We start from the raw sequence: 53,619 nt of genomic DNA, 5'->3' as shown, positions 1-53,619 counted from the left end.
AAGATAAAGGTAACATAATTTAACAAATGAGAAAGAAAGATTATACTTCCTGATAATTCCCAAAATGTTGACAGAAATGCAAATTTAAGTAAACCCTTGTTTCAATAGGTGGTGTTGCCCCCCATTTGTGCTGAAAAAACTTAATCTAGTTATTTTTTGGTTGATAAAGCTGGAAATATTAGCGTGTTTGTTTTCTGTTATCTTTATCTTTTTGGAACCAAATATGCTGCCCAGCCAAATACCAAAAGATTAAGTTTGGTTGATCCTCTAAATAAAGGTATTTCTTGAAACTGTACATAATTTCTCAGTCGGAAAAGGGTGGCTTGCCCACTTCAGGTTGGTGGAGAGTCCCTGCCTCAAGTGGAGGAGTTTAAGTTTCTAGGAGTCTTGTTCACGAGTGAGGGAAGGAAGGAACGGGAGATTGACAGATGGATCGGTGCAGCTTCTGCAGTAATGCGGTCGATGTATCGGTCTGTCGTGGTGAAAAAAGAGCTGAGCCGCAAGGCGAAGCTCTCGATTTACCGGTCAATCTACGTTCCTACTCTCACCTATGGTCATGAGCTTTGGGTCATGACCGAAAGGACAAGATCCCGGATACAGGCGGCCGAAATGAGCTTTCTCCGCAGGGTGGCTGGGCGATCCCTTAGAGATAGGGTGAGAAGCTCAGTCACCCGGGAGGAGCTCAGAGTAGAGCCGCTGCTCCTCCACATCGAGAGGGGTCAGCTGATGGCTTGGGCATCTGTTTCGGATGCCTCCGGAACGCCTTCCTGGGAAGGTGTTCCGGTCCCGTCCCACCGGGAGGAGACCCCGGGGAAGACCTAGGACACGCTGGAGGGACTATGTCTCCCGGCTGGCCTGGGAACGCCTCTGTGTCCCCCAGGAAGAGCTGGAGGAAGTGTCTGGGGAGAGGGAAGTCTGGGCATCTCTGCTTAGACTGCTGCCCCCGCGACCCGGCCCCGGATGAAGCGGAAGAAGATGAATGAATGAATGTACATAATTTACTGGTCAGCGATAACATTATGACCACTGACAGGTGAAGTGAATAACACTAATCTCGTTATCATGGCACCTGTCAGTGGGTGGGATATATTAGGCAGCAATTGAACCTTCTGTCCTCAAAGTTTATGTGTAAGAAGCATGCAAAATGGGCAAGTGTAAGGACTTTATGTGAAAGGACTACTTTGACAAGGGCCAAATTGTGATATCTAGACGCCTGGGTCAGAGCATCTCCTAAACTGCAGCAAGAAGAAGCAAGTTGGTGGACACAGTGAAATGCTATGGGCAATGTTCTGCTGGGAAACCTTGGGTCTTGCCATTTATGTGGTTGTTACTTTGACACGTACCCCCTACCCCCTACCCCCTTCATGTGCACCCTTTCATGGCAACGGTATTCCCTGATGGCATTGGCCTGTTTCAGAAGGATAATGCAGCCTGCCACAAAGCAAAATGTTTCAGGAATGGTTTGAGGAACACAACAATGAGTTCACGGTGTTGATTTGGCCTCCAGATTCTCCAGATTTCAATGTAAATTTTTGACAAACAAGTCCAATCCATGGAGGCCCCACCTCGCAACTTACAGGACTTACAGGATCTGCTACTAACGTCTTGGTGCCAGATACCACAGCACACCGTCACAGGTCTAGTGGAGTCCATGCCTCGATGGGTCAGGGCTGTTTTGGCGGCAAAAGCGGGACCTACATAATATTAGGCAGGTGGTGATAATGTTATGGCTGAATGGTGTGCATCGACTGTTAGGATTTGTTAAACCAAATCTTTAAATGGCTGCTTCAACTGTGACCTGTTTGAGGGCTTTCTTTCATACACAGCCTGCTTCAAACCCCCCCCCCCCCCCCCCCCCCCAAAAGCATTCCGATAGGATTGAGATCTGGGCTTTGACTCAGCCTTTCAATAAGCCTTCATTTCCTCTTTTTGATCAATACCATTGTAGTTTTCCTTGTGTGTTTTCAATCATTGTATTTTTGCAAGACCCATGTTCAGTTTAGCTTCAGCTTTTTGAGAGATGGCCTTCAAGAATTCTCTGGTTCAACATGGAATTGATGGTTGACTCAACAATGACAAGTTGGCTTGGCCCTGAGGCATCAAATAAGCTCCAAACCACATCCATACTTTACAGATGGCATGAGGTTCTGTGGCAAAACATCTCCACCATTAACTCGTCTGTCCAGAGCATATTGTTCCAGTAGTTTCGGTCTGTACTGAGGTGTTGTTTGGCAAACAACACCTAATTCTGTTCACCAAACAAGGCCTTATTTTAGCAGCATGTATATTTATTTTTTGTTTTTCTCAGTGGTCCCAGTGCCTATTCCAAAGTTCTTGTGTACTGAACCCCTGCTTGTTAAACAACCTAATTCCCTGCTCATCATCAGTCTGTTCCTTCACCTATTAGTCCTGTTTATCAAACCCTTGCCTGCCAGCTACCTGATTTTTGCCTGCTGATTCAATTCAATCAAATACCTGGACCATTATTCCTGCCTCCTATGTCTGCATTTGGGTCTACTCTGAGCAACACCATTGGTTCAGCTAACCTCTACTAGGTGAAAGCAAATTTGGGATATTGCCTTTAATTAAAGGATAAAAATGCCTTCAATTCATCCAATATAAATATTGTGGCAATGGGCTGAGCAGCATATTTTGTTCCAAAAAGGTCAAGAAAATACACACTGATATATCTACCTTCAACAACAAAAAATTCCAAAACATTTACCATCAGCAGACCTTACTGTATGTATAATTTCTAGAAACTGTTCTTACCAGCAACAATTTAAATGTGTCCTTTGCCACTAAATAGAAGCCTGAATCCAACTATTGTCTCATCCGCACCATATTTCCTGCTAAATTGGACAGTATACTGTGCCTGGAACATGCATTAGACTTCCTAAGAATGTTTTGCAGAAACAAAAGTTGGATTGTGATGTTTATTTTGTAGCAAAGGACAACACCTTTTGCTGGTGAATACAATTCCTAGTGATTATAAATGTGTTTTTGTTGATAGTAAATGTTTTTGAGCATTGTAGTCAGCTATAAATGGTTTTAAAGTTATTTTATTTGTGTGATTTCTTAAATTGGGTTAACTTTATCATTTAATCTAGTTGGGATTTAGCATGTGTCCAAAATGATAAAAAGACAAATATGTTCAGGGGTTGTGTTCACTTTTTCACATGACTGTACACAAAGTACAAACAGACACCCACATATACATATTTCATTTTAAAACAATGGTATATGATCAAAATGATTATCCTAATGATCTTGTGTGTTGGTGTTCTACAGGTACCACAAGAATTAACTCATCCAAGGATTACATCAGTTTACCTGCCCCAATATCTGAAACCCCTTGAAAAGGAAAAAGTAAATGCTGTCTGCATCTTCTTCAAACACAGTACCCTATTCCCGGTAGGAGTCTATGCATTTTCCACCTGCCTTATGAATACATTATATCCTGCTGGTCCAGGGCTGGTTGCACCTGTCCAGTTCAGGCCTGTTCATTGAATTCTGACAATTAATGAACAAAGTCTACAAATGAAATCCCACAAAAAATGTAATATTTAGTGCAAAATGATTCCAAATATAATATTCCCAAATGGAACAATTTGTTTTTATTTAGCCCTTCACATCAATAACGCCCCACCTACCAGTTAGTTTGTGATAAATGCAAAAGGAAAGGGTCTAGCTTCCAGGCTATTGGCTCTTTCACCACAGATGGGATTGTTGTATTAGATTCCACTGCCTGATATATTGGTATATTGACCATACAACACAAATGTCAAAGACAGAGAAATGATATGCTAATTAGCTAGCTAACGGTAGTGTAGGGCTAATTGAGAATACAAAACCTGGACCTGTGCATTTTCTAAAATTCCAACTCATTATTTGCAAAATAACAGGCTTACCTGTTAGATGTTTAGCCCAGTGGTTAAAATTCTTATAAATTATAAATCTATAAAAACACATTTTCTGATTGCCAGGGTAACACCTAAAGCTTGTTCTCTCCACATGTGCCCATTTAAAAACTCACCATTGAAGATGGACAGATTTGTCACAGCCACGGTCATAAATAAAAGACAAGCTTCTGAGTCTAGGCTGAGGCTGTCACAATATCAGATTTTCACTACCCAATTATCGTGGCCAAAATAATTCACGATAATTATGTTTTTGCCATATCATAAATAGCATAAAAAAATTATGCTATCAGTCAAATTCATCTTCAACTTGTTTATTGTTTGTTGTCTGTTTTTTGGCAAATTAATTACACTCAAAATATGAGTGTAGGGAGGTGGAGAGTCTGTCACCATAAGCCTAACTGTACAAAAAAAATGTAAGTGTCAAAAAGAACAACTACACTTAATGGATAGTGAAAAGGACACCAGGTGAACTGTTGAACAAAAGATCCACAAGGCATAACACCAAGATGAGTTTTTGGAAAAATACAACGAATTCCAGCCTTGTGTAGGCCTACAATCTTGTCCCTGACGAATACTTATTTCACTAATTTAAATGCAAATCAAATCATAACAATTTTGACATGCGTTTCTTTGGATTTTTTAGTTGTTATTCTATCTCTCACTGTTCAAAAACCTACCATTAAAATGATAGACTGATCATTTATTTGTCAGTGGGCAAATGTACAAAATCACCCGGGGCTCAAATAATTTTTCCCCACACTGTATGCTGCCTGGTTTACCTGACGTTACCAGTAAGGATACTCCTTGAGGAAGAAGTAAGTTTGATGATGATTCTCCATTGAACATGCTTGTTAGTCTAGGACTAGGTTCATAAAACTGGAACTTAAAGTGTGAAGTGTGGAGGTGACACTGGGCGGTTTGTGTTCACAGTTGTCCTCTAATGTAGACCATAATGACATCAGGATTCTGGAAGATGTGGTGGGAATCACTGTGGAAAATGAGACCATCACCAACCTTCTAGAACCAGTCAAGATTGGTTACCACCATTCCGTCATACCAGTAAGTGTGTGCAAGTCTAAATGTGTTTGTGTTAGACCTTTCTTTTTTACTGTGATTTTACCTGGTAAGTATGCTAAGAACACATTCTTACTGACAGCAATGACCTAGCAGCACTTTTGAGTTAACTGCCTTGCTCAGAGACAGAACAACAAGACCTACAGAATACATGAAATAGTCATTTTGGAGTTACATGCCGGGTAACTTTATGTTGTATGGTTACTATGCTCTTAGTTTATGGACTTCAACTGTGATTAATACACATGTCAGTTACATTCAATGTTTTATTTCAGATTATTGCATTTTGCTCCTCTGTTCTTTCTCCATATGTATGGTCAACAGAAATCTTTTATCGTAATATATAGCTGAAGCTTATTGTGCATGTCAGTCTGATATTGTCAGACATGCAGTATTTGGTATCTGTGTGGTTGCCCAGTATTTATGTCTCCATCTAGTGGTAAATCCCTGTTTGAATCTCACCTGTCTTTTGTTACTTCTCTCCTTCAGACCACCCACTCAAGAAAATGTGTTTCTTGGGACACAATGAAAGGTTTGTGTGAAACATAATTGAACTTGATTGCAGTAATAGCGTACATATATATATATATATATATATATATATTATTGCAATTAATATTGAATATGTTCATGAAAATTATGCAAAGTTAGGCTTTGCTAATTATATATTGGCAATGGTTTAATTGTTGCAGATCCAAAAATCATCACCTGGAGAGAGGAAGGTTGTCAGACCATTAAGAAGACTAGTGAGGAAACTGAGTGCCAGTGTAATCATCTCACATACTTTGCCATTCTAGTGGTGAGCAGCAGCGTCTATCTAGAACATTTCCATGGGTAATCATTTAAATAGATCCTCCTCTGAAGTAAATTGGTAATAGTAGGCCATTGCTTGGTTTTGTCTCCTGTTTACTTTAGCAACGGAGGACGGGACCAGTGCCCCACCTGGGGGCTCTAACTGCCATTACATCAGCGGGCTGTGCAGCATCCACGTTGAGCTGTGTCGTCCTCATTGCCTTCTTCTGTAAAAAACAGAGGTATTTCTCCTCACATGGCCATCCTGCATGTTGTACAAACCGTCATTTATTTCACCAGACCTTGTGTAATAATTTTGTGCAAGTACCACAGAGATCAGAGGGTAATTCCTAAATGTTCTAAGACAGTAAGTGACAGGGATACATTTCAACAGTTCTCCACATACTAGCTTGGTCGATGTCATCTGTTTCTTCCCCTTCACCCCTCTCTCCCTCACGGTCTGTCCTCTTGCTCTCTGGCAGGAAAGCGAAGGAGCCATCCACTTCATCCACTGCAGTGCATCTGGGTCTCTCCATCGCGCTGTTCTTTCTCAGCATCCTCTTCTTCCTGACTGGGACTGTGGCCAACGTGTGGGGGGGGGACGCATGCTGGTTGTTTGGGGCATTTCTCCATTACTCTCTGCTCAGCTCTTTCTCCTGGATGGCAATTGAAGTGTTCCACACCTTCTGGTTGGTCTACATGGTTTTCAGCCCCTTCCCCAAACCTTATATCTGGCACCTCTTTGGCTTCGGTAAGTGGAAGCAAACACAAACAGCAGGTTTATATTCTGCCGTCCGGTATTGTTGGTTGTATTCAGTAGACTTGAATAAGCATACATTATTTGACTATTTGCTACCGTCATTTTGCTCCTCTGCCTAGGTCTCCCAGCAGTTCCTGTCATTGTGCTACTCGCCATCGGAAATATCTATGGCGTGAGAGAGGTGGTTCCCAGTGATGACTTTAGCAACCCCTACTTGATGTAAGCAATCTTTAACTCTTCCACACCATTACAAGAAAAGTGTTAAGTTTTGTCTGAGGTGTTGTAATGCGTGAATAAGTCTGTGGTGATTCATGCTTCTTTGTTGTGGTCTTCTAGGTGCTGGATGAATATCTCGCCAGGCTCTGTGGGCCTACTGGCCCATTACTTGACCAACATGACCTTGATGGCTGCAGTGGTCCTTTCCGGTTTTGTCATGCTCTTGCTGGTCCTTAGAAAAATTAAGAAACGAGACGAGTGGAGACGGAACAGGACAGCGTTCCTCAGTATTTGGGGACTCAGCTGCCTTTTTGGGACAACATGGGGCCTGGGACTCCTGGATTTTGGACCGCTCTCTGAATTTGTCCTGTTCATTTTCTGTATCCTTAACTCCTTACAGGGTATGTCCTCCCCCTTGAATCTATCAGTGTTAATACGGTCACATATCTTGTGCCAAAAGGCTAGGGAAGGCAGACCATTATCAATTTATCTATTTAGATATGATAGTATGAGCTTACCCAAATGTGTTTTCATGTAGTTTGTTTCACTACTATTAATTTGAAATAAATTGTTACAGATAGCTTAGCGTTGGTTGTTTTGAATTCTGAATCTTGTATGTAAGGCTGAAGCTTGGTAGACTCTAGCTACTGTTCGGTCACAAGACTAATCTCAAACATACTGTGGTCTGTTCTCTGTCATAGGTTTCTTCCTGATGCTCCGATTCTATATTCTCCATCGAATGCGAAAATACTCTGGTTCTAGTTTTTCTGGAAGCAGCACAGTGTCATCCACCAAGCATCACATGCTGCAGTAGAAGAGCTTTTCTGCAGGGTAATATAAGAGAAAAGTAACAAACTTTGTAACTCAGGAAATGTCAACGCTTGAGTTTGTATGGAAGGATCACATAAAGATCCAGAATATTGCACTGATAGGACCATTTCCCTTGCCTATATCATATAATCACTTTAAAAGTGAATGTAAAAAGATGGCAAAAAGAAAGCTTAAGCCTCATTGATACAGTGCAAGCAAACTATTTTAGTCATCAGTCATTTCATTTTGAGTAGCACTTTAGTTTTTTAGCCTTGTGATTTGCTCGTTTATCATGTTGTAGAAGGCCACAATTCTGTTTCACACATACAGCTCCTGAAAAAATTAAGAGACCACTGCACCTTTTTCTTTCCTTTCCAAAAAAGTCAAAAATGAAGGATTTGAGTGAGGAAAAGAAGGGTTCAAATTAAGGGACCACTGCAAATTGAACGCTTCTGTTCCTCACTCAAAACTTTGCTTTTCATTTTTTCTTATCTGTTCGGGAAACCTGATAAGATTTGTTTTAACCAGCCAATACCTGTCTACCAAGAGTTTCTCATAATTTTTTAAAATCTCCTAACGAAGGCCAAGTTGATGCGTTATCCACCTGACTGTACAATATCTAGGTGGAAGTATTTGAAAATGAGATTTCTTACTAAGACAGGCAGCCTATACATTAGTAACATGATAGATTATTTAATTTCAAGTAAAGTTGTTCATATTGCTGAATTGGTCATTTGTTTTTTGTTTCTAAAATGGTTTCAGTTTTTGTACTTAGAAAGATCTCCTTGGTAGTCATGGTATAGAATATCTGCCTTGCAGATAATGGCCAAAAATACAATTGGTATAACTTGTCAAATGTATCTATTCTGTGACAGATATGCTGTACATTTTGATTTTAGCTACTGTACTATGTTTTGCACTTTTTCTCTATGAACCTGTACAGACATTCTTTAAAAGAGATCATAACTGGTTATATCTATTGCATTATTGTGTGTATATAGTATTTTACAATTTTGGAAAAACATTGTAATATTGTCTTTGTAAACAATATGTGTAGATGTCAATGTCAAATGTTTCAATTAAAGTTTCCTAAGTAAGACAGTAACAACAGCAGGATGTTTTGTATACCTACACAAGTATATAATAATCAATGTTTACAATTCATAAGCAAAATTGCTATTACCAGAATGTCATCTAAAGTCATTAGGGGCATCTTAATGACTTTGTGATATTCCCTCTGAGTCCCTTTCAGGGTTTTAAAAAACAATTCTAGGAATATTAAAACACTACTCTAGACCACAACAGTACATTTAGTAGCCTTCGATTTTGTTGCGGTAAATGCTGAAGTAACTTAATTTGATGTTCATTAGTATTAGGAATGTGGTTGAGATGGGACTCACTACCACATTCAAAGACCACAAAGGTATGTGCTCTGAGTTGTATAGTTGTAAGTACCATGATATTACTGAGGACCATGTAATTTTATGGGTTGTTCTCAGCACTATTATATGACTTGTCTTTATGTTGTCACATTATGGTCACATTGGAAACATTTTCAGGACTTTTAGACAAATCTATAGCCTGTTTGTATGGCTATGTGAAATTTTAAAGCCACATTGACACAGCCTTTAGGAAAAAGGTTATGGTGTTGTCGGAGAGGTGCCTAATAAATCCTTCAACATAAAATGCTGAAGAACATCTACAGATGCCCTATTGAAAGCGTGCTCAGTCTGCATAATCTGCTAGCCATCTGCACAGCCCACAATCATATGCCAAAAAACATTATATAGATGGCATATGAAGGTAATGCTGAATATTTGTAAAAAAAAATAAGGCCCCAATTCAATCAGAAGTACTGTAAATTCTTTTTAGCATTGTCTAGTCAAACTATGATATGATTTAAAAGTTTTGCATACATTAACATCACAGGATTAGTATTTTGAAAGCCCTCATTTACATTATGAGAGAGAATAAAACGTAATATAGACCTAAGTGAGGGCTTATTTACATACTACATATTTGGAGACATATTGAAGAAGCCCCCCCCCCAGAAAGTAATAAGACAAATGTATTTGAAATGTATGAAGTTAGAAGAAGACTCCACAGTGTTTCTTAGTATCAACACACACAAGGGGTTGTATTGCTACAACAGGCTCGTTTTTGCCATTGCGTCTGTACCAGCACAGTGGCAAAGAGCAATGGACCAGGTGTTACAAGGCTGTCCAGGCACTCAATGTTACTTAGATTATTGTTACTGGGAAAAATGACCAAATTCACCTGGAGAACCTCACACTGTTCTTGAAAATACCAGAGGATTATGGGCTTTGCGCAAGATGTGATAAGTGTGAGTTCTTCAAGACAAGTATCGCACACAGTGGACATAAAATCAATGTGAGAGGACTACAAGGGAAAATATGGGCCGTTGCAGAGGCCCCATGGTCAAAAGATCTGTCACAGTTGCGCTCAAGGGTTTGTCATCTATTACAACAAATTCTTACCAAACCTAGCTACAGTACTCCATCCACTTAATGAGCTATTGCAGGCAGGGAGAAAATGGACCTGGACAGAATTCCATGAAGCAAAGTGGTTGGTGACGTCATACACAGTGTTGATTCATTTTGATTCACACAAACCAGTGAGGCTAGCATGTAATGCTTCACCTTATGGCATTGGGGCAGTCATGTTGCATGTCATGAGAGATGGTAATGAGTGGACAATAGCTATTGCATCCCGCTCTCTCTCTGTTGCCGAAAAGAACCATGCTCAGATCGATCAGGAGGCGTTTAGTTAAGCAGTTCAATCAGTACTTATACGGGACAGAGTTTACCCTCATCACTGATCATCAGCCATTGGTTTCCATGTTTAATCCACAGAAGGGGATTCCTGTAACAGCAGCTGCAAGGATGCAGGGATGGGCTCTTTTCCCCGGAAGATGCAGATCCAAGATTGGGGTTTAAAATAACACACCAACAAAGACAGATTATTGCATTTACCACTGGAGAGCAACGAAATGAAGCCAGCTAATGATGACACACCAATCGATGTGGTTTCCCTCACTCAGATTCAGAGTCTTCTCGTCACTGCAGAAATGATACAGAGAGAAACCAGAAGCAACCCGACCCAACCCGAACTGGCACTGGACAGTCATGTGGGACATTTAGGAGTGGTGAAGATGAAGTGACTTGCAAGGAGTTTTGTTTTCGTGACCAAGAATAGATCAGCAGATCAAGCAACTCGCCATGCGCCTCTCTGGATGCCAACGTGCAGAAGATGTCAAAAGCAGCATCCCTTTACCCTTGGGAATGGCCTGCATCACCATGGCAACGTATCCATATCGACCTTTCAGGACCCTTTATGTGCACAATATTTCTGGTGGCTGTTGATGAGTGTTCAAAGTGGCCAGAGGTATTCAACATGACCTCTACCACTTCTACACACACCACCGATGTGTTGAGGGGGATTTTTCCAAGAACAGGAGTCCCTGAGAAATTAGTGAGTGACAATGGTCCTTAGTTCACATCAGAACAGTTTCTGAGGTTTCTGAAAAACAACAGAATTAAATATGTGACTTCAGCTCCATTTCATCCCTCCACTAATGGCCTAGTGGAGAGGTTTGTGCAGAGCCTGAAGAATGCTCTATATGTGCCATGATGGATGAACGTCTCACACTGGAACAAAAGCTGACCAACTTCCTGTTTGCTTATCGTAACACCAACCATGCTACTAACCAGACACCTACGATGCTTGGCCGTCGTCTATGTTCCAGGCTAGATCTTCTCAAACCAAACCTGAGGAGGACCGTGTGTGACCAGCAGGTTATGCAATCCCTGGGAGAGGGGTAACGCGTCAGTTGGAAGTAGGAGGAACTATACTCGCCAGGGACTGCAGAGGAAACCAGAAGTGGACACCTGCAAAGGTCAAGGAAAGAACTGGAGCATTTCCCTATACAGTGGAGGTTGCACCCAACATAATTTGGAGACACCATATTGCTCCATGTATAAACATTATTGGGGAGCAATAAAAAATTGGGCACCATTGTTGGGCACCGAAACAATTCTACTATCACCATCAACAGAACTTGTTCAACGGAGTGCCATGTTAGATAAAATGTCAATAATCTTTTCCCCAGACACTTCCACCCAAATTCAGGGAGGGTCTCTTGGAGCTGGATTTCAAGCTTGGCCAATCAGAATTCTGAACAACCAATTTGAACAACCAATCAACACCCTCCCCCATTTGACTGTAGATTTTCTGTGCACAGTGTTGCCAGATGGACCGGTTTCCTGCCCAGTTGGGCTATTTTTAATGACAGTGTGTGGGCAAAAATGGGCTTGGGCAGGTGGATTTACAGATAGGGTTTTATAGTAAAAATAGCAACTGGGACACAGTTTCAATCACAGATAATAGAACAGTAGATGGGCTGATGTGTAAGAGACCCTATGAATCAGAATGTAGCAATTTGTTCTCTTAACTGTGACCTGTTCTAAACAATCTACAACACAAAGATATGGTAGAAGTGGCATTTCAGTACTTATACCCGTTACATTTCCTTAACATTTTATAAATAACCACAGTCATGCATAGCATAAGGCATAAAATGACTGTACTCAGAATAATAACAAACAAATCCATTTAGTTTTCAATAATTTATTAATTTAAGAGTACAAAATGGCTATGGTCTAATGTAAGAAGTTACAGGATAGTACTTTAAATACTCTGCAAATGTATATTTATTTATTTCCAAAGATAACAATTAACTGTGATGTTAAATTATAATACATGTATGTATTGTATATACACTGCTCAAAACAATTAAGGGAACACGTAATCATCACAGTATAACACCAAGTCAATTAAACTTCAGGGATATCAATCTGTCCAGTTAAGAAGCATAAGCGATTGTGAAACAATGTCACCTGTTTTGGTGCATATGAAAGTGACAAAAGGTGCAATAGCAAGACAGCCCCCAAAAAGGGAATTGTTTTACAGGTGGTGGCCATAGACAATCACTCTTTCCTTATCTTTCCAGACCGATTCTTCTCTAGTTTTGCGTTTTGCTAGTATCCTGTCACTGCTGGTAGCATGAGGCCCATTAAGGTTGCACAGGTAGTCCAGCTCCTCCAGGATGGTACATCCATTCATGCTGTTGTAAGAAGGTTTGCTGTGACTCCCAGTACAGTCGCTAGAGCATGGAGGAGATACCTGGAGACGCCCGTTACACGACGAGAGCTGGACAGGGCCATAGAAGGGCATCAACCCAGCAGCAGGACCGGTATCTGCTCCTTTGTGTGAGGAGGAACAGGAGGAGCACTGCCAAAGCCCTACAAAATGACCTCCAGTGGGCTACTGGTGGGCATGTTTCTGACCAAACTGACAGAAACAGACTCTATGAGGGTGTCATGAGGGCCTGACATCTCTAGTGCGACCTGTGCTCAAAGCCCTGCCCTGTGCAGCTCATTTGTCATTCGCCCGAGAACACAAGAATTGTCAGGTCTGCGATTGGTGCCCCTTTCTCTTCACAGATTCACACTGAGCATGTGACAGACGTTAAAATGTGAACCTTATGCTACCTGCAACATCATTCAGCATGACTGGTTTGGCGATGGGTCGGTGATGGTCTGGGGAGGCCAGATTTGGGGAGTAACGGATTGCAAAAAAGTTACTAATAGTAACTGTAATGCGTTATGTTACCAACTAAAACCGAATACCAACTAAAACCGAATTACAAATACTTGAAAAAAATTATGTTTACTTTTGGATTACTTCAATAGAAAAATAATAGTCGCGTGAAATAATTTGCAATAAAGTTGCATGTTAGATTTTTTTCATTTCATGTTTTAAAAACAACAGTATTGGAACCAAAATAACAATTGCGCCCCTCATTTGTTGTGTGTGTGATCATCATGTGTGCAAAGGTGGGCGCCCATAATCAGATTTTTGACTGATGAAGCGCTACTATAATTTTCTCTGGTTTTGCTTGGTTGGATGGCTGAAAACAGAATATATCTACGATAATATTAGCCTACCCATATAAAATGTGATTTAGATATCTACTCGACGCATCTCTCAGAACAATGATAGGCATTATAGGCCTACCTGGGGTTATATCTTTTTCAAGTTTCAAGGTTTGTCAAATGCACTGAAAAACACAGCCAGGAAGAGTTGCACTGAACAATTGTCTAGAAGATTAGGCAACTATTTGTTAGATAGCTGTAACATGGCGCTGCTTTCAAGATAAAACATGGAATTTCCCCCGACATTTGAGGAGAAAAGGTTTGTTGGGAAGCACTCTGCCACAGGATGAAGTGACTGAGGGGGCAGAAAATAACATTTTTCTATAGAGAATTTATAACTTAAACTGGGTGGGGGGGGGGGCAGAAAATTCAACTGACGGGGCTAAGCCCCCTCTTGCCCCCTCGTGGCACCGGGCCTGCTCTGTCAAATTAGGATGTTTTGCATTTGGACGCTGCCATCTCAATTCCGTCCATACAGAAGGGCTGGGCCATGTGAGTCTGCTTGCTTTGCATCTCACAAAGTTGTGTTAATTGGTTTATCACAACTTTGGCTGCTGACGACATTGACTTTAAGCTGAGTGCATGTTTATAATCACTGTTTATTTAATTTGCATTTTAAAAATGGGCCTAATAATCGCAGGTCACGTTTGCGCGGGTACAACTTTATTTGTGTGCAGGTGTTCATGATTGCAAACCTGCATTCACATGCCGGGGGTTTGTGCAGCATTTTGAAAATGTTGGTGGTCGTGGAGCAGAACATCAGACTACAGATTATGTGTACGTGTGAAAAGCTACAGATATCTTGATTTTCATATACAATGTCAATACCCTTTTCGAGCAATTGACATTTATTTTTCAACAATGTTTTGAAGCAATTACATAATAACACAAATAACAGAATAGGCTAACACATCCTATGATTTTGGGTTATGTTCAGATAAAAAGTCTGATATTGGAAGATCTAGGGTTATTAGATTAATTGGAATGACTGAAGATCTGACAGACCTTTAGTGTAGAGATGTAGCCGGATTATATTGAAGTAGAAAGCAATGGTTTAGAAACCCTTTCCAAAGGGACTGTACCCAACCCATGAGGTAAAATGCTAATTCTGTTTTTGGCCATCTATGTAAACATTGCTTGATCCCGCAAAAGGTTTTCAATTGGTTATAGGTTATTCCTATTTGTTTTATAATGCCTCTTAATATGAAAATAATCTAAAAGTAATCAGTGTTACTGAGTTTCAGTAATCCATAAATTACGTTAATGATTACAAGGTAACTTGTAACTGTAATGGATTACATTTAAAAAGTAACCTACCCAACCCTGGGGGGAGGCATATCCTTGGAGCCTTGCTGGATATACCTTCTATTCTCCCCTATGAATTTACACTATATGAATTCTTTATACCCTAGTGAGTAATTCTCGAAAGCCATGTTCCACGGCACAACGTCTGTTTTTTATAAGGCAATTTGCATTGCTGTATTTGTCTTACAGTGTACTGAACTGGTGTCAATGGAGTAGGTGTCTAAGAAAGTGCTGCTGGCTATACCCTGTATTTTCCTTCATGAACTGACACTCTATATCAGGGGTGTCAAACCAATTCCATGGAGGGCCGAGTGTCTGCAGGTTTTTGGTTTTTCCAATAAATTGTTTCCCAGTTCAGACCTAAAAACAACCAGGTGATGGGAGAAACTAACCAATTAGTGACCTAATTAGTCAATTAAGTACAAGGTGAGTGAAAACCTGCAGACACTCGGCCCTCCGTGGAACCGGTTTGACACCACTGCATTATACACTATGCAATATACTGACAATGGCGCATTTATTCTGAAGGTTTCCTCATTACAATACGATAATGACGTCATCGTTAATGCTGCATGCAGAATACTAGTCTAATGTTCAGTGTTGCCAGATAGGGAAGGAGAAATTGTCTTGGGCGAGTCGATTTACAGATAGGGTTGTATAGTAAAAAGGGGGTTTTCCAGGTCGTTTGGCCAGTATACTGTTAAGGATTCCTGGCAATCCTGTACAGTAGTATGTCCGGCTTTCCAAACTGCAGTTGTTTTGTTGTTAAGTAAAATGACCAAGAAGATTGTGCTACTACTGGTCTTGTACAGTTCGGTGAGTTTTGCGCTCAATGTTTATCATCGCTGACATAGGGCCTGTAGTTTGAATAAGTTTAACTATGTCATATAATTAGAATGGATGGCTAAACTGGTAGCAATTTTGTCAAACCTTTTCATGTGGAAGAAACAAAGTAAACCCGAAGTCTAATACTCTTACAAACATACAATTTATCGCTGACTGTCATTACCACTGTATGAGAAATGTTTCTCTATAACTCCGTGAAATTCCGATCACGGAGTTGAATACGTTTCACTTTTCAGTGTTTGTACATGTTGGGACTTGTCCGCATGTTTGTTGTTGAATCATTACAGTTAGCCTATGGACCTTCTTGAGAAGCCTTTTCGGGGGGGGAAAAAGTATTCTCATTCAAAATGTACCCCCAAAAACGTAATCCTGAGCCTTTAAAAAAATACTACATTTGACATGTTTGCAATGGGTTATTGTACTTAAAAACACTTAAGCCAATAAGGTACTTAAAAAAGTCCCTTAGGAAAAGGGGATATTTCCTGATTCATTTCATTTTCCTGGCTTTACTTCATAGTAAAATGTATTTACACAGATGAATAAGAGATACACTCAATATACGTTTCATAAAGTACTATAATTTCATTGCAGTCTATGGTTTGTCCAAAACCTCACAGAGCAAAGCGGCAGAGTTGTGAATATGAAATAAAACCTCAGGATGATGGGAAGTCATGCTGTCCGTGTGCTCCGGGTAAGAACCTAAGATTATAAAATTTTTTCCTGAAATAAAATGACACCTCAATAGCAGCAAAAGTGTATTTACATTTTGGGTGATTCACTTGATGTATATACATTTTTCCTGTCAACTTCTGTCAACTGCATGAATAATATGATTATACAGTATTCTATAGTATATTGGCCTACCGTATGTCTTAACCTGTTACTGTGTCTTGGTAATTTATTACCCCTGTACAGGCCAATACCAGGAAAGCCCCTGCAGTAAGAACGAAAATGACACAAACTGTCAGTACTGTGTTCCAGGAAAGACTTACAATAGCCACGCTAACATCCTGAAGTCCTGTGAGCCCTGCACATCCTGTAACCCAAATGGTATGTCTCTATATACTGCATATACATTTTCCTGACTCAAATGTGTACTAGAGGTACATTACCGTTCAAAAGTGTGACGATCAGAACTCATTTAGAAGGAAGTACAGAGACGAAATACTCTTGGCACAAATTAACAGTTCATTTATTAAATCATTTGCAAATGAGAGACGCGTCAAACGCTTACAGACATAATCATCCGAGGAGTCTCTGACTCAAAACATAATTTCTACAGTATTTATTACATAGAAAAAGGGGTGTGGTAAGATGCTGCCATCTGTCCTGCGTCACATAGGTTTTACCCAAAGGGTGGGCTGTCCCCCCACCTTATCCTTTCTGCCATAATGTTTACTGTAGTGTTTACCCAAAGGGGCCAACTTACTTTACTCCCCCCAAGGACCACATTCCTGAGGAACAAAAGACTGACACCCTTCGTCTAGGCAGGAGGACATGGCCCAAATACCTGTTAATCCTCTGATATCATACAGACATGTGTGTCACAATCAAAGTAAAGATTTCAATACCAGCCAATAGAAAGACAGACATTTCTCAAATGTACCTTAATTCAAAATTACCGTAACAAAAGTTTGGGGTCAACTAGAAATATTCTTGTTTTTGAAATAAAAGTGAAAGAATTTGGCCATTAAAATAACATCAAAGTGATCAAAAGTACAGTGTGCATGGATGTGCATAATGGCGATCAAGAGACAACTTTGTCAGCGAAGCACAACATTACTGCCTCCACTCTTTCCTACTGTAGATAGTGAATGGGACAGCTTGTTACTGCACAAGCGAAATACTTTTGCGGGCAGACAACTTTATTTTAGTCTGACAGACTAAACAAACCTGACTAGTTGTCTAGTTAGCAATGGCATTTTCCATATTCGAATGAAATTGGAAAGAAATGCGAGAAAACAACCAAAAGTTAGCCTACTACACAGCTACTGCTACGCTTTCTATTACAAGACCGAGCTACCAACCACGAGCTCCACAGCTGATATGCTTGTCTATCAAGTTATCACGACAGGATTGCTGTTGTTATCTAAAACATACTACCAATATTTCACAGCATAAAACATGGATAACACTAAACTAATATCAACAGTTTGTTACTCACCTCAATGTCATTATTGCTTTCAAAGAGCAAGGACGTTTCTAACTTCTTATCATCAATCAACACAGAAACAATCTCTTCTAAAATTAAAAGTAGTGGCCGCTTTGGCGCTAGCATTTTGAGTAATGAAATTAATAAAACCAAAAAAAGTCAAATGACAGAATACCCTTTTCTAGTTTCTTATTAATGACGTCATCCATGGGAATACAATAACCGGCTTTTATCAGGTAGATTTTGGGATATTTACACAAATATTATTGTCGAAGTAACACACTCATTCAGCGGCCGCTACAGTAATTTGAAAGGCTGTCGACAGCATAAAAAATAAATAAACATTGATTCTAGAGATCAGAATATTGATACAATATTGTGAAAAAAAGATAAAATCATTGTATTGGCACAGCAATACAATCTGTTCAGTATTTGGATGTTCCCTTCAACCGGGAACAAATCTATGGATAGAAGTGTCTTAATATTTGTAAATATAAATAGAAAATCTGTGCGTATATTCATCACAACTCACAAATTAAAATAGGATTTGTAAATGTGAAAAATTATTTTGTAAATAAAAACATTATCTGCAAATAAAATATGAAATATGTGAACCATATTTTGCAAAAGAAAACGTCTGTAAAATATTTACAACTGTTGCTTAACATTTACAAATGGTAATTTTATTTATGGATCTGAACCTTATATTTACAAATTTTTTGACATATTTTCCTTCGGTCAACAAATTTTTTTTCGCATTGTTTCAGTCAGAGGGTTCGCTTGGTGGGACTTATCTGGACTAGAGCCTGGTAGATTGGAGTCTATGGCTGTTTATCTGATACAGTGGGGAGAACAAGTATTTGATACACTGCCGATTTTGCAGGTTTTCCTACTTACAAAGCATGTAGAGGTCTGTAATTTTTATCGTAGGTACACTTCAACTATGAGAGACGGAATCTAAAACAAAAATCCAGAAAATCACATTGTATGATTTTTAAATAATTAATTTGCATTTTATTGCATGATATAAGTATTTGATCACCTACCAACTAATAAGAATTCCGGCTCTCACAGACCTGTTAGTTTTTCTTTAAGAAGCCCTCCTGTTCTCCACTCATTACCTGTATTACAGTTGCTTTGGTGCATTTCTCACATCACTATTTACATTTGCACAACAGTTAATGCAGTTCTCAAAACAATTAGTACAAACTGCAAAACCTAGTTGATAACCTGCAAAAGCGTGTCAGTTGCTCAAAATGGATAGCTCATTCCTCAAAAGCAAGTATTCATGTCAATGAAAGTGTCAGTGTCATCAAGATGAAAAGCCCTGACACCATTGTTTATGAACAAGATAGTCAAATGGCTTTGTCATGTTTTCATTATGACGGTTTACTCTGTAAATGTTTTCCAATGCAAAAAAGTCAGATCTTGGTGACACTACTTGAAAATGCTCAAGACAGCACTTTATACTATTTGCACAGCCATTTGAAAAAACAGTAAAGTTACACATTACTGTATTTAGTGAGGTAAATGAGTACAAGACACTGAATATGTATTTTTCAAATTTTCACTGCATATGCTCTTTGCAATGCTAATACAACATAGATGACTTATCAAATGTTTAAACTGAGAAAATGTATCACTTTAAGGGAAGTTGATTTTAAATTTCATGGCATCAACACATCTCAAAAAAGTTGGGACAAGGCCATGTTTACCACTGTGTGGCATCCCCTCTTCTTTTTATAACAGACTGCAAACATCTGGGGACTGAGGAGACAAGTTGCTCAAGTTTCTGAATAGGAATGTTGTCCCATTCTTGTCTAATACAGGCTTCTAGTTGCTCAACTGTCTTAAGTCTTCTTTGTTGCACCTTCCTCTTTATGATGTGCCAAATGTTTTCTATGGGTGAAAGATCTGGACTGCAGGCTGGCCATTTCAGTACCCGGATCCTTCTATGCAGCCATGACATTGTAATTGATGCAGTATGTGGTCCGGCATTGTCATGTTGGAAAATGCAAGGTCTTCCCTGAAAGAGACAACGTCTGGATGGGAGCATATGTTGTTCTAGAACTTGGATATAACTGTCAGCATTGATGGTGCCTTTCCAGATGTGTAGGCTGCCCATGCCACACGCACTTGTGCAACCCCATACCATCAGAGATGCAGGCTTCTGAACTGAGCGCTGATAACAACTTGGGTTGTCCTTGTCCTCTTTAGTCTGGATGACATGGCATCCATTTTTCCAAAATGAACTTCAAATTTTGATTCGTCTGACCACAGAACACTTTTCCACTTTGCCACAGTCCATTTTAAATGATCCTTGGCCCAGAGAAAACGCCTGCGCTTCTGGATCCTGTTTAGATACGGCTTCTTTTTTGACCTATAGAGTTTGAACCGGCAACGGCGAATGGCACGGTTTTCTGGAAGTATTCCTGAGCCCATGTTGTGATTTCCATTACAGTATCATTCCTGTATGTGATGCAGTGCCATCTGAGGGCCCGAAGATCACGGGCATCCAGTATGGTTTTCCGCCCTTGACCCTTACGCACAGAGATTGTTCCAGATTCTCTGAATCTTTGGATGATATTATGCACTGTCGATGATGATATCTTCAAACTCTTTGCAATTTTTCTCTGAGGAACTCCTTTCTGATATTGTTCCACAATTTTTCACCGCAGCATTGGGGGAATTGGTGATCCTCTGCCCATCTTGACTTCTGAGAGACACTGCCACTCTGAGAGGCTCTTTTTATACCATATCATGTTGCCAATTGACATAATAAATTGCAAATTGGTCCTCCAGCTGTTCCTTATCTGTACATTTAAATTTTCTGGCCTCTTATTGCTACCTGTCCCAACGTTTTTGGAATGTGTAGCTCTCATGAAATCCAAAATGAGCCAATATTTGGCATGACATTACAAAATGTCTCACTTTCAACCTTCGATATGTTATCTATATTCTATTGTGAATTAAATATAAGTTTATGAGATTTGTAAATTATTCCATTCCTTTTTTACTCACAATTTGTACAGTGTCCCAACTTTTTTGGAATCGGGTTTGTAATATTCCCTTCTTGTTGGCCAGGGCAATCAATGGTTGCTCTCTGTCCAATGCGATTCCTTCTACGTTTTCTACCTTTTGCCAGATTGAAACCCGCCTTATCAAGGTATATGAATGTGTGCAGCGTTTCCCTGGCCTCCAGCTCCAGTAGATGCTTTATTACAGAAGAGGGAGTGAGAACAACTTTACCTGTGTAACATAATGCATTTTGGACAATATATTGTACAGTATGCACTGTGAATACACATACAAAGAACTGTCATGTAAGTGTAGTGCATGTCACTACACAAAGTAAACAGTTTACAGCACTGAACATTAGAATATGCATAGAACACATACATGTTTTACCTGTACATACTGGTGACGGATCTCCTTCACTCTGTCGCTGTTCCGTTCAAATGGCACATTGTACAATTGTTTCATGTGCATTTCATTCCTCCTGAGCACTCTGTCAATTGTAGCGACTGAAACAGATTCAATATTCCCAAAGACGTTGTCATCCTCTGTAACAGCACTTTGTATCTCTCAACCTTATGGCATTGTTTGCAATCACCATTGCACAAATGGCTTCCTCTTGTTGCGGAGTAAATCGGAGTAAAAATTCCACCTTGTCTTGCAATCCTGTGTGGTGCAGAGTGAAATTACAGTAAATATGGCAAATCTTTACTGTACACTACAATACACTAAATGTGTGATGCAGTAAAGCTGTATGTCTAAATGTAAAATATACAGCGACAAGTTATTGTCCCACTGCACTGCACTACTGTCATTGTGTCATACATAAAGCTTGCAGATTGTTTAGTGCTGAATTACTGTCCATTTATACACACCTGTTCTCCCGACGAAATGTTTGAATAATTGAATTGACAGTGGTTCTCCCAACATTTGGCTGCACCCTACGACCAGCCTCAGCCATTGTGAGGCCGTGATTGACAACGTGATCCACACTTGTAGCCCTGATTTCATCAGGGATCTGCCTATGTACTTGGCCTCCTCTTCCCCTGTTTTGTCCCCTTCCCCTGCCTCCCCACCCTCACCCCTCTTCCACGAGGCTGACCTCCCATCTCTGTCACAGTATTGTAGAAATGGCCCATATGAAAATGTTGACACTCTCTTCCCTCTTCAATTTTTGCTTGTTTTCACATTAAAATGTGTCTGTACAACTCCATCTCCCCCCTCTGTGTGCAACAATACCGTTGTCGTCTTTTTGATCAGTGATATTCAATGGCTCGTCTGTTTTTATTATAGGTCATACTGCATTATAGAGCAGGACCCAAACATGGCATTGTACAAGGCAAAGCAAACGCAATCATTTTAGTTTTTCTGGAAAGAACAGTATCCTAGGGTGCGAACAATAATGGCAAGGGACACATGTTCAGCCATATATGTGGTGCGTTCCTGATGAACGCGGATAAGGCAGGGTTTTTCATTTTTCAAGTGAACCAACAACTACTGAAAACATGCTCTAGACAGCCATGCTAAGTCCCTGCAGCATGTTGTGTGTATTGCTCCAAATGAATAAGGTGATGCGAATCACAGTGGAAATTCTGTCCGGGTCAGTAGATTTCAGATCAACTGACCCAATAGGGCCAGTGAGAAAAAAAGTTACCTTCGACCCTGGTTTGATTACAGGCTCAAAATTGCCAGAAACAATTAACTTTCTACTGAAACCCGTCAGTCTATTGTTGTTCTGAGAAATGAAGGCTATTCCATGTGAGAAATTGGCAGGAAACTGAAGATCTCGTTGATTGATGTGTAGTACACAGCACAGTGCAAACTGACTCTAAACAGAATAGAAATGAGTTCAGTCAGTGGAAAGGGCAGAGCTTGCCTTTCTAATGGATTTAATGTTCTGAGATAACATTTGCCAATTTAAGAAATGCAACATGTAGCCTATCACCATAGCTGTAGAACACTTTTTTGTGTTTTCTAAATTAGCCCATTAAGAATCCTGTAAAATTAGCCTAAAACGCCAGATCAAGGCATATCCAAAGTAAACACTAAGATAGCCTATCAGAAATATGTACGTGTGAACTGAAGTAATGACAGAGAAAATGTGAAAGATTAGGCACATCTGCAGTGTACTTTGAAATGATGCAACAAGAGTCAGTGGATGTTCATGGTTATCATAAGTGGACATCAGTGGACTACTATGGGGCAACATAGGTGAGTTGTCTCAGTTTCATTGTTGTTTGTATGTTGGTGGTCTGACAAAGACGTTTATTGGACATGCTGTGTTGATTGTATCTTGAAACGGTTTACATCATTAGAATCACAAGAATCGTAACTTTCAAAAGATATGTGGCATGTGTACCAATGTACACACAGCCGTTGTGTACACTGCACAGTTTACTTCACAATGCGACGGCCCGTCGGTGGCCGGGGAATTCCAACAGGTTTTAATTGGTCAAATATCACTGATTATTCAAAAACATTTCATTTGATAGTTTTCTGTTATTTGAACAATCGTAAAATGTTGTGTGCATGGAATTTGGGACTGCTCACATTAGCTTTAGCTTGGTAACTGGCTATCACCAATGCAAACACTGGAGTCATATCTATATTGTTTTTTGCCTGTTGTTTTGCCTGTTGTTCTACTGAAATCAAACTTCAGATCATAAAAATAACTGTAGACAAATTAATCCAGAAGCAAATCAATTATCTAGTCGCTTTGCCAAATCATCAGATAACATTTCAACAAGGAAGGCCCTGAATGTGCAATGTTTCCATTGATCACGACCTTTGTCTGCAGTATACGTTGCCGTTACAACTGTAATTAAAGTGCATTTACATAATACTCACTCTGGTGTTTCTTCTTTGCAGTCAATCTGGTGGAGGTGAACAAATGCACCATCTATCAGAACACAGTATGTCAATGCCAGGAAGGCTTTTTCTGTGTGGATGGCAGGGAATCCTGCAGCTCCTGCCACCCATGTAATATGTAAGTACAACAGATTACAGTGACTGGTGTGCCTTAAACACCCTTCTTCCCACTAAACAATCTAAAATAGACAAAGAACCCATATAATGGTGAAAAAAGGATAACTAATTAATTACGGATAACGCACTAATTATTGTGTTGCACTGTAGAAAAGTTCATGCCTGAATGTGTGCATGTCTGGGAAGCAAAAAAAAAATCTGCATAAACCTTATTGGATGATTCTCTTAAATTGGTGGAAGAACACATTTATCTGCAGCAGATAATGGGTAAGAATTAATGCAAAACCATTCACTGACTTACCATTCACTATTTACCAAGCAACATTATTCATCTTGTAGTGGGGCTATAAACTTTTTTATTAAGCATTGCGTATACTTAATTCCATACGGAAGAAAAATAGTTTATGCGAGCTGTACTCTCATCTCTCATCCACTTATCCGGTATCAGGTTGCGGGGGCAGCAGCTCCAGCAGGGGACCCCAAACTTCCCTTTCCCGAGCCACATTTGCCAGCTCTGGCTGGGGGATCCCGAGATTGTACTTGGAGAGCAGTCGTAGTGAACCCTGTCAGTCCTTTGCTGCCAAATTGGCAGCAAACAGTCAGAGGTGTCTTTGGAATGACCAGGGCATGACATTTCTTTTCCACCAATAATAGCATTGCGATTAGAAAGATAAAAACAACTCTGGTAATTCCCATTCATGCTTTTGATTGGACAAAAAACACTGAGAAGATCTCTTTCCAAAATCCTCTGATCCAATTATGGTCGTTATTACAAGACTTTTGTCTTCTCTTTTTTGTCAACCAAAATTAAAGTAGGTTTCTTTTAGTTATTGTCAATTCTGGATCTATTTTGTCAGTTATCTTCTCGTCAATGGCCACTGAAATGTAGGTATTTTAAAAATCGTTTCAATTTTTTTATTTTAATCACTTTCTGTTGACGAAACACTGCTGGGAAGGAGCGTGTCCTCAAACCCATGTTTGCTGGTAAGAAGGCAAAGTATATTGCAGGTCACTAATGTGTATTTTTTAATTACAAATACTATGCATGTGGTAGTTGACTTTTCTGTTACCCTGTAGTTACAGACAAATAACTGTTGTCAAGGTCGTATACAAAACACTTAAACAAAAACGAATGCTAAAAACAACTTCCGCAACAGTACTGCCTCCGAAAAGTCAATCGAAAATGGGATGGCTGGCGATTGACAAGAGGAGGGCTGCTGATTGAGCTGGGGAGGGCTGACGGTTGAGCTGGGGAGGGCTGACGGTTGAGCTGGGGAGGGCTGACGTTTGACCAGGGGAGGGCTGACGGTTGACCACGGGAGGGCTGACGGTTGACCACGGGAGGGCTGACGGTTGACCACGGGAGGGCTGACGGTTGACCACGGGAGGGCTGACGGTTGACCAGGGGAGGGCTGACGGTTGACCAGGGGAGGGCTGACGGTTGACCAGGGGAGGGCTGACGGTTGACCAGGGGAGGGCTGACGGTTGACCAGGGGAGGGCTGACGGTTGACCAGGGGAGGGCTGACTGTTGACCAGGGGAGGGCTGACTGTTGACCAGGGGAGGGCTGACTGTTGACCAGGGGAGGGCTGACTGTTGACCAGGGGAGGGCTGACTGTTGACCAGGGGAGGGCTGACTGTTGACCAGGGGAGGGCTGACGATTGACCAAGGGAGGGCTGACGATTGACCAAAGGAGGGCTGACGATTGACCAAGGGAGGGCTGACAGTTGAGGAAGAGGAAAGACAGAGTTCCTGGGGAGGAAGGATAATGTTTTTAATATGTACATATCTGTAACGATACTGGTTGAGTCTAAGTATTTGGTACACCAGTCTAATCACTGTCATTCCATCTTCTGGTCTTATTGTAACACTGTACACGGTAGGTACGGTAATATTGCTTGTACCAGATCATAGCATCTCTGATACAAGTCTGGAGCATGTGTAATTTGTCTTTAGCTTTTGTTCTCCCAAATACCTAATTCCCAGAGGCCACTAGACAAGGGGCCAATTTGGATCATCAGCCACATTCTACATTTACATCAACTTTACATGACTGGCTTTAAAATACACATTGTTATGGTTTATGAAGAGACCTGAATCAAATCTTATAATTTCTCTTCAAGATGTGGGGATGAAGGCATTGAGGTACCCTGTACGGCCACAAACGACACCAAATGCAGTGACGTCAAAGAACATGGAGGTTTGGGTAAAATAATCTCATTTTTATGCATTAGTGATTTGTAATGTGTTTTCATATTTTTGATCTATATATTAAAATCACACATTTGTCCCATTTCTTTGTTCCAGGAAGAATCCTTCTAGTACTTATTCCAGTCGTGGTCTGCATCCTTGTCTGCATCGCTGTCTTCTTTTACTTATGGAAAAAGAAAGACTGTTTTGGTAAGCATTTGGGTTGTTCTGCTTGATTTAGGCTATGCTAAATTGCCTGTATGGGGTGGTTAACTACTTGAAAGGAGCAGACATCAGTTTTGTTTGTTAAAAGGCTCCCTTTGCAAAAGTATCAACATAGTTTTTTTTTTGTCTTTCATATGAAAATATGTATTTGCTTTGTTAGAAACATCAACAAATCCTGTGAATCCTACCCAGAGACCACCGGAAGTAGAGGTAATTATCTTGCACTACTCCACTCTGTCTCTGAAAAAGCTGCTTCAAATACAAATATGCACCTTGAGCCTGAGAAACGCTGGGATGACACAATGGATGAGATCATTGTGTCCCTTTACTGAATACCTTTTTGCTGGACCGCGTCAGCGGAGGCGACCAAGAAGAGCGAATGTCACTGACCAACAGACAATTGTTAAATAGGGTAGTGGTTAGAGACACGGACTGTCACGCAGGCCATCCTCGCCACCGACCTAACAAATTAGGCATTACAATTTGTTCAGGATAGACTATAACTTTGCATTATATTGTGATGGACGAACTGCACCAGCAATGAACATATTGCTCTCGTTTTAGATTTTACATAGTGTAGTTGAAATTACGTAGTGGTTAGCTATTCAACTGTCTGTTTGTTTTCTAAAGAAATAAACTATGGAGTGATTTGAGTAATTGTTTTCATCATAGGTACTATAAAGTTATTAGCTGACCGTCCCCAGCATAGCATAGTGGATAAAGACGTGGACTGTCAGGTTGGTGACTGGCGTTCAAACCTTGCCATTGGTCAAACAAATTTGTTCATATTGCTCTCATTATCAATTTACATAGCGTAGTTCACTTGGTGTAGTGGTTAGCCATTCAACTGTCTATTTGTTTTATAAAGAAACGAAAAGCCATGGAGTGATTAGAGTCATTGTTTTCATTATAGTTTACTGTATAGCTATTAGCTAGCCATCTACAGTAATCTCTTTCTAATTTAACGTTTTGAATGTAAGGAAGCGATCCTGTATTACCTGTTGTTGGTTTGGATGTTAACTAATGTAGGGAACCGTGAAGTTTCGACTAAATGGTTTGACAGTGCAAGTAAACAGACACCACATCACTACACACATATCACGTGCACTCACACCCGCTGTTTAAGTATCGTAGTCGTTACAGACGCGGTCTGTCACATACTAAACCACGGATCGAATCCAGCCAGGGCAATAACATTTATCCATTCTTATGGCGGGCTGGCAGAACTAGCCTTGCCTGGTTTCTTTTCTTGTTTCAAAGTAATGTACAGAACAGGTTTTTTATCCCATAAACAGCTGCCTGTGTGTTTGTTTAGGATTTATCCTATTGACAATGATTCATATAGCAAACCGTGTTCATTATTTTGAATTGTCTGGAATTATTTGTCAGTAACACCATAATGACAAACTGAAAAATCAAGTCATGATTATCCAAACAGGTTATCCATCTTGTTCAGCGTAACCATTATTATTTTTGACTGAGACTTGTAAAAGCGGGCGTTCATCAAGGGTCAGTTAGCTTAAAAAGGAATGCCATGGGCCCTGTTTTCGTTTTAAAATGAGCACCGCTCTTCTGACACTAGACTTCTCACCATTCCAAAAACTACGCTCTGTAACATGGGTCCGAGCATTCAGTATTGTGGCCCCTTAATTCTGGAACTCTCCCATCAGCCACTTGCAACTCTGATTCCATCACCACCTTCAAAAAAGGTTTATTCATGCTGGTTTTCCCTCTGTGTACTGTAGCTTGAACCTCAGTTAGCTTCAGCTGTGGTTCATAGATTTATTATATTTTCTTTAATAGATTTTCTGGTTCTTCTTGTTTTGTGTTTGTTTATTTGTTTTCGCTGTACATTGTCCATGGGTTTCTTGAGGCACTTAAAATTCAATGTGTTATTATTATTGTGAAATAATTCTAACTTCGGCTTTGTACCTTCTCACACTGCTGATGTGTGCTGTAATTCCCTGTCAACGCAGGCTGATGTGTGTTAATGCTTACATTGTCATCTAAATTTACCCATTAAACATTTGTTTTCCCCCTCCAATTTACAGCTACAGCTGCTTCCAAAAGGTAAGCAGATCGTCAATATGTCCAGAGTATATATGTTTGACCAGAGTATACTCTTATGACCCTAAAGTATGCCATTTCAAATTGTACATTTCAATCAAACTTCTAGAATCCTATCAATGGTTGAATTTACTCAGAGTGGTCTCATGTACCTTAAAGCCTTAGAATCCTACTGGATCATGCCACTCGCCCTTTCCTCTGACTTACAGTGGGGAGAACAAGTATTTGATACACGGACGATTTTGCAGGTTTTCCCACTTACAAAGCATGTAGTGGGAAATCCAGAAAATCACACTATATGATTTTTAAGTAATTAATTTGCATTTTATTGCATGACATAAGTATTTGATATATCAGAAAAGCAGACCTTAATATTTGGTACAGAAACCTTTGTTTGCAATTACAGAGATCATAAGTTTCCTGTAGTTCTTGACCAGGTTTGCACACACTGCAGCAGGGATTTTGGCCCATTCTTCCATACAGACCTTCTCGAGATCCTTCAGGTTTCGGGGCTGTCGATGGGCAATACGGACTTTCAGCTCCCTCCATAGATTTTCTATTGGGTTCAGGTCAAGTGACTGGCTAGGCCACTCCAGGACCTTGAGATGCTTCTTACGGAGCCACTCCTTAGTTGCCCTGGCTGTGTGTTTCGGGTCGTTGTCATGCTGGAAGACCCATGACCCATATTCAATGCTCTTACTCAGGGAAGGAGGTTGTTGGCCAAGATCTCGCGATACATGGCCCCATCCATCCATCACCAAGATGCTTGCCTATTGTCCTGTAGCCCATCCCAGCCTTGTGCAGGTCTACAATTTTATCCCTGATGTCCTTACACAGCTCTCTGACCTTGGCCATTGTGGAGAGGTTGGAGTCTGTTTGATTGAGTGAGTGGACAGGTGTCTTTTATACAGGCAACAAGTTCAAACAGGTGCAGTTAATACAGGTAATGAGTGGAGAACAGGAGGGCTTCTTAAAGAAAAACTAACAGGTCTGTGAGAGCTGTAATTCTTACTGGTTGCTAGGTGATCAAATACTTATGTCATGTAATAAAATGCAAATTAATTATTTAAAAAATGTGATTTTCTGTCTCACGGTTAAAGTGTACCTATGATAAAAATGACAGCCCTCTACATGCTTTGTAAGTCGGAAACACTGCCAATTTTGCAAGTTATCAAATACTTGTTCTCCCCACTGTATGTGTATGGGCATTGCATTGCCGTTTGATGGCAGGTTTGAATGAATCCCAGTATAAGTATTCCGTACAATCCCCATTTTGTCTTTTATTTCAGGTCTTGACCTCCAGCCACACATCTACGACATTGCAGAGAAATTGGGGTGGTTGGACATGAAACAGGTAGCTGAGCGCAGTGGGATGTCTGATACCAACATACAAAGCCACCAAATTAACTATCCAAATAACTGCCAAGAGCAGTGCATCAGTTTACTGAAAGCCTGGGTGGAGAGGGAGGGCCTAAGGAACTCCTCAGAGAAGCTGATCAAGATCCTGTTTGACATGAAGAAAAAGGCCAAGGCAGAGAATATACTTGAAATCCTTAATCGGGGGAATGGTGTCTCAGGGGGGAACATCAGGACAGAAACACCGGAGATCCAGTGAGGGTAATGGATGTGTCAAAGTAACAAGACATAAAGAACATTACCTCGTCCTTACCTCGGCACTGGTAAAGAACATTTAAAAGACCTTGTAAAATATATGACCAGTATCTGGAAACAAAAGGGTTTGACTAGGTTTTTGATAAATGTAATTAATGAACTGGAAATGTATATTTAATATAAATATTCTTAACAGAAACATTAAGGCATATAAAGGTACAATGTGTAACCTTTTTGCATTGAAAGTGCTATAATTGACCACCCTAAACTGGTAGGATTCATTCAATGAGCCCCAAAGAAGGAAATGTAGCAGTACAACTCAAAGCTTTGAAAGGCTAAATAAAAATCCCTTGGTCGGGCACGAATTGGGAAAAGTATGCCTATGACACTAGAAGTCAGGTGATATGATGCAGACTGCCCCTGCCTACCACTCATCGTCCAAATTAAAAAACATGAAACCAAGAATGGAGAAACAAGATGCTGCGATTAAACGTTACCCTGTCCTGCATCTTCACCAGTAAGCCCAAGAGACAGCGGAGTGATGCCAGCTTAGTTTCAAAAAAAGTGACATGAAGGCTGGGGAAATCACATATCAACATCGCCCTGGCTTTTCAGAGATGATGAGAACTCAAAAACCTGCTGGGCAGAAAATCAACAGACATTGCTTTTCTATTACTGAACAGATCAAATAAACTGTTTTTATTTTTGTCTTTCTAGCTGTCTAAAGTAATGTTACATCCATACATTTTTCTGGGGGTGCGCAGCATTGCCAATCCGTCTTTTAACTCTAGCTAGCTTGCTGTCTATTTAACGAGCTATAGCTACAGTGGGGCAAAAAATTATTTAGTCAGCCACCAATTATGCAAGTTCAAAAAGATGAGAGAGGCCTGTAATTTTCATCATAGGTACACTTCAACTATGAGAGACAATGAGAAAAAAAATCCAAAAAATCCCATTGTAGGATTTTTAATGAATTTATTGGTAAATTATGGTGGAAAATAAGTATTTGATCAATTACAAAAGTTCATCTCAATACTTTGTTATATACCCTTTGTTGGCAATGACAGAGGTCAAACGTTTTCTGTAAGTCTTCACAAGGTTTTCACACACTTACTGGTATTTTGGCCCATTCCTCCATGCAGATCTCCTCTAGAGCAGTGCTATTTTGGGGCTGTCGCTGGGCAACACAGACTTTCTATGGGGCTGAGATCTGGTGACTGGCTAGGCCACTCCAGGACCTTGAAATGCTTCTTATGAATCCACTCCTTCGTTGCCCGGGCGGTGTGTTTGGGATCATTGTCATGCTGAAAGACCCAGCCACGTTTCATCTTCAATGCCCTTGCTGATGGAAGGAGGTTTTCACTCAAAATCTCACGATACATGGCCCCATTCTTTCCTTTAAACGGATCAGTGGTCCTGGTCCCTTTGCAGAAAAACAGCCCCAAAGCATGATGTTTCCACCCCATGTTTCACAGGTATGGTGTTCTTTGGATGCAACTCAGCATTCTTTCTCCTCCAAACACGACAAGTTGAGTTTTTACCAAAAAGTTATATTTTGGTTTCATCTGACCATATGACATTCTCCCAATCCTCTTCTGGACCATCCAAATGCTCTCTAGCAAACCTTAGATGGGCCTCAACATGTACTGGTTTAAGCAGGGGGACACGTCTGGCACTGCAGGATTTGAGTCCCTGGCGGCGTAGTGTGTTACTGATGGTAGCCTTTGTTACTTTGGTCACAGCTCTCTGCAGGTCATTCATTAGGTCCCCCTGTGTGGTTCTGGGATTTTTGCTCACCGTTCTTGTGATCATTTTGACCCCACAGGGTGAGATCTTGCGTGGAGCCCCGGATCGAGGGAGATTATCAATGGTCTTGTATGTCTTCCATTTTCTTATAATTGCTCCCACAGTTGATTCCTTCACACCAAGCTGCTTACCTATTAGGGATGGGCACAGTACTCGATCACTCTTGTACTCGAACCTGACTGCGACGATCGATCATAAAAACGATGATTCCCCCTCGACACTCTTTTCGGTGAAGATTACGGCGCGAGTGATTTTTGTTCGCGTGACACTGAAATCGAGCGCTACTTTAGCGAGCCATGCATCACTGTAAATCAGGATCCTCTACTGTGGTGGAAGCTGAACGAGAATCGCTTTACAAAGCCGAGTATCATTGCCCAGTGGTACCTAGCTGTTCCTGCGACATCTTTTCCAGCGGAACGCGTTTTTTCCACCGCCGGCTTAATTGTGAATAGACTCTGCACACGCCTCTCGCCTGAGCACGTAGACCATCTAATCTTTTTGAACAGCAAAATGTAGGCTGTAGTCTATGTTTAAGTTTCATCAGTCGTGGTAAATAGCCTATACAGAATTTTTTTTCTTTTTGTTGTTGTTTGTTTTAATAAATGATTCCGTCTGTTTTATAGACTATACCCAAAGTGTCGTTAATTGTTAAACTTTTTTTCCTTTAGCTTTCAAAAAAAACTAAGCTGTTCGTTTTTGTTGTTGTTTCATAAGCACAGTTGAAATATGCTGCTGAAGTAGCCTAACACTTAAGTGTTTTATTTTCTGTTGAATAAAGTAGTTTAAAAGCATCATGTGTGTTCATTTTTATGATGAAGAACATATCCTTTATATTGTATTCAGTATTCATCAATCATGTGTTGTTCAGTAATTTAAGTCAGTTTTACTCTGACTAATGTGTCATTTTAGCTAATATATTGTAAAATAACATTTTGGTTTATCAGGAAGTGCTAATGTAATCCAAAATATTGCTAAAATATTGAATTGTGATCATTGTCTCCATGACGGACACGCCCCGCCACCTCCCCCGAATAAGCCCCGCCCCCCAAGTACTCGTTTTTTGAGACCTATCAAGGATTGAAATAAGAAATTGACAAAAATGCCCATGCCTATTACCTATTGCAGATTCAGTCTTCCCAGTCTGGTGCAGGTCTACAATTTTGTTTCTGGTGTCCTTTGACAGCTCTTTGGTCTTGGCCATAGTGGAGTTTGGAGTGTGAATGTTTGAGGTATAAAAGACAGGTGTCTTTTATACTGATAACATGTTCAAACAGGTGCCATTAATACAGGTAACGAGTGGAGGACAGAGGAGCCTCTTAAAGAAGTTACAGGTCTGTGAGAGCCAGAAATCTTGCTTGTTTGTAGGTGACCAAATACTAATAAATTCATTTTCTGGATTTTTTCCCCCTCATTTTGTCTCTCATAGTTGAAGTGTACCTATAATGAGAATTACAGTCCTCTCTCATCTTTTTAAGTGGGAGAACTTGAACAATAGGCTCGGTGCACAAGCGTATGGACAAACGTCCGCTTTAGCCAGATGTCGGCATATAATTTTCCGGTTTACTTAAGGCCATCACCCGCATTAGCGGCAACATTAGAGATTCCGTAGCAACAATAAGACTTCCGGTTTTCGGATTTTGCCTTCAAAATAGAAGTCTGCGGTAAAACGCGATTTTAATAATATTAAATGTATCTATTTTGACACTTTGCTTAGTGTATATTGTAAAAATGTACTCTAGGAAATGTTCAGGAGACTCTATAAAATAATTATATGCAAAGAAATCAAGGGGCACTATGTATTTGCAATTGTTGCTGGCATTTTACTCCACCCATCCTAGATCCACAATGTAACTCAATGGATATGAAATACATATTGGCCTATAAAAAAAAAACTGTTCTATACGCCGCGGTGAATGTATTGTAGGAAATGTTCAGGAGACTCTATAGAATGATTATATGCAAAGAAATCAAGGGGCACTCTGTATTTGCAATTGTTGCTGGTGTTTTACTCCGCCCACCCCATTGGCCACAATGCAACTCAATGGATATGAAATACATATGCAATTGTTGCTGGTGTTTGGAAATAAAATCTCCATATATTTGGGATTTTATTTCCAATTTCTCATTAAATTATTGGAAATGTTATGGACACTTATTAGCTGGTTTTTGCTTTCAAACAGCAGATACTCGATGGGCTATACACAAAACCTTTGCTTTGTGTCTTAGACTTCAATATAGTTACTTGTATAAGCAGCCCCATCTAACAGATTGTGGAGTCAACAAGCGATCTTGCCAACTTAACTACAGAAGTTTATAAACTTAAACAAACAATACATGAATAGACTACATTCTTTTAAAATGCATATAATCTGCTATAGTTTATCATACATTCTCATTCAACTAACAAAATTACGTAATTTTACGCTGCCAACACAGTCTGTTTGCTGTGTCACAGTACCACCCTGGGGCTGCTGATGGTATTTTGTAAATGGTGGATGATTTAGTACATAAAGGATGACCATTTTGATTTTTGGTCGTCTCAGGGGCGTAGGTTTCATTATACATGAGTGGGAAATACCCCCCCCACACACACACATTTTTAAAATGGCATTTTGACCCCCCCAACTCTATTATATGAAAATCTGAAACTCTTTAGAACAGTGTAGTGGCAGTAAGGTAAGCAAATGCATAATTCAAATCAGACTGGCTTTAGGACCACACGTAGGCCCTTTGCTTAAGGTACTGTAGTTGCTGGATAGGTCTGGTTAAGGTAGAGTAAAGGCTATGTTGCTACTAGCAACATTGATCTCTGGCTCAGGAATGTTTTTGGTGATCTAGCTGACATTACTTCGAGCTAATTATCTTAATTAACATCAGAATCAGCTTTATTCGCCAGGTATGTGTACACAAGAGGAATTTGACTCTGGATAATACAGGCTCACGATGTGCTCAAAAAACTAAACAAAGGTCACTCAACAAGAGTCACCGGCTGCAATATGCAGCCCACATAAATACACATAATAAACCAAAACAACAACATAGTAAGACTGATGAGACAATAGTTCAATGAGCAAGGTATAAAGGGTGCTGGAAATATATATTTGTTATGAATGTATTATTATTTACATAATGACGGTGGATGTGATCCATATATATAGTGTAATGGAGAAGAGCGCAAACGGTGCTGGAATGAATAAATAAGTAATTTTTGTGCAGGTGTAATGAACATAAGGTAGGTGGTTATGATATATACAGTATATATACAGTATGTACAGCACTGAATTACAGGATGACAAAATAATAAGTAGTAGACAGGGTCAGAGTTACTGGGTTGTAATACAGGGATTGTATCTGGCACTAGGTGTCTGAAGTTGACTGTTCATCAGAGTGATGGCCTGTGGGTAGAAACTGTTCCTGTGTCTGTTTGTTTTGACGTACAGTGCTCTGTAGCGCCTACCAGAGGGGAGGGGCTGGAACAGGTTGTATCTAGGGTGTGATGGGTCTGCAGTGATGTTTCCTGTCCTGTTACTGACTCTGGTTTTGTTTAAGTCCTGGATGGAGGGCAGGTTGGCACCAATTATTTTTTTTTCCATTGTAATCTGTTCCTGTCCAGTTTCGTGGCAGATCCAGATTCTTAAGGAAGTACATCCTCTGCTGGGCCTTTTTAATGATGCCGTATGTGTTGGGCTCCCACTTTAGATCCTGAGAGATAGTGGATCCCAGAAACCTGAAGGATACCACTACAGACACATGGCTGTTGAGAATGGTGACGGGGCATAGTCGGGGGGCTCCTCCTGAAGTCCAATGTCATCTCCACAGTTTTGAGCATGTTATGCTCCAGGTGGTTCTGACCACACCAGAGGACCAGCTGTTCAACCTCCCGTCTGTAGGCAGACTCGTCACCATCCCGGATGAGGCAGATAACCGTGGTGTCATCTGCTAACTTCAGTAGTTTGACAGATGGGTCTCTTGAGGTGCAGTCGTTGATGTAAAGGGAGAAGAGCAGTGGGGAGGGCACACACCCCTGGGGGGCGCCGGTACTGATTGTTCAGGTGCTGGATGTGGTGTTCTCCAGCCTCACCTGCTGACTCCTGTTGGTCAGCAAGTTTGTAATCCACTGACAGGTGGAGGCTGGCACAGTGAGCCTGATAAGTTGGGTATGGAGGATTTCTGGGATGATGATGTTGAACGCTGAGCTGAAGTCCACAAACAGGATCCTTGCACATGTCCCTGGAGAGTCAAGGTGTTGCAGGATGTAGTGCAGTCTCATGTTGCCAGCATCATCCACAGACCTGTTAGCCTGGTAGGCAAACTGCAGGGGGTCTAGCATGGGGCCTGTGATGTACTTCAGGTGGCCCAACACTAATCTTTCAAATCATTTCATGACCACAGATGTGAAGGCGACAGGTTTGTAGTCATTCAATCTAGTGATGGAGGTTTTTTTGGGGATGGGTATAACTGTGGAGCATTTGAAGCAGGAAGGAACTTCACACAGCTCCAGTGATCTGTTAAAGATATATGTAAAGATGGGGGCAAGTTTTTCAGCACAAACTTTCAGACAGGATGGTGACACCATCTGGGCCAGGAGACTTCCTGGTCTTCTGCCTCTGAAAGAGCTACCGTATACCCTTTTGGTGCTGGAGTGGGGGAGAGGTGTGACTGGGGGCCTCTCAAATCTACAATAAAAAACATTCAGCTCGTCAGCCAGTCATCGAGATCCAGCAGTGTGGGTGGGGTGGTCCCCTGTAGTTGGTGAGTACCTGCAGGCCTTTCCACACCGACGAGGGGTAATGAATGAGGTAGATATTTGTCTTATCTATCAGTGTTTTTCTAAAACCGGCAACCATGTATGGTGTAGTTAGGCTGAACAGTAGTTGCAAAATATATATTAGCTTGCTAGCAAACAGTTTACATAGTACATTACACCATGTTCACCTCACTCACAGCTAGGACCAAGATAACACCAGCCAAAACAATACTTAAGTTATACGGGTGTTTTTTATGCAAAGACAAAGTGAGTGCTATAGCTAGCTAGCTATGAGACATTAGATTTTTTTTTTTAATACATTAGTTTATATACATTGTTATGTATATAATTGCCAGACTTGCCATATCTATAATTTCAATACCATCACCAATATTGCTGCTAGTTTACTGTACTAATTTTATACTGCTGCTAGTGTACAATGTTATGTATATCAATTATTTATCTTCTTGCGTATATATTGTGTATATTTGTTCTTCATTCTCACTACATAGTTGTAGTGTGCTTATGCCACCATTCATAAGCTTATTACTCATATATGTTTCTATAATATTCAATAATTGTACCTATATTGCTGCTAGTTTACAGTACAGGATCAGATGGTGATCGTCACAGGGGTTCCTGTCAGCAGTATTAGACAGCCAGCAGGATCATACAACCAGGATCAGAATCAGAAAAGGTCAACCATGGAGCTGAGGTGAAATGTTGCTACATAACTGTAGTCTTTTAAAGTGTATAACTTAAACAAAATTATTTGTTATAATGTGTGGCCCATATCTTGAATGTTCATATTTATTTGCAGAACCTGAAAGATGTTGAGTCAACCAGTGTCATGCAAGAGATTTGTGCTGGAGCTTGGGAGGTTGTGAAATTCAAGTGCTGTACAGGCAAAATGTTCATGTAGATCACATTATATCAGCCAAACACATTGAAAAGGTCTGTTGTAGCTCTTCACTAAGAGCACACATCACATACAATATGTTAACGAAGTAATATAAAATGAATGGCTAAAGGCTGTATTTTTCGTGTTTATTGTAGCAGAAAAGGTTCCTACCTTAATTGACTAAATAAAGGTAGGAACATGTAAGAGCTCTGTCTCCCTCTTGGTCTCTGTGGGTGTGATTGTCAAATGCTTGATCATAATTCCTCTGCCTCTGAGCCGCAGCCATGTTTTTACTAGAGTTAGTAGTCAGTGAGATTCTGCGACCTCCATAAATAAAAACTTAGACCTAGAGACAATATCAGTTCCCCGTTCAGGTCCCTTGCAGGCAACTGAGAGAAAGGGGTAGACGCGATCGTCGGTGAGAGTGTGTGTGGTACTGGTTTGCTGCAAGGTTGGGTAAAAAATATATTAATTCCTTGAGGTGTTTGTCCTGGGTTTACTACAAAGTAAGTATATTATATTTTTGATAGTATATGTTAGGGTAAAAAATAAGTGGGTTGACCAGGGATTTGTTCCCAAGAAGGAATACGAAACTTGAGTCCCCACCATAAAAAGATCTGATCTCTGAACCTGCCTTAGCGGAGAACGCCCAGACAGACAGAAGATCAGCATTAGTTAGATATGATTTTAAAAAGGGTCTGTGATTTACAGCTGGGAAATACCCACACCTTGGAGAAAACCAGAAAATAGTTTAAATGGACCATAGGGGGACCTAAAGGATATTTAAAGCCAGCGCAAGTACGATAGGGGCGACTTTCAGTACCTCAGGCTCAGTGAGGGAACCGGTTCTAAATAAGCACGACTATAAATATTGTTGAGCGTTAGGAACCGCCGGGTGGCAACATAAAAAGTTATTCTGTCATATCGATTGATCGATATGACTGTTCCAGACTTAGGACGCATGTCATAAGCTAGGGTGGAAGTTAACTGACCTTGCAGTGGACATTTGAGCGGCAAGATCAGCCCAGTGGGCAGAGATTCATGTAGTAACCCGGGATTCAGCAGGAAAAATTGCTGCATGTCATGTGCATAGAAGTGATACAAAAGACCATGTGAGGATATGACAGAGCCAAGAGACTTGGTGTGTAGACAGAAGAGAGGACCAAGAACAGATCCTTGGGGACCACCATTAGTAAGAGGCTGTACGGCATACACTGATCCTCTATAAGTCACCTGGTAAAAGTGCCCTGCCAAGTAGGAGTTAATCTAAGAGTGACCAGAGCCTGAGATGCCCATATCTGAAAGGGTGGAAAGGAGGATGTGATGGTTTAGTGTCAAAGGCAAAAAGATCAAGGAGGATGAGAACAGAGGGGAGATGTAACTTGGCCAGTTCAAAGAGTCTCAGTTACACTGAGGATGGGGGGGGGGGGGGGTCTGAGAGGTAAGAAGAAATGGTTGGAGACAGTGCCCTCAAGTGTCTTGGAACGGAAAGACGAGGGATACTGGCCTGTATGTTTTGAAATCATAGGGTCAAGTGTTGTTTTCTAGAAGAGGAGAGCAACACTGGCCATCTTGAAGTCCACGGGGACACAACCAGTGCTCAGCTAAGAGGTGATGGGAGGTGTCCTAAGATGGTCTACAAATAGGAGGAGTGGATAGGATCAAGAAGGCATGATTCCGGGTGGCTTTCTTTTGAAAGTGGTTAATAAAAAAAAAAGAAAGGGATGATGGTGGAGAAAGAATGGGACGATGGCAGAGGAGGAAGGTGGAGGGTTAAGGAATTAGGAGAAGGTGGAGAGGTTTCGTGGAGCTTAGAAGAAGCTTGGAATTTTGAGTGATAGAAAGTGTTTTTAGCAGAAGACAGGCAGGAAAACAAGTGAGGAGGAGGAATTGCTAAGTCATTCTGCAGTTTCTTCCATTTTCACTGCGCTGCCTGACGCCCACTCATGAGCTCACAGTGAGTCATTAACCCATGGAGGAAAGGACGGCCCAGCTGACTGGGAGGAAAAGGGGCAGTGACGGTTGTAGGACTTGGAAAATGAGTAGAGTAGGATGGAAGAGGCAGAGTCTGGAGATAGAATGGAGAAGGATTTAGGAGATGGGAGAGATCTTAGGATGGAGGAAGAGAGAGCAGTCGGGGAGAGAACATGACACGTAATGGATGGGAAGTGACAGTGTAGGGGTTGAGGAGAGAGAAGGAGACAAAGAAGTGGTCAGATGACTGGTAATGGTGAGATTAGTCGACCGACAGCATTGAGTAAAGATTAGATTAAGTGCATTGCCTGCTTTGTGAGTAGGGGTTTACTGGGAACGGGTGAGGTCAAAAGAGGTAAGGAGTGGAAAAAATAAGTGGTAACAGTTGACTTAAAGACCCGCATTGGCAGGGTGTCATTTTGACTGGTACTGTATATCTATACCTACATCTTTCTATCTATATTTATAACTATCTATAGCTATCACCCACAATGATATGCCAAACTGAAGATTCATACGCAAAATAATACAAAGCAATATACAGTTGTGCTCAAAAGTTTGCATACTCTTGGAGAATTGGTAATATACAGCTCTGGAAAAATTATATTATTACAAGATTCCCCATTACCTTTAGAGTTCACACACTCCCAGAACATCAGTGATCCACCACCATGCTTCACAGTGGGGATGGTATTCTGTTCACTATAGGCCTTATTGACCCCTCTCCACACATAGCGCTTATGGTTGTGAGCGTAAAGCTCTATTTTGGTCTCGTCACTCCAAATTACAGTGTGGCAAGAGCTGTGTCAAGGTGTTGTAGGGCATATTGTAACTGGGCTTTTTTGTGGCTTTGGCACAGTAAAGGCTTCTTTCTGGCAACTCGACAATGCAGCTCATTTTCGTTCAAGTATCGTTGTATTGTGCTCCCCGAAACAACCACAACGTCTTTTTCCAGAGCAGCCTGTATTTCTCCTGAGGTTACCTGTGTGTTTTTCTTTGTATCCCAAACATATCTTCTGGCAGTTTTGGCTGAAATCTTTATTGGTATACCTGACCTTGGCTTGGTATCAAGAGATCCCGGATTTTTCCACTTCTTAATAAGTGATTGAACACTACTGACTGGCATTTGCAAGGCTTTTGATATCCTTTTTCATCTTTATAAAGTTCCATTATCTTGTTATGCAGGTGTTTTGACAATTCTTTTCTGCTCCCCATGGTTCAGTGTCTAGCCTGCTCAGTGCATCCACGTGAGAGCTAACAAACCCATTCACTATTTATACACAGACACCAATTGCAATTTAAAAATCCAGGTGTAGGAAATTCACCTTTAGTTGCCATTTTCACCTGTGTGTGTCACCTTGTAAAAAAGCCAAACATTCAGTTCATGTAAACTTTTGATCAGGGCCATTTAGGTGAATTCTGTTATCATTATGATTTAAAAAGGAGCCAAACAACTATGTCATAATAAATGGCTTCATATGATCAGTCATATTTTCAAAATCAATGGCAAGATTTCACAATTTCTCCCAGGGTATGCAAACATATGAGATTAGTAAATGTAGGGTATAATGTGTATGGTATAATGTGATTTATGACCCTGGAGGCCGGGACTTCCAGATTGATTTGACAGGTGGGCTGGACATCCGGTTTGTAGGGTAGGACTTCCGTTGTGACGTATGGACTTCCTGTATGACGTGTGTTAGGGTGGGACTTCTGAAGTAACGTATGTATGTCTGGTGACTTTGTAATTTGTGATTACATTGATGTGTCCATGTTTGATGTTTTACAACGCCTGATGAGTAAAACAGACTAGTGTTACAACAGGTGGGTTTTGTTTGATGTTTAACAAATGGGTCTTAGGGTTCCGGAATGTTAAATTCCCAGGCAATAAATAAGAGTTGTGTCAGCGGTAAGATGATTGGTGTTCAACAAAAGGGTGCCAGGGTCCAGCAATTTTATAAACCCCCCTGGGTTTTTAACATGTGCTACAACAGATGGCATACAATTGGTGGGTTTTACAAAGTGCTTGTAGCATGGTGTTTTTCCACAAGCACAGAGTTACATGTGGGAAGCAACTTGTAAGATGTAAAGGAGCCGGGACTTATGATTTGGAGAGTTTCAGCACCTTTTTTCATTTTAACAAGAGATTGGGCTTAAGATCAGATCTGCCCTGTAGTAATGATCCCCTAATAACCACTATTAGAAACTGTAGTATATGTATGTGGAAAATCATCCCGTGTTTCACGGTTTGTAGTCCAACACAACACTACAGCAAACATTTTGAAGGAACGGCCATGGCCTGGGCCGGCCAGACAATATGTATAGGTTGATTGTGTCGCGGTTGGGGTTTACATAAAAAAAAATTTATTAAAAAAATTATTTTGGTACACATGTATGTTAGTGGCGGGTCAAAGACATACAGTTACAAAACCGTTAAAGGTCTGACCTGTCTCAAAGCAAAAGGCATTACACTCAACAGCTACAACACAACACAATTGTTAATTTGGAGACGCTGACACGACTGGTTGATAACTTTGTACGGGGTGAGGGTGGTGATGAGGATCACGTCCTTGCTAATGCAGACACAATCGCTAGAGATAAAAGAACATTCACGTTGAAAAACTGAGTAGTGTGTAAGCGTTTCAGAGTTGTGTACTGCTCCCTGATTACAGCACAAGGCCTTACGGGTACTAAACTACATTCTAGGATGGATAGCGGTTTTGATCCGGGACTTCAACACCCATTCAGCTGTGTCATTAGTGGCCCCAGTAACTTGGGTAAAACATATTTTGTGAAGATGTTGTTGGATAATGCTGACATTGTTTTCTCCAAAGAAATTCAAAATATTGTCTGGGTTTATTCATGTTGGCAACCGCTGTATGACGAAATGTTGGAGATTACTTTTATATAAGGTCTAACAACATCGCTGTGTGATGACAATCTGCTACCGATTCAGAAAAACAACCTTTTAATTATTGATGATTTAATGAAGTGCATCAGAGAGTTTGGAGATGGAGAGAGTTTTCACACAATATTCATACCACCGTAACCTGAGTGCAATTTACCTTGTCCAAAACATATTTGTTAAAGGCAAATCTAGTAGAACTATTAACTTGAACACAAACTACCTCATCTTGTTTAAAAACACTTACGACAATCAGCAGATTAATATTTTAGGCAGACAGATATACCCCAGTCTTTCTCGATTCTTCATGGAGAGTTTTAAAGATGCAACACATCCGCCTTTTGGTTATTTACTTATTGACTTTAAAGCTACAACACCAGAAGACTACCGTCTGAGAACAGGTTTATATTCAGGGGATTGGCCTGTTGTGTACGTTCCTAAGAAAGTTTGATTATGTTTAAACACATTCGTAGACATTTACCACTTTTGAAGATGTTATTTAAGTCATAGAAAAGTTATTTTAGAATCAGCTTTAACCTAACTCATTCTATCACTCTGTGATAGGCGCTGAAATATACTGCATCAAGACAGGGTTAAACAACATAGATCATGCTCAGAAAAGGTTTGTTGTGCCACAACATCAGTTAGAAAAACTGTGAGAATCCAAAATGACTAGCAATGATGTAAGACAATCTATTGAAAATGATTTGGACTCATCGATTCGCAATATACTGTTGAAGCCTGATATGGATTTACATGAGAAAGCTAGAAGATACTCTGCCATTTTACAAATATTTTTGACTGTTGTGAGACAGGGGGAGCTTGATACAAATACACTTACTTTAAGTCTACCTGGGTCTGAGACTGAGTCTGATGTATTGAATGTGACTGAGACTAAGCAAACTGTTGACCGAAATGTTAACATTGTTGATGACATTTTGGATAATGTGCCTGCGAGGCGAAGGAATGTAGAATATATTCTAAAAGATTGTATGCACAGGTCTAAAGATTTGACTTCATGGACTTCAAATGGCATATTCATTTTCAAAGGAGAGATAATCAAGGGTTCGCACCTGTTGGATCTGGTTAAAAGTGTGACAGCTACCAATAAAATTGTTGAACATAGAAGGCCATTGGGGTGGGGCGTGTTTTTACAGGTCTCAACATGCCTTTTACAACTATTCCAAATGCGCTTGTAAGGAGTAAAATCTATTTGTATAAACAAACGTCTGGCGACACAATGGATGATTTTGCCACTCCCCCAGCAACTGGTTTTCAACCAACTGTGATGGCAATTTACAAAGTACAAAACAGTTCTATTAAAATGGTAGGTAAGACAGGAAAAATCAATTGAGCAATAAACGGTTTTAATAACTTGCAAGGAGAGAATACGCAGGTTACAAAGTAACAGTGAATAGTCTCTAAATAAAACATCATTTCAACAGTATTTATTACATAGAATGTGGTAAGATGCTGCCATCTGTCTCATGTCAATCAAACACATTCCCTTTGTTCTATCACACAAGTCAAATGCTATCTTCCCCCACCTTATCCTTCCTGCCATAATGTTTACTGTTGTGTTTACCCAAAGGGGCCAACTGACCTTACTGCCCCCTGTTGTGTATCTTCTCCTATCCTGTCCTAAAACCCATTGATCTGCATCTGGACAGACAATAGATGCCCCCTATGCAAATACCAGATCCCCCACATTCCTCTACCTATCTAAACAGTGGGACTCAGTCCTTTAATCAGTGAGAATACATTGTATAAAGAAATTTCCACAACACCAACCAAAGCTTTCTTTGTACCCCCTAACACGGACCCCACAAAATGGCTTCCATTTTAATGTGTTTTTATTTTATGCTTTGGTAAAATGATTTGGTTGGAATGGTTTGCTAGGAAATTGCTGACCAACATAGCCATAAACTCCAAATTATAATGTTTGAAATTAAATGGATTTTTTGTGTAACTTCCTGTAAAACTGTCATTGACCACCAATCCGATGACAATACATTTTGGCAGAGGTCCTAAAAATAGGTTTTCCTGGTTGCAAACGCGACCCACAGCTGGTAAACTAAATGTCTTCATACACACTCTTTCAATTGGGTACTTGGCAGTGGTTGAGAGTAGTGCTTGAGCTTGTCCAAGTTTCACGGCTGGCGACACAGACACTTTCTTGACAAATAGTGACACAGATAATATATGGAAACGATAACGCACATCCCCGGCCCCCATAAAGCAGAACTCATCTTTACCGCGGACCATCCTAACCTTATGTCAACACCGTTTAACATGAGTTTCTCTTGAAAGAAGATAAAGCTATCAACAGGGCAAATCATTTCAAATGCTGTACTATCCGCTGAATAGGCAGCCCTTTTTGTGAGTCCATCGTTCTCGCCTGCAGGGTCCGTAACATCCATGTGACCTGCGGCATCCTAGAAAAACAAACCAGCTGAAAACTGTGTCTTTAATGTAACACATCCATAATTCAGAATGCTCTCTATAACGGCTCTGTAGGGGTATGTGTTGCTACTCTGACTAAGTAAACGATCACTCAAGGAGACATCAACCTGTGAAAATAGGGTGGCTATCGGATAGTTGATAATCCCAACACGTGCTACGGCATCAATATTAGTTCTGTCCGGTTCAGTGACTTTTACACGTAGGTAGAACAAAGTATTGTTTAGATCAACGTAGTCTTCGCAATTCTCGGCAATAAAGAACTCCAGAGGGGCTGTGTCTGATATTGCTGATAGGGTCGGTATTTCAACATAAGTATTTTTCTCAATAGATGTCTGTGTGAAGGGAACTGTGAATAAATCCAAATCTGTTTTCATACATTCACCAGACATACGGTGTAGGAGTGCCATCTTTCTAAAATATATTCTTAATCAACTTTTCGGTTTTCCCTTTGAGTGTGTCTTATTTTAACCGTGGTTCTTGTTTTTGTCTCATTCTTGCATTTTTTACTCTTTGGCTCCTCCTACCAGGTGGTCTCTTTCTAACAACTCAAGTCATAACCATCAATCCTGATCCGTCCTGCTGTTTTGTTTGTCGTGACATAACACTGTTGACAACATTGCCAACTATATTTCTAGCCGCATTCTTCAGATGTGGTTTTGCTATTGAGAACCCTCGTTTCAACAAAGGTATTGCCATCCGGAAAAGCCCTCGGAAAAGGCCCCCTAGACCAGCCCCATACATTGCAGCGCTACCATGATACCCCGGTAAACCGTTACTGGTCTGTTTTGTGTAGTACTTAACATAACTTTGAGGATCATCGCAGAGTTTCTGAGGCTGCATCTTATAATCTAAAATATTGTTTGACAGGTCTGAAGTGTAATTTTACTATCACCTTCCCCACTACGAATGAAACCAGCTGGTTTTGATCAGATTTTATCTCAATACAGATCTCATCAAACTGACTCTTACTAAGAGGTACGTAGTGTGGCTTGTCATACGTCTCTGTGACAACTTCGTTATTTTTCCCTGTAATATGTACAGTTCTCAACAGCAGGACAGGACTGTCACCAACACGTTGATAATCAATTATATCTGATCAATTATCAATTATTAATCAATTATTAATAATTAATCAATTATGACTGTCACACCAGCCTTAAACTCATGGCCTTCGGGTAATTCATAAAATGTCACCTCCGCTATCTCTGGGTTGAAGATGTATCCACCGATCCGACCATTTTGTCGGGGCTGGCATGTTGATTGAATCTTTGCTGTCCATTTGTAATTTCTTACCAAATCGCTGAGCTGCGTTTAAGATGTTAGCTTTCAACAGTGTTTCACCCAAAACATTGATCGCTGCACAATCCGCGTTGTTTTGTATTGTGTAGGTAAATTTACTCAGGCAACACTGAATGACCATCACTGATGTCTGCACGGTTTAAATACACAGACCACGCCAATCAACCCATAAAACATGAAAGGTTAACAACCACCGGTTGTAGGCCATCTGTTGCACCACTTGTCGGTAGAAAAAATCCTGGGGGGTTTATAGAATTGCCGAACACCATTTGTTAAACACCAATCATCTTACCGCTAACACAACACTTATTTATTGCCTGGGAATTTAACATTCTGGAACCCCAAGACACATTTGTTAAACATCAAACAAAACCACTTGTTAGAACACTAAATAAATCACCATTCTGACACGTTATACACTACATTTACTACTTTTGAGCACTATTGTATCACTGCACTCAATGCACCCAATTTAGACTATGCACCCTATAAATTGGCAATATAATATGCACCCCATAAGTCTATGTGATTTATAGAAAATGGAGGTGGTTCAAAACAAAGTCAGTACAGTATGACTGCTTAGGTACAGGATGTTACAATGGTACGGAAACTTGCACAACAGGGTTTTTACAAAGCCCACACACTGTATTACTTCAGAGTGACAGGAAGCTGGTTGAAAGTGAAAATGATGAAGTGTGATCAGTAGTCCACTGCAAGAATAAGTTAACATTGAAACTGATACTTATGATGTCTCTTTCAGCCTGTTCATAATGAGATTCATATTCAACAGAGGATTTAAAGTAATCACACACACACACACACACACACACACACACACACATACATATATATATATACATATACATCTACATATATATATACACACATATATATATATATACACATATATATACACATATATATATATATATATATGTAATCTGCCACAATATGTATGTATATATATATATATATATATATATATATATATATATATATTATATATATATATACATATTGTGGCAGATTACAAGGAGAGGTGAGGGGAGTGGCGATTGAAGGAAGGTATCTTGCGGCTCGTTGGCTCCACCCCCGAGCCTTATATGGACTTCCTCTTCCGACACAGACAGGCTGGGATTAATTGGGTAATTAGGTATTGGAGGGTAAAAGGGAAGCAGCTGGTTTTAGGGAGAGAGAGAGGGTAGAAGAAGGTGGGACAGTGTGAAGAGAGAAGTGACGAGAAAATATAGAACTGTGTGACTACTTGGTGTGACCTGGACTGGCTGACTAACCCCCTGTGTACCGAACTGATTTGGATGAGGACCTGTTGGCGGATTACCTGTGGACTCCCCGTGGATAGAAGACGATGAGAATGGAGTGTGGACCTTGAAGCAGTGGATGGTGAAGTAGTGACAAAATCCCCTCCTACGCTGTGAATTGTGCTTAATAAACTTTCCAACTGTGTTCAACTGTACTCCTGGTGCCGGCTTGTGTTATTGTGCTGGTGACGTGGAAGCCCACACCCCCGGGCTTGCCACAATATATATATATACACACATACACACATGCCCATTTACCAGGCTTATACGGAGAGAGCAAACTGGTTTTAGTTTGTCCACTGTGTGCTACTGTAGTAGGGGGGAATAAAGGTAAAACACTTCTAATGCTACTGAGTGGACAGGTGGGAAGATTAGTGCAAAAATGAGTATACCTACGTGATAATTTAATATCTAATAATCTGACTCAATATTGTTTGTAATTGTAAACATACGCAAACATCAATGACGATGATATGCAGGAAGTTCTTAGAAAAGCTAGCTAATCCTTTGTCACAAACCAAACATTTAAAAAATCATATGTTTCACGGCCTACGTTATATCCTCAATGCTCCTCATCAGTCAAGTCCTGAAAACAAGGGAAGGTGTAGCAAACATAGGAACTCAAGAGATGATCAGTCTGGTCACTTCGATTTACGTATGAGTATGTGCCTATATCAGTTATCATAAGCGCCCATAAGGTGTAGGTCATTTAACACAAACCATACAGTAAAATGGCGTGTATTCCTGGGTCTAGCAGAAAGTTAATTATAACGACTCAGGGATGACTAGAATGTCATGTGTTCTTGGGCCTAACCAAACTGCTTCAAGAATTCCAGGACCCAGGGACTCCAAGTCTGGTCGCATAGACCTACTTATGAGTGTGTGTAATTACCAGTAGCACTACAAGTTGAGTATGGAGATGAACAAGGAATGCCGTAGTAATCTATATTCCAAAGTAACACAATTTATTCCAATCAAATAATAAAGTTACAATATAAAACATAGTTAGAACACCAACACGATGCAGAGTCTTCCCAACTAGCCTAACGGTCTCCAAATTATACCATAAGTATTTCAGACACTACAGCACGAAGGTGTGCTAGTAGCTTCTGTTAAAGATAGACTTCTCTGGTACATTATGAACAATAAAGCACAAGTTCGCTAACCAATGGCAGATGATCTGGTACACCAAAGAAAACCTCTATATTGGATGACCAAAGAATGCTTACCATAATTAATATAAATATAACAATGGACTGTTGATCGTGGAAGTCAGTCACTTGTATTCACAGACTACTTCACCAGCTGAACTATAGAGCCTGGACTGCAAGGTGCAGAAACACTAGTTAGCCTCAAACGCAAGATGGCCTAAAAAAAATAGCAAACATACAGATTGAAAGGATTTAGGAAATTACATTGTATCCTGTCCTGTAAGATTCCTAAACTATTGTTCAACAGAGTGTGGTATCACCAGCGTTGTGTTCGAGTCCACATTAACCAAGACCAAGTGAACGCCAAGCAAGATTGAAGGGGGCGAGAGACTGAGCCCAAACTTAGTTTAAGAGAGTGGGGAAACGAGTCTGAGTCAAGGTAAGCCCCAAAATACACAAAAACCAGGAGAAAACAAGTTCAATTCAAAACTGAGTGTAAATGTTTTCACAATATCTAACCTATTCTTTAGGCAACATATGTAACAGTGTCTCTTACTTGGCAATATCTGCTTCTCTCTCTTCCATCGCCACTCTTTTTCAGTGTCTCTTGCATTCCTAAAGTTTATCTTTGACTGTAGATTTCCATTCCATTTGTGTCAGTCAAGAAAGGAAGTTAAGTGTCAATGACTGAATTTATATAATTAAAAGTATTTCACAAAATATGTAATTCTACCTTTAATTCACTAGTGGACAGTCAACTGTCGATTTCAGGGACGGAGGTTCAATGTAAATGTACACTAAAATGAAGGCAGTTATCACGATTGTCAGAGCTAGCTAGGTTTGAGTAGCTTAGATATTAGTCAGGGTCTTAATTTTGTACTTTTAAAAAATGACAACATATGTTTTTAATGACTTCAAGCTGGTTTAAAGTATATATGTAGCTACTTTTAGCAAGTTAGGCAGCATAGCCTGCTACAGTATCCAGGAAGTTTGATGACAAAAAATTATATCTAGATATCTATAACATTTTATTTATTGTATAAACAATGATTTGCCTGAACAATAAACTGATTTATTAATTTGATTGCTTTCAAATCAATTCACTTTCATTTACTGTAAGCTCCTTCTGTCTGCCTCTTCACTATTGGCATGGGGTTGAAGTGCTCCAACCCAGCTAGCAAAAAATATCCGCACGGCTTCTTTTTGCCGCTGGCCCTAAGCTGTCGGCTATAGGTGCGTCCTGCTGGCGGGGATGAAACGTTTGCCGCCGATTATGTCACTCCCATTTCTTGCGAGATTTCTTGACTGCTTCATTTTCTCTGGCGGTTGCCTCGGTCTAAAGGACCGCGGTCCTCCGGGGGCAAGACGCTTTTAAATACAAGGCTACTCTCAAAATCGACCGGCCATGTTGGTTTGGACACACATTCGCATCAGTTCGTCGCTCAATCGCGAGTTACAGCCTGCAGTTTGCTTGCTAGCAAAGTCATCGACTACCATCGTTTAAGTAAGTACATGTTTCCTTTTTGTGTAACGCAATATTATGTTTACATTGTTGTTAGTTTATAAATTGAAAATGTGTAGTCATCTTTGTTCTTGCCTAACTAGCTACGCAATTGTTCTTGCCTAGCTTTACATCTAGAAAGACTAAGTTTACCTTTAGTGTTTTCTTACAAAAATAACAATGTATATATGGTTTTAAAATTATTTTGGTTGCCTGAACAAGTATGCTGCTAGTCCAGTAGCTAGAGTGGCTAGTAAGTGTTAGCTAGCACATGCTGTTTTGCCTTTGTTACAGTACACACTGTGGCTAGCAAGTTATATTTCGTGGAGCTCCGCCCCCTAGAGGGGCTTTAGCCCCTAGTGGTTTACCCGTGCCGCGTCAGCGGCCGTACTGAAAACTCATTATGCAAGATGCATCAGCCAATCAGGGCACGCCTGCCCCTATATATGACCCGTGAGCCCAGAGAACGTCCTCCCTTTTTATTCAGCAACAGTTTGTTGAATTCGTCTGATTACTCTACAGCCTGAGAATATTTTTGCTGTCTAATTTCTTCAACTCAACGTTCTCAACATGAACAAATGTTGGTCTTCAGACCAGGATCCGCACTCCGCTTGTGTTTCCTGCCTGGGTCCGGCACACGCTCGTGACGGTCTCACTGATCCCCCGGCTTGCTCCTCCTGCGCCGTCCTGTCCCTCCCTACACGTGTAGAGAGGGCAGCCTACATCGAACAGGAGCTCCTGCGAGGACAACGACGAGGACGACATGCTATCAGTGGAGGACGGTTCTACGCAGAGCCGCGCTCCCCTGACCCAAGTGAGCTCGCTCCCTTCCCACGTGGGCTGTGGTGGCGGTTCCCACGTCTCTCCTTCTCTCCGGGGAGAACTCGAGGACGACTTCTCTTCAGCTGCCTCTCTCCGTCCGCCCCCTCTCCGCGTGGAGTTTGCGGGTATGATTGAGAGAGCAGCTCTACGCATCCAGCTGCCCTTGCCTCCTCTGCCTACACCTAAACAGCCTTCGGATATGTCCTTCGGTTCCTGGGCTGAGCGAGTGAAACCGGTGGACTCCCCTGCTCCTGAAGTCCGTGGTTTTAAGGGCCTCGCCGAGGGTTCCTGGTCTGCTCCAGCTTCTGCCAGGGCGCCTGTCAGATCCTACGCTACTTTCACCAAGGTCCAGGGTCGTCTCGCCCCCATCAGCTCTGCCACTCCGCCGTTGGAACCCGAGCTGGCCGCTCACTTCCTTCCTTCCTGGGGATGGTCCGGCAAGAAGCCTGCCTTGCCTTCTACCAAGGACCGTTTTTCAGGACAGCTTTGGGACAAGGTGTACGTTCTGGGATCTCAAGCCCTGGCCACGGCGAACAACGTTGCTCTGCTCGCGTCAGCGGCTTCCCACATCTTGGACCGTTCATCTTCCCCGTCGTCACGTGACGTTGAGGAAGTAGCAGCTAATCTTAAGGCTATCCTCCACCCTAACCAGGCCCAGACTGTCTGCGCTGGGCGCTCTGTGGCGTCGGCTGTCGTCGGTCACCGTCATCTGTGGCTCTCCCTCTCCTCTCTACGTGAGTGTGATCGTGCACCCCTCCTCAACGCTCCTCTCTCCCAGGAGGGCTTTTTCGGCAACGCCGTCCACACGGCCATAGCGTCTTTTAAGAAGACTGACGAGGGACGGAAGGAGCTATCCTGGCACCTTCCTTTAGCCGGTTCATCTGCCCGACGGTCCTCCTCCTCTTCTCATCGCCAGGGTTCTTCCGCCAAACGTCGCCAGCGCCGTCATGTCTCTGCCACCGCCTCCGCTGCTGCCCCAGCTCCTCCTGCCACGGCTTCAGCTCCTGCTCCTCCTCCGGTGCGTCGTAGACTACCCGCTCCCAAACTCAGCGTTCTCTGGCCGTCTAAGAAGCCCAGACCATCCTGACTAGGCGTGGAGCGGGCTGTGAGTGGCAACGTTGCCCTCACGGCCCCTGTCTCTTCCTTCACCAAAAGAGCAAGGTGGCTATAAGAGACTCGGTGAACGCTCTCCCTGTCTCTATGCCAGCCCCGTTGGATATAAGCAGTGGCGCAAATGAGCGGCTTTTCCCTCATTCTCGCCCTGCAGCCGGTAGGTTCTCTAATGTGTTTACTTGTGCACGTTCTATTCCTTTCCCTACTCTCTGTAGGGATAGGGGTTCTGTTGGTAACTGTCAGGATAGCGAGTGTGTTCGGGGTGTTATAAGTATAACTTCTCGCTCCTCTCTACCTGCCAGCTCTGATAGACTTAAGTGCCGGCTAGCGGTTTCGGAGTCGTCTCCTATTCCGCTACCCGCCAGTCAGGAGCTCCTTTGCTCTTTGAGTCCTGCCCGGCGAGATTGCGTTTGCTTTCACTCGCCGGCAAGGAAACGCTCGCGTATACATTCGCCGGTTTCCTCTCCCTCCCGCCACTCGCGGGTTGTCGAGCGCCCTGAGACTTCGCCTGTTACAGATGTAATTGCGGGGGTGTCTAATGCCGCTCTCGACGGCGATATCGAACAAAACAATCTCGCCTGCTCTGCCCGGCATCTCCTTAGCAACGCGTCCCCGCTCAGGGTGCAACGTCCGCGTATGCTGATGCCGGGTTCCTCTCTCTCCCGTCACTCGCGGGTTGCTGAGCTTCCTGATACTTCGCCCGTTGTTACAGATGTAACTGCGGCGGCGTCTCATTCTGCTCGCAGCGAGAAGATCACGCATCAGGGATCACCGGCTCTCGTCTCTGTCTCGATTCCTGCCCTCCCTGACCGTTCCAGTCTTGCTTACCCTACCCGGCGTCTTCTTGCCAACGCGTCCCCGCTCAGGGTGCAACGTCCGCGTATGCAAATGCCGGGCTCCACTCAGGTTCCTATGAGTGAGAGCGCAGGGTTTAACATACAGCAGAATGGCTCAGTGGTTAGCGCAATTGCCATTCAATCGGCGGACCCGGGTTTGCCTCCCGAGGCGGCAACAAATTTTTCTTCTATTTTTTCTCATCCCTTTCCCCCCCTGCCCTCCTTGGGCCGTGTCTCTCCCTCTCGGGTCGAGCTCGGCGGCGGTAAGGGCGGAGAGGGAATTCGAGTCTTTCCTCGCCAACGCCCCCCAACTACCTGCTCTTCCTCTCTCAGAGCATTATTGGGAGTGGTGTCACCACTCCAAGGTCCCGGAGGATCTCAAACAGAACGGTTTTTACTCCCGTTACTTCCTGGTTCCCAAGAAGACAGGGGGAGTGAGACCGATCTTGGACTTGCGCAAGCTGAATGCGCACGTGGCCAAGCGCCCGTTCCGCATGCTCACCACCAGACGTCTGCTCGAGGCCTTTCTACCGGGGGACTTCTGCTCGAGCATAGACCTCAAGGATGCCTACTTCCATGTCCCGATCGTTCGCAGGCACAGGAAGTTCTTCCGCTTTGGCTTTCTGGGAAAGGCGTACGAGTATACGAGGATTCCATTCGGCTACGCTCTAGCCCCACGCACCTTCTCCAAATGTCTGGAGTCGGCTCTGGAGCCTCTACGCAGGGAGGGCATCAGGATTCTGGCCTATCTAGACGACCTCCTAATTCTAGCGTCGTCCCTGGAACTGGCCAGGTCT

The 53,619-nt window shown here is 41.4% G+C and overlaps 3 protein-coding genes across 7 annotated transcripts in view; all 3 read left to right on the top strand.

Moving 5' to 3' along the window:
- Nucleotides 1-8,872, top strand: part of LOC105022742 (adhesion G-protein coupled receptor G5) — a 23,061-nt gene extending 14,189 nt beyond the window's left edge. For all 4 annotated transcript variants that reach the window (XM_020055131.3, XM_020055137.3, XM_020055136.3 and 1 more), the window contains 9 exons: nt 3,292-3,414; nt 4,854-4,982; nt 5,487-5,529; nt 5,690-5,796; nt 5,913-6,031; nt 6,272-6,540; nt 6,669-6,768; nt 6,886-7,166; nt 7,467-8,872. In XM_020055131.3, coding sequence (XP_019910690.1) covers nt 3,292-3,414; nt 4,854-4,982; nt 5,487-5,529; nt 5,690-5,796; nt 5,913-6,031; nt 6,272-6,540; nt 6,669-6,768; nt 6,886-7,166; nt 7,467-7,579 — 1,284 coding nt within the window. In that variant the 3' untranslated portion in view covers nt 7,580-8,872. The remainder of the gene's footprint in view (nt 1-3,291; nt 3,415-4,853; nt 4,983-5,486; nt 5,530-5,689; nt 5,797-5,912; nt 6,032-6,271; nt 6,541-6,668; nt 6,769-6,885; nt 7,167-7,466) is intronic.
- Nucleotides 8,873-15,448: 6,576 nt separating this feature from the next.
- Nucleotides 15,449-30,693, top strand: fas (Fas cell surface death receptor). 2 transcript variants are annotated; one of them, XM_010891388.5, is made up of 9 exons: nt 15,449-15,710; nt 16,332-16,431; nt 16,656-16,790; nt 23,776-23,893; nt 26,016-26,098; nt 26,200-26,292; nt 26,468-26,517; nt 28,359-28,377; nt 29,664-30,693. In XM_010891388.5, the coding sequence occupies exons 1-9, from the start codon at nt 15,669-15,671 to the stop codon at nt 29,987-29,989; spliced, it is 966 nt and encodes a 321-aa protein (XP_010889690.2). In that variant the 5' UTR covers nt 15,449-15,668; the 3' UTR covers nt 29,990-30,693. The 2 variants fall into 2 exon arrangements, with proteins under 2 accessions (XP_010889690.2, XP_010889692.2); XM_010891390.5 differs by having other exon boundaries at nt 15,450-15,710; nt 26,016-26,092.
- Nucleotides 30,694-50,799: 20,106 nt separating this feature from the next.
- Nucleotides 50,800-51,988, top strand: LOC117593283. The gene is made up of 2 exons (XM_034287641.1): nt 50,800-51,180; nt 51,673-51,988. The coding sequence occupies exons 1-2, from the start codon at nt 50,815-50,817 to the stop codon at nt 51,958-51,960; spliced, it is 654 nt and encodes a 217-aa protein (XP_034143532.1). The 5' UTR covers nt 50,800-50,814; the 3' UTR covers nt 51,961-51,988.
- Nucleotides 51,989-53,619: the final 1,631 nt, after the last annotated feature.

The sequence above is a fragment of the Esox lucius genome, chromosome 2, assembly GCF_011004845.1.
Source record: "Esox lucius isolate fEsoLuc1 chromosome 2, fEsoLuc1.pri, whole genome shotgun sequence".
Classification (NCBI taxonomy): domain Eukaryota; kingdom Metazoa; phylum Chordata; class Actinopteri; order Esociformes; family Esocidae; genus Esox; species Esox lucius.
Note: the sequence above shows the minus strand (reverse complement) of the source record. Positions and strands in the feature narration are given on the sequence as shown.

Excerpts from the sequence above, each read along its gene's own strand:
- fas (XM_010891388.5), top strand. The coding sequence starts at position 15,669 with ATGACCAAGAAGATTGTGCTACTACTGGTCTTGTACAGTTCG. Across the intron at positions 15,711-16,331 it reads TACTGGTCTTGTACAGTTCG|TCTATGGTTTGTCCAAAACC; the intron begins GTGAGTTTTGCG and ends ATTTCATTGCAG. Across the intron at positions 23,894-26,015 it reads TCCTGCCACCCATGTAATAT|ATGTGGGGATGAAGGCATTG; the intron begins GTAAGTACAACA and ends TTTCTCTTCAAG.
- LOC117593283 (XM_034287641.1), top strand. The coding sequence starts at position 50,815 with ATGCTATCAGTGGAGGACGGTTCTACGCAGAGCCGCGCTCCCCTGACC. Across the intron at positions 51,181-51,672 it reads CCTGGTCTGCTCCAGCTTCT|GTCCACACGGCCATAGCGTC; the intron begins GCCAGGGCGCCT and ends TTCGGCAACGCC.